This window comes from Perognathus longimembris, chromosome 19 (assembly GCF_023159225.1).
Source record: "Perognathus longimembris pacificus isolate PPM17 chromosome 19, ASM2315922v1, whole genome shotgun sequence".
In the NCBI taxonomy this organism is placed as follows: Eukaryota; Metazoa; Chordata; class Mammalia; order Rodentia; family Heteromyidae; genus Perognathus; species Perognathus longimembris.
In genome coordinates, this window is record NC_063179.1 from 22,148,012 (window position 1) to 22,208,363 (window position 60,352).

A 60,352-nucleotide genomic window follows, 5' to 3' on the forward strand; every position below is an offset into this window, starting at 1 on the left:
CTTTACCCACTTTGTCTCCTATGAGTAGGACAACACCTAAAGATGTGCATCTCATGACATCTGGAGACTTCAGGGCAAGAACACCAGCACTTGGTAGAGTCCTCCTGGGAACTTGGCTCCCTTAGAAAAAAAACACAGGTGTTTTCCAGGACCTCAGGACCTTGGAGTCAGCTAATCTACAAAGAGTCCGAAGTCTACTACTCAACAGCAATGCTGCTTAACCTGTCTGTGTTCCAGTTTTAGGATGGGGATCATTGTATTCATTCCAAACATTGCTGGGATAATAATTTTATGTGAGATTGTTGTACATTTCTATACAGGCATAGGTAACTTATTGTACGTTTGGAAATTTTACTACCAAAATATGACCATATGAACCAGTCCTTGGCCCTCTCCTGGGATCTTAGAAAAAACTTTGCTAATAGCTTCTTAGTGAACCTACCTCTGCCTGCCTTGTAGATTCATTAAAGGACAGAAGATACACACAGGACCACTGAAGCTTAAAAAAGCTTTATGTTTATTACATAGAAATGACACTTCCAGACCCGCATGGACTCAGAGCTTGGCCAGAGGAGCCAGGGCTCAATTCTGACTTTTATTCTTCCTCCTCGCTAGATGTCTTAGACATCACAGAAATTCATAGCTGCCGATCCAGCTGTGAGATTGGTGTATGTACTCCATCAAGATGCCCAGTTGACACATTGTGCATCTCAGCCTGCAGCTGCATATGTGGGGAACCAGGACTTCCCACAGAGCATATGTCCCTCTGCCAAGCGGTCTATGCACTCATTGCTAATGTCTACAAAAGCACCTTGAATTTGATGGGCGCCCCCTCCCCCAACTGATATGAGTGCACACAGCAGCTCTGATCCCTGGCACACAATAAATCCTGCAAATACAGATTTCCCTTTAAGACACCCTCATTCTTTCCTAGCCACCTAACATTTTCATTACTTTCTCTGTCTTGAACATTTCAAGATCATTAAAAAAAATAATTTTCAGTGTGTCCCTGTGTTTTAGGGGATGAAGGGCGTTGGTCCACTTAAGACACCACTGATAAGAATTTAGCCCAAGTCCTTAGCTATCTGTATTGGTTCACTGTGATAAAGATTCTTTGCATAGTTGAACTTTAGTAAAACTTCAGAATCTTCTCCTAGGGTATGTCTGTGTACTTCCTTGAAATTCCAGTTTTAGCCAAAAGGCTTTGCTAAGTTAGTTTAGGGGCAGAACTTGTCCTTGGCATCTGACCTCTCTGGATATCTGATCAGAGCTCTTCTGCTTTACCCTCCCCAATGTGACCACCCAAGCCTGTTTTCTCCAAGACGCTGAGGAGGGGAGTTTAGCCAGAACCCTTGAGATGTTTCCTCTTGGTCATTTTCCACCCACTGCACTCCCTCCACCCCCACCCCCCAGTAAGGTTATAGTTCTACCTGTCCATAGTTGGGTAGAAACTGAACTCAATCTCTCTCCTCACCTCAAAATGCCATTGCTCGGCTCCTACACCTCCTTTCATAGTCCTCTTTACCACACTGTAGCAAATATCAGTAAAAACATTATTTCTTTAACAATGAATAGTAAGGAATTTGGGGGAATTTCTTTAACAAATAATTTTTTTTAAATTCCCTAGGGAATGCTTCTCTTGGAAAATTCCAGCTAGAGGCTGCGCTTGGACAGTCTCAGACCCTGGTAGGGGGTGAGCTGCATCACAGGCAGCTCTTTCATGCAGTTTTTATTGTTATTGTAAAGGCAATATACAGAGGCATTGCAGTGACATACATCAGACAAAGAGTACATTTCTTTTTAAACAATGTCACCCCTTTCCTTTCCCAGTTTTGCCCTCCCATCCCCAGTCCCCACCCACAAATCGTATAGTTCATTTTCAACATAGTGTTTACTGGATATCACTGCTGCATTTGTTCACCCTTTGTTCCACCATTTCTGTGCTTCCTCCCTACCCTCCCAAAAATAGATAAACAAACAAATGAGACAAAAGGTAATGAAAACAAAACAGCAATAAAGAAAAACACTCTCTTGTTTCCATTTTCTGGAGTTCACTTCTATGAAGATTATTTTATATGGTCAGATGCACATAGCTATTGTGCCTATGTGATCCTCTCCTAAGAATATTTTATCTTACTCTGTGGAAATGCCCAGAAACCTGTATATTTATTATGTCCCAGTGCATTTTTTTCTTTTACCATCCACTGTGTTTAGTTGTGGATTTATAGTTACCACAAATGAGGGAAGCCAAGCAACCTATGTTTCTTTGTACTTTGCTTAATATAATTTTTTCAAGTCGTTCCATTTCCTTACAAATGGGGCAATGCCATTCTTTCTGATGGAAGCATAGAATTTCATTGTGTATATATATCACATTTTCTCAATCCATTCCTTCACTGAGTGATATCTAGGTTGATTCCCTATCTTGGTTATGGTAAACAATGCTGCAGTGAGCATGGTTGTGCCAGTAGCTTTAGTGTGGTGTTTTTTTGTTTTCCATTGCATAAAAATGCCCAGTAGTTGAATTGTTAGGTCATAGGGAGGCTCTCTGTTTAGTCTTTTGAGTAACCTCCATACTGCTTTCCAGATTGGTTGAACAAGTTTACATTCCCACCAATAATATAGATAGTAGTGTTCCCTTTTGACCACATCCCTGCCAGCATCTGTTATTATTAGTTTTCTTGATAGTGGCCATTCTAACTAGGGTAAGGTGGAATCTCAATGTTGTTTTGATTTACATTGCTTTTATGGGCCATTCTTACTTCTTCTAAGAAGTCTCTCTTACAGTCTTTAGCCCATTTATTAATTGGATTGTTGTTTCTTTGAGGGTTTACTTTCAGGTGGTTTAATTTTTTGAGTTCTAAGTATATTTTAGATATGATGGCTTGTAATGTCTGGCTTGAAGCCATTCTTAACTAACTTGTTTTCTAAAATGCAGCCGCTAGAGGGCTCCACCCCCTCGCCCTGTCCTCGCCTCAGCTTGCTCTACTGGAAAGTTTGCAGAGCCATTTTTCCCATCTCCAGGCGTGGCTAAAGAAGAATGGCTATTCTCTACAGCTTAGTTTACATTACCTTAAGTGCAGAGCAGGACAGTAGAGGCTTGTCTTTGCTGAACAAATTGCCTTGGGATAAAAGAATTCTGAGACCACAGTTTTTCCATTGAAGAAGGTTCACATTGAAATCCCCGGCAGTATAAATGCTAACTAATTTATACACTCACCAACATCATTTGAGAATTAATGGTTGACTCACAGGTTCCTCAAGATTGCACATGCTTAATTTTGTAAAATATTCGAATAGGATGGTTTAAATTACATACTGAGCAAATTTTCTTACTTCCAGTTATCCAATTATATATTTTGATGTTTGTTGGCTTTTGTCATAATTTGCATTTTTGCAGTCTGGGGTTTGAACTCAGGATCTTCATCTTGCTAGGCAGGTATTCTACCACTTGAGCCACATTCTCAGCCCCTAGCCCCTTTTAAACTTTAGTTATTTTTCAGATATGGTTTTATATTTTTATCCAGTACGTCCTCAGATCTGATCACAGAACCTTTGGCCTCCTGAGTGGCTCGAATAACAGGTGTGGGCTGCCACACCAGACTTACTTATAAAGTAGGGTCTTGTTAACATTTTGCCCAGGCTGGCCTTCAACCAAGATCCTCCCCATCTCTACTTCCTGAGTAACTAGAAAATTGGGTATAAAGCACAGTGCCGGGTCTAACTGATTGTATATAGTCTAGTTGGATTGGTGTCAGTCTCCTTTGCCTTCCCTGTATGAACATTTAAAAATGAGGTTTCATTTAATCCAGTCACTCTACAAATAAAAAATGATTCCCATGCAGCCCTTTCCTACTAGTCATCTTGGTTTGGTCTTTAACTTTCCCCCACAAACTAAACAGAGTTTTTTTCTTGGGAAGAGTATATCCATCTGCTGCTGAGTGACAGCTCCGTGTTTCCCTCATTCTATGCCCAAATCTGTTGTATAGGTTTCATTTGTCTTCTTCCAGTTAGAATCTTCAGGAGGGGCAGACCTCCTTGCCAATACGTTCAATAAGGCTTTGCCACTGACACAGATATCTGGGCTTTGGCTTCTCCTTCCCAAAGAATAAATCAAATATGTGATTGTGACCACAGCTAATGTTTAAAACTAGGACTCTGCTCACAGTTATGCTCTGCAAAATAACAAGCACTAAATCTGAGTGCTGCCCTCTGCTGACTCAAAGGCTTACCAGCAGCATGACTGCAAGTTTGTAGTCTTTAGTGACTTTTAATTAAGCAGTTTTAAGACAGCACTGGTTTGGGGAGAACCGAGGATTTCATTTTTACAGAAAACAAAACAACAGTTGGTTTTCAGATTAAACATAGTTCTTTATAAGTAAATTTGTAATGACTGATGAAAAATTAACAAGTATAAACATGAAATTCCTACCATTAGAGATAACATAAGTAGTATGTTTCATATTTCCTTCTCCTTTGTATTTACAAGGATATATGTACATGTGTGGAATAAATTTTCCAAAATCAGAATCATTAGAGTCTATATCTTGTTCTTTTCCAGCCATTAATCCTTGAAAATCTCATTTTTAATGACTGAATAATATTACATTGACGATATCTTTCCCACCTTATTAGCAAAGTGCCTTCTATGCTCGGATGATGTGTTAGCTTGCTATTCCATGATGCCTGGTTAGTAAGTATTGCATAAATATTTTATTATACACTGAACATAACATCCAAAATAAATAACAAATGAGGTTCCTTGTGAGAACTCTAGAACAACATGGGGGCTGGTTGCAGGAAATTTAACTGGAGTTTGAATGATAGCAGTAGAAAACCCTGGCTTTGTCTGCTTAGGCTGTGTAAGTGTTTGACCTTCTTCAGTAATCCTGTTAAAAGACAGGAATGAGTGCGTGAGGGTAGTTACTTTACTCCTTCCTAATTTCTCTTATCACCTGTGTTTTGGAATCTGCCCTTTTGTAGCTACCTTAGGAAAAGCACTGCATGAATCTGAAATGATAAACACAAAAGTTGGGAGGGAAACATCTTTGGTTTAACCATGTCTGCTGGTTAACTCATTTCTCACCCATTGATAGTTAATGGAATATTAGTTACTTCATATTAAAATATTAAATATGAGATATCACTGGCATGGGCATATCTTCATTCATTGCCCTGGAATCTGCTGGTTAGAACTGACAGTTCCTTATCTAACAAAATTCAGAGTATTGATTTCTAAAATTCTTCTTTTTAAAAAGTAAAAATAAACCAACAACTGGTGGTTCATACCTAAACCCAGCTACCTCAGAGGCTGAAAATAGAAGATTATGGTTGCAGGTCAACCTGGGCATAAAAGTTCATGAGACCTCCTTTTCAACAGCTGGGTTCAATGTCATATACCTGTCACCCCAAATTCATGGGAGGCTGAGATGGGAAGGATATCAGTTCCAGGTCAGCCTAGATAGAATAGTTCACAAGACACCATCTCCAGGGAGGGAAGCTAGATATTATCCCAACAATGACAAGAACTTCATAGTAGGCAGATGGAGGCTCAGGTGTAGCCCATGTAAAAAGTAAGACTCTATTATAAAATAACTAGTGAAAAATAGGGCTGTATTGGTAATCCAGTGGTATTTCACCTGTCTAGCAAGTATGAGACCTTGAGTTCAAACCCAGTACTACCAAAACAAAATAAAAATAACCATGGTCAAAAGCCAATATATACAGACACTGTGGGCTCATGCCTGTAATCCTAGCCACTCAGGATGCTGACATCTGAGAATCATTGTTCAAAGTAAACCCAGACAGACAAATCCAAGATGCTCTTTTTCCCCAATTAACTAGCAAAATGTTGAAAGTGGAGGTGTGGCCCAAGTGGTGGAATACCAGCTATGAGCAGAGAAAGTGGAGCAAGGGCTAGAGGCTCTAAGTTTAAAGCCCAGCAATGCACACACACACACACACACACACACACACACACACACACAAACATTCACATACACATGCATGCACACATGCACACTCAAATCTGCAGACCTGCTTATGAAAATAATCCCACTTACCAATGACTTGTCATCTTACCACGAATATTATGGTATATGTCACGAATAGTAAGAAATTAAGTAGGAGAAATAGTTATACTATCTTAACATATCTGACTTTTACTTATTTGCACTAATTTATATATCTTGAACATATTTCCAGAACAGCACAAACATATAATCTTCCCTCTTTTGAAAGGAAGAGTAGCAGTTTTTAGTCTTCAATTGGTGAATCTTTAGGTTCCTTTGAGTTTTTTGCCAATATAAGCAATGTCCCTCTAACGAGCATCTCTGTGCATGTTCCAGTTTTGCAAAGATGAATATCTGTAGGCATACATGTTCAGCCTAGAAAAATATTATTTACCTTCTTTCCTTTTAAGAACACAGGGGGATTTTCAAAAAATTTTGCTTGTTGCTTCCCTTTTTAAAAAAATCTACATCTTTATCTTTAGGTATTATATTCCAATAATTTAGGGGAAGATAATATTTTTTTGCCAGTCCGGTGGCTTGAACTCAGGGCCTGAGCACTTGCCCTGGCTTCTTCTTGTTCAAGGTTAGCACTCTGCCACTTGAGCCACAGAGCCACTTCCAGACTTTTTTATTTATGTGGTGCTGAGGAATCAAACCCAGGGTGCATGGTAGGCAAGCACTCATTCTCAGCCCCAAGATAAATTTTTATGACCTTTCCACAAAAGCTAAGAAAACTGATGTAATAGCATATCTCTCTTTCTTGGACATGGCATCTTATCACTGAATTTGAACAAACATTTCTCCTAGGTGCACTTCTCCTGGAAGTATGGAATTCACCTGATGGTATTTCAAAGTGACTAAATACTACATAATGCTTTCTAATGGACAATGCAATTGTGGCTGTGTTGGAATTGGTTAAAAGGCTACATTTACGTAGCTGGTGTGATTAACTATAAAGGTAATGAACTTTAGAATTTTTCATGTGAATCTAAATGGAATTAATTTAAACACAAATAGAATCACAAAGATAAAGGTGGAGTTTGGAGGACAGTATGGAGGTTCCTCAAAAAGCTCAGCATAGACATATCCTTATGACCCAGCCATACCACTCCTAGGCATCTATCCTGAACAACAGGTCTCAGGATACCATAAAGACATCTGTACATCCATGTTTATCTCTGCATAATTCACAATAACCAAAATATGGAAACAACCCAGATGCCCCACTACAGATGAATGGATCCAAAAAAATGTGGTGACTGTACACAATGGAATACTACATAGCGATTAGAAATGATAAAATATTGGTATTCGCAGGGAAATGGTCAGAGCTTGAACAAATAATGTTAAGCGAGACAAGCCTAGAACACAGAGAACAAAGGCACATGGTCTTCTTGATATATGACTGTTGGGGGTGGGGGGCAGTAGAGACCAGGTCTGCAAAATAACAAACTTCTTTTCAAATGGTATTTCCACATGTTTGGGTCAGCAACTTTACATCATGTATCTAAAACCAAACAATTACTAAACAAACATAAAAAGGTCTAGAATAGACCTATCAGTGGATCACAATAACTCAACAGCTATGTATGCATGATTATATAAGATGAGGATAAGCAAAGAGAACTCCAAGAGAGGGAACACAGGAGGATTCTATTGTTGTTGTTATACTTAATGTTCTAGGTGAATTTCCTTTAGCATACCCTACATAGTATATGATTTTGGTACACTGGATATTGTATATATGCTTACCTCAACTAGGGAAGGGAAAAAATGAGGAAGGGTGTAACAAATATGACAAGAAATGTACTCACTACGTTATTATGTAACTGTACCCCCTTTGCACATCACCTTGTTAATAAAATTTAATTTATAAAAAGATAAAGGTGGGACTTAGTAACTCCCTCAAAGAGACATGTGCTTAGTACTAGAACCAAGTTCAGGGAAAGCTAGGAACAACTGTAATACCCCCTTCCATAGCCAAGAGTAACTGTACACTGTTGTCTACTTCTTAGTTGATGAACATATTTTCACAAACCTCTCCAATTCTTTCATATGCTATTTGTTTAGCAACCAAATCCTGCTCAATATGTAGTTATAGATATTATGAATCATAATATTGGCTGGTTTCACATGATGCACATCTTTGTATTAACCAGGAAGGTATACATAGATCTAAGCAGTGTGGTGTAAGTTGTAGGTGTATCTTTCTTCTGAGGAGGTGAGTAAGAGATGAGCACATTGTCCTCATGCCTCCCCTCTTGGAGTTCCACATCTGAGAGTTTCCAGTAAAAGATGAGGATGGGTGAGGACGAGTCAAGGATGGTACGCAAGTTTGGGGATTTGTCTTATTTCCAAAATTTTGGCTGCAGTGCTCAGAGAACACTACATCAAGTCTGGGCCATTGTTTTAATAAAGTTTAAAGTCAGACCATATTCACCCAGTATAAAAGAATCCAGTGAGGAAATGTGAAGAGTTTGAATTCACACATACATACATACTGATTTTGAAGCATGGTAACTTGGTCTCAAATGCACAGAAGGATTGCCAAGGAAAACAAGATTTGGGGGCCCTCTGTTTCAGTTCACTGAAACCTGGATGTGATCATGGTCATCTGGGAGAATTCTGAATGAAGAGAATCTCAAAGTTGGAGTCTCAGGATAAACCAACCACTTAGGGGACGGTAAAGACAAGAAGCCTAAAAGGATGCTGGAGAAGGAAGTCATATATGTGGAGGGCATTGAGAATACACTGGCTATTTAAATCACTAAGAGACTATCAGGCAGAAGGTTTAAACATGGTAAAATAAAAGACATGCTTTCCAACACGATCTTATCAGTACCAAGCAAGGGTAGATGTTCCAATGCTTAGCTTCCTAAGTCTGCAATTTTTAAAAATAATCATTGGAGTACACCCTATGCTTCTGTTTCCTGGAATTTATTTAATAAAATATCACAACCAAAAACTTAAAAACTCCAAAAATTCATCCTCTCTCAGCTTGGGAGGCTAGAAGTCTGAAATCAAGGTGTGGCCAAATGGATTTCTCTCAGGAGCTCACAGGGAAAATCTATTCCGCAGCTCCTCCAATACATGTGATTGCTGGCAATCCACTGTCTCGAGGGAGAATAACTCCTCTCTTCTCCTAATTACACTGGGTGTCTAAGACCAAATTCCCCCTCCTTAAAAAAACACAGCAGTCACTGGATTCATTCAGTATGACCTCATCTTAATTTGATTAAATGTGCAAACACAGCTATTTCCAAGTCAGGTCACATCCTGAACTTTGAGGAGAAGACTCTTCAGCCCTGGTGGTGGCAGTACCAATGTACTGCTGCTATAACTGGATTCTAAGGAGGGAACATATTAAAAAAAATTAGAATGGAATATTTATTGAAATAAATTTCAGAAAACAAGATGATTTTTTATACTGTTTTCTTTTCTTTTTGTTCTGTTTGTTCATTTGTATGTCTTTGGGAGTGTAAGGAGGGGCACAGAAATGGAGGGACAAAGGATGAACAAATGCAGCAATGGGACTCACTATATACTACGTTGGAAATGAACTATAAAACTTGTGGGTGAAGATGGGCAGAACAAAGAACTATGAACAGCAAGGGAAGGGGGGACATTGTCCAAAAGAAAATGCACTCTACCTGACTTGATGTAACTTGAAACCCTGTGTGCAGCATCTTTATAGTAACAATTTAAAAATTAAAAAATTATAATGGTGCAAATTTGACGGATTTTATGTGGGCGCCAGTTTTACACTTCAATTGAAAGAGTTCAATTGCAATAAGAGCTCTAAACTAAATGTAGTTTCCAGAAATTCTTCATTCGGAAAGTGTGCGTGTGTATGCACATACACGCACACACACTTGCAAGCTTGTACTCAGGACCTGGCGCTCTTGCTTATAAGCCTTTGAACTCTACTACTGACTGTAACTGCAAACCCACAGAGCCACACATCCACTCCCAGTTTCTTAATTGGAGATAAGAGTCTCTTGGATTTATCTGCCTGGGCTAATATCCTCCGATCTCAGCCTCCTGAGTATCTAGGGTTACTGGAGAGAGCCATAAGGGCTCAGATTATTCTGAATATTCTTATTTGCGCTCTCATTTCCTACAAGATATACTCCTCTCAGTTGATCTATAAGGAAGACATTGACATAATGCTTTTCTTTTTCTTCAGTGGAATCATAGAATCGGAAAGCCTTCCCAACCCGTGAAGATTTGCTTTGATAACTTCCTTAGCTATGCAGCTAACAAAGTAAGGGACTCTTTAAAAACTCTCTAAGTAATAAGAGGTGTGGCAAGGAATCTTACATTTCTACACCAGACAGAAGGTGCCTTTTCTTCATCAAATACATACACTATATACTGCCTGGGGTCTTCATGGCACCATTAGGTATTAAATGCACTAGGTTGTAAAAGATGAAGTCTTTCCTTTTGCAGCCTTAGGGAGGAGAAAAAAAATGTGCACAAACATAAAGGTAACAGTTCATAATAATCCGTCGTTTTGGCATTACTTCCAACCACCCTATCATTTCAAGAAGCAATTGTAAGACATCCTTCGTGGTTAATGTTTCTTTTGGTGGGGGAAAGCTTGAATTCAAGGCGCTCTTACCACTTGACCCACACCTCCGACCCACGGAGGCCTCATCCCTCCCTTCCCCTCAACTCCCTTCCATTTGCACACTTCTCATGGTCCACGCTTTCCACACCACTTCCCAAAGTCCATTTGCCTGATGATGTTCCAGTATGCAACTACAAGTCCAGCATGTCTTTGCGGGGCCCGCACGGCAGAGATGGGGAGACATTTGTGAGAAGAAAAAAGGCTTCGCGAGCAAGGGGGATCCTAGAAATCGCTCCCCCCACCCCACCCCGACGCCACGGGGAAGGGGGCACCACCTCAAGGTTGGCTGGACGATTTCCAGTCGTCGATGCCAGGGATTCGGTCTTTGTTCTGGGGGTAACTAAGTGGCCCGCTGGGGAGCCCCGAGCCTTCTGCCTGGAGGTGGGGCGCGCAGGGCCCCGAGGCCCGGCCGCCCACCGAGTCTTCGCTTTCCACATCGCCTGCCCCGGGCCTAGCACCCCCCCCCCCCCAGCCCGCGTCCGTCGGTTCTCAGGAGTCCGAGGAGCGGGTGGGGGCTCCCCGGGGACTAAAGGAGGTGAATTCCTGCGGGTCCCGGGAGTGCCAGCAGTGCGGAGCGAGACGGGAAATTGCAAAAGTCCTCAGCCCTCCCCGCCCTTCCCGGAACCCCGCCCCAGCGCGCCCCGCAATGATTCACCGCCCCAGCCCGGGCCGGTCCGCACCGACGCCCGCGCCCGGCTCCGCACCCGCGCCCCCCGCCAGCCCGGTGAGTACCCCCGAGCCTGGGCTCAGTACCTCCAATCCGCACCCTGCCCGGCCCCGCGCGCCCGCCGGCCTCCCTCGCTTTCCAGACGGGCAAAGCCCCCGCACGATGACTGGCGGGGGAGAAGCCCGAACCCCCGAACCCCCGCAGTCCTCTCCTGCGGGGCGTCGAGGGACCGCCCCAGGGTGTCCACCTCCTTCCGAGGGGTCCCCGCCGCCGTCCGCCTTCCTGGGGGTAACCACCCCCCCTCCGGACACTGAAGCTTTAGACGAGCAGCCCGCAGCCCAGTTCGCGCCGTCCGGGGCCGTTGCCGGGTGCGAATTCCCACCCGGTCCCCTTGGTCCCCTCCCGCCGCGTGGGAGAAAACTGCTGTCCCGTCTTCTCCTCTCCGGACCCGACGTCCCACCTGACAGGGCCAAGCGCCACCATCTCCTCTGTCCTCATGAAGGGGCGCAGGGTCAGTCACTGTTCTCAGCCCACAAAGCTAGCGGGCCGGGGGGGGGGCAGCGGGGGAGGGGAACAAGGGGGGACGGGGGGGGGAGACGGGGGGGGAGACGGGGGGGGGACGAGGAGAGGGCTCTGGAATCACACTTCGGGGCCTCCAGGGCTGAGCTGTCTCTCCTCTGACACTGTGATTCCAGTCTTGACAGTGCTTAACTTGCACGCGTCCGTCTGTCCTTCCATCCATCCATCCACCCATCCCACTTGCCATGGGATGGAGGGGGCACACTGCCCGGAGCACTCTTGAACACTTAATGTAAACAGTTGGGCAGCAAAGCTCCCGGGTAACTGCTGGGGAGAAGACTGGAGGGGCTGCGGTAGCTGAGCTAGAAGGAGCTCTGGGGGAGGAATGCAGAGAAGCGCCTAGTCTTCACCCGGGGTGTGAACCGGCTTTGGAGCTTAGGTCACTGCTGTTCACGTCTCAGCTCCTTCTCCTTTGAATGCTTACCATTGAACAGGTGGCGTTCCAAGCACCTGCCTTACCTGTGGTCCACACATTTGAACTTCGCCAGTGCATCCATCAGGGAATACCCTTATCATTCTCATTTTCTCAGAGAGGAAACTGAGGCCCAGAGAGGTGTACCAATTTAACTGTGGTCACACAGCTACAGGTGGCAGAGCTGGGATTTGTCTTTGGAGTTACTCCTAAATACTGTGCCATACCTCAAAAGCTTGGGGCTTTTTAGAGTGGGTTTGGAGGTAGTCTCTCATCATTGTCCTGCTTTGCCTCTGTCATGGTCTGCTTTAAGATGTAGTCTGAGACCCTGGAGGATGAAGGGCCTTCCAGTGGTCACAGTGGCTAGGGACTTCAACTGTTGGAGAGCATTTATAGTCCAGATTCATTTCTTGATTTGCTTTCCTTCATTGTCACAGGCCATGAGCACTCAGTAGAGGTTCCCTCTCTCCTCTCAGATGCTTTTGTAACCTCCCCTCAGCCCTTTTTTTTCTTGAGAAAAGAACCAAGTGAGGAACAGTACTGAGGTTTTGAAGGAGGAGTTGGTGATGCTGTTTGACATGAGGAAGCAGTGTGTTTTCCTTGTGGGAACTGGGCTGGGACATTTGTTGGCTCCAGTAGAAGGAAATCTTGGTGTTTTCTCACACACTTACTGGAACCATGAGGCCTTGGCCCTCTTTTCTCTGGCGAGGAAGTCCTTCTCAGTTTTAAAATAATGCGTGGAATAGAAAACAAAACAAATAGCATTATCATGGTCGTGCTACTGCAAACCACTCCTTCCAAGCAAATTTGCTTGTCACTTCACAAGGAATTCCCTTCCCACAGGGCTTGGCTCTATTGTTCCTTCTCTTCTCAGTTCAGTTCTTTGGTTCTTCAGCATGTACTTAGTCTATATTATACCTGATTAGTTTATCTACTTATATAATACATAATTTGTGTCATATTTATTTCACATATTTATACAAGTAATGAGTGCATTCCCATTCAAGTCATTACAATGAAATGTAGACCCGCCATTGGCTCTGCTACCACTTAGTAAATTGTCCAAGATTTCTTTCCTAAAGATTTATAGAATACATTTTAAAATGTGAATTTTCTATAATATAGCTACTCCTTCTGCCTTCCAGGTTGTAAAGTATTTCTGTATCTGTACATACATCTTTGTAAATGGCTCCATTTGACCGGAGAGAAGAAATAGAATATAATGTATCCATCACTTCCCTTATGGAGGGGCATTTGGGTTTGGGAGAGTTCTTAATGTCAGCCACAATGCCTCAGGGGTGACTGGGCTCAAGTGGGGACATCACTGCAGAACAGAATCCCATGAGAGTTGTTTTTTTTTTTTTTTGCAGGGGGGGGCAGCTTTGCCAATGATACTTACTTGATAGCTATACTCCTCAAATTGTAGCCTTCTCCCCTCTCCCCACTGTGTTACCACAATTAAACTCAGGATGCAATCACCTCCTCCCTCTCACTTCTAACAATTGCAGTTATCTTTGAAAAGTTTCAAACATAGTAAATTAGTGGAATCTGGTACAACATTTTAATTTGTATTTTGCTACTTATTGCAATTCAATATCTCTGTATACATAAGGGTCATTTGTGTTCTGTGATTGCCTATTCATATGTCTTGTTCATTTTTCTTTTTTTTCCCCCACATTTAGCACAAACATTTAAAATTTATCTTTTTAAAATTACTTGTAAGTAGTTGTACCTTATTTTTCTATTAAGCTAGTTTTTCTGATTCTATGTATTGCAGAAGCTCTGTCCTCTAGATTTTAATCCTTTTCAATAATACTGTATTTACCAATTTTTAATGTCACTATAAAATACACGTAGTATTTTCCATTTAGGTGGGCCATTTAGTAGCATTGAATATGTTCACACTGTTGTGCAACCAGCTTTTGCAAGCAGCTCATTTTATCTTGCAAAGCTGGAACTCAATCCATCAATTAATAGCTCCCTATTTCCTTGTCCCCTGACATCTGTTCTATTTCTTCATTTTGAACTTGACTAAGCTAGGCACCTCATGTAAGGGAATCCATCATTTTTATGACTGATTCATGTAGTATGTAACATTTCCAAGTTTCACCTGCTTTGAATATAGTTGAGCATATGGTAGCACATGTGGAGCACATGTCAGTTTCCTTCACTTTGAAGGTTGGGTGGTATTCCATTTTCTTTCTTCATTCATGATGCTTTTATCTTCAGCTCTCTTTTGTTTTAAATATTTATATAATTGGTGCAACAGTGAAATCCTCCCTGTGCCCTTCTAACTTAGGAAAGTCTGCTTCAATTGAAAATTAAATGATCTTGTTTTCTTCTAATATTTTTATTTGGGGATTTTACAACAGATTTTGAAAACATCAGAGTTTTTTACTGAAATGAAATTTCACTGAACTTTCTCTTAAACTTCTAGAAAGTTGACTTACAACTATTTAATAGTCCCATCTTTTTTTTTTTTTTTTTTTTAGCTTCATTTCAATGTCAGGGTTTGTTTTGTTTGTGGTTGGGTTTGGTTTGACAGGATTTCACTATGTAGCCCCAGCTGACTTTAAATTCACAAACTTTCTGCCTCAGACTACTCATTGCTGGAATTATAGATGTGTGCCACCACACCTGTCTAAAATTTGAGTTTTGTCATAAAGTAAATTCCTATTTACATAAGGGCCTGTTTTAAGACCGTACTTTTCATTAATCTTTTTATCTCTCAATGTAAGTATTGTTTTTACATACAATGTACTCTGGTCAAACTCACCTCTCTTTCATTCTCTCTCCTCCTTCTTAGGACAACTTCAGGCTTTATTGTTCTGTTTTCTTTCTTTTTAAAAATGTTATTGTAAAGGTCATTACAGAGGGGTTATAGTTACATAAATAAGACAATGAGTACATTTCTTTTTTTCTTATTTATTGTCAAACTGATGTACAGAGAGGTTATAGTTTCATACGTTAGGTCTTGGGTGTTCTGTTTTCCTACATGCACATAAAGTACTTTAAACAGGAAGAAAGGGAGGGAAGAGGTGGCATTGTCCAAAAAATATGCATACTTACATAACTATAATCCCTCTGTACATCACCTTTGTAATAACAATAAAAATATAAGTACTTTGAACATATCCACTCTCATTCATTTTCTCCTTTGGTCCTCCTGCTGGTTTCTGCCCCCAACACAGATTATTTATAATTTGCTTTATCAGTACATATTATATATACAAAGGGGCTTTCTCGTGGTAATTCACACATGCATATATTATAATGTAGTTGGATGACTTCATCAGTTATTCTCTTTCCATCCCATACTTCCTACTGTTGAATAGCTTTCAATGAGTTTCCATAGGTTATCCTCATACTTGAACACCATGCATTTCAATATTACTCATCCTCCAGTTCCAGCCACGCCCCCAGCCCTGTCTCTTCTTATGCCAGTACCAACCTGTTAAATTTTAGAACCTTATGGTATGTTTATATAGCTAATGATATACATTTTTTTACTTTAAGAACATTTTAAAATAAGTTTCCTTCTTTCTTTCTTTTTCTTTTTCTTTCTTTCTTTTTTTTTTTTTTGTGCCAGTTGTGGGGCTTGAACTCTGGGCCTGGGCTCCTTTTCTTCAAGGCTAGCACTCTACCACAGAGCCACAGTATCACTTCCAGCTTTTTCTGTGATTAATTGTAGATAAGAGTGTCATAGTTTTTCCTGCCCTCACAGGCTTCTAACTATGATCCTCAGATCTCAGCCTCCTGAGTATCTAGGATTACAGGTGTGAGCTACTGGTGCCCAGCTAGAAGTAGTTTTCAGATATTTTCTTTTTCATGTGAACTTTAAGACGAGCTTATTGAGCTTAGTAAAGCCCTATGGGATTTTTCTTAGGATTTTATTGAGTTTCAACTGACCATCAATGGTTTTCTTCCTTACTGCCTACTTAGTGTGAACTCCAAGCACTGAGGAAGCAGAGACACATAGGAAAGGGTTGGCCTTCGGTAAGTGACTCACAAGCTCAGGTACAGACTTCACAGCTGTGTTCTTATGGACATACCAGTTTTAACCTGACTCACTCTTAATTTCCTCAGCTACATCTGGAGATAATGATATAATCTCTTTCATTGGGCCTTTTTATAATGAATAAATGTATATAAATCATTTAGCAAAGTACCAAGTAAGTAATTATCATTCAATACCTGCTAGCCATGATCTTTTTCTTAATTAATTAATTATTAAGCAGTTGGATGAAGAGATTACAATCCTATATGTCAAGTTATGAATACAATACTTCTTAGTCAATGTCATTCCTTCCTTCTATCTTTTCTTATATTTTTCTATGTAAAGCAGAATGCTTTGTTAATAGTAAGGACTAGTTAATACCTTATTTATTGATAATATCCTAGAAGACAAAATATATGTTAAATGTAGGAGGGCTGCTCCAACTTCAGTGTGCATATGAATTTCCTGGAGATCTGTCTTAAGAAGACTGTGCATATCTAACAAGCTAGTAGATGATATCAGTGCTACTCATCCTGTGTCTAGTCTTGGTATACATAGCCTGTCACTGCTACTTAACATGATGCTGCTAGTCGTGGTTCCTCCTTTCTATAATAAGTATCAACACAACTCTTAAGTTGCTTTATTTACATCACATAGTAAATAACTATTGTTTTCCTTTCTTCCTTTTCTCCTCTTGTCTTCTCTTATTCCCTTCCTTTTTCACTTTTGTTTTTTTGTTAAAAGAAAAAGTGTTAATGAGAGCACTAAATATACACCTAGCTCTATACTTAGGTTTGAAACAATTAATTATTGGCATTATTATTTTATTTAATTATTTATTTTTACTGTTATCAAAAAAGGGTGATGTGCAGAGAGAGGGGTTACAGTTACATAAGTCAGGTGAAGAGTACATTTCTGTTTGGACACTGTTTGCTCTTTCCCTCACTCTCTCGCAGTTTTTCCCTCCCATTCCCACATTTTCAACATAATGTCTAGTGAGTATCACTGCTGCCTTTGTTCACCCTGTGTCCCTCTATTTCTGTGCCCTCCCTTGCCCTCTAAAGACAGATAAATGAACAAACAAGACTGAAAGAAAAGAAAACAAAAACAGCAATGAAGGAAAAAAAACTCTTGTTTCCACTTCCTGGAGTTAATTTGGATAACTATTATTTTAAATGGTCAGAGGCACATAGGCACTGTGCCTTTGTGTTCTTCTAATAGTATCCTCCTTTAGTCTCACTGTGTGTGAATACCCAGAGTTCAATCTAATTTATCATGTACAGGTGTATTTTAGATCTAACTTCTGCACATGAAAGAATATATGTGCCACTTGTCTCTCTGAGCTCGGCTTACCTCACTTAATATGATTTGTTATATGTCCATCCATTTAATGAGATTATTTTAAACTGCTGACTTTGTGATGAAGATTGTCCTATAAAATATATTCAATCCGAGCCTAAAATCAACTCAAAGGAAAGCCACAGTTGGAAGTGGGTTTACAAATAGAAAAGAATGTAAGACATTTTAAGAATGAGTGGAAAACTGTAAAACAAAGAGTTCTAGGACATAGACTCAGCCACGTGCCAGTGGCCCATGCCTGCGTTCCTGGTTACTCGGGAGATGGAGGTCAGGAAGATGGCAGTTCAAGTCCACCTTTGGCTAAAAGTTCTTAAGATTTTATTTCAGCCAACAGCTGGGCATGATATCATGCCCATGTCATTTCAGCTGTGGCATAATCATAAACCAGAGGATCACAGTTCAAATCAGCCCAGTCAAAATATAAGACCCCATTTCAAAAATAATTTAGAGCAAAAAGAGGGATAAAGACATAATCCAAAAGATAAGCACGTGCCTAGTAAGCATGAAGCTCCGAGTCAAACCCCACTACTGTCAAAAGAATAAAAATAAACCAGAGAAAAGTTCTACTGTGTGTATGTGTGCCAACTTTGGGGATATAAATCAACAGCAACTATTTTCTTACCCATAAAACTTACATGATTTCTTGGTTACCTCTCTCTATTTCTTTTTTTCTTTTTTTTTTTTTTTTTGGCCAGTCCTGGGGCTTGGACTCAGGGCCTGAGCACTGTCCCTGGCTTCTTTTTGCTCAAGGCTAGCACTCTACCACTTGAGCCACAGCGCCACTTCTGGCTTTTTCTGTGTATGTGGTGCTGAGGAATCGAACCCAGGGCTTCATCCATGCTAGGCAAGCACTCTACCTCTAAGCAACATTCCCAGCCCTAGAGAGAACTTTTGAAAATAAATCCATAAGACAAACCACTGCAGAAGAGTATAGAATATGCAATTCATAAAAAGAAAAAAATGGGGCTGGGGATATGACCAAGAGTGCCTGCCTCATATACATGAGGCTCTGGGTTCTATTCCCCAGCACCACATATACAGAAAACGGCCAGAAGTGGCGCTGTGGCTCAAGTGGCAGAGTGCTAGCCTTGAGCAAAAAGAAGCCAGGGACAGTGCTCAGGCCCTGAGTCCAAGGCCCAGAACTGGCCAAAAAAAAAAAAAAAAAAAAACAAGAAAAAAAGAAAAAAATGAAAACAACCCCCCAAAAGGAAAAGAAATTAGGTAAAATTATTAGAAGTTATAAAATGCAAGTTAACGTTAATTGTGCATGTGTATATCTGTAATATCCATTTGCCAATGCTTACAGCCCACTGGGCCTCAGGCACACTCTGACCTCCCAGGCATTTCCCAGACAATGACCAAGCCAAGCCAAGCCTTTCCATTTAACAGGAGATCCTCTAATGGGCTCCTTTCATCAAAGCCTCTCCCTTGTCTGTTCACAACTTTCTCTGACTACACTGAGCTGGAAACAAATCCTTTCCACCCTCTCTCTTCTCTGTCTACTTTCAGTGTCAGTGTCAGATCCACATTGGTCTAAAGGCTCTCTGTTGATTCCTGCTCCTTGCCAACTCACACACGTGCTTCCCCAGTCAATCTCTCCGACACCTATTTCTGTTTTGCTGTCTTCTACCTGGAGGATTCAAACTGTCCCTGAAGGACACAGGCTCACAAAGGACTCCTATTTAGAGAGATAAGAAATAGAGAGAGGGGCTGGGGATATGGCCTAGTGGCAAGAGTGCCTGCCTCATATACATGAGGCCCTGGGTTCGATTCCCCAGCACCACATATACAGAAAATGGCCAGAAGTGGCGTTGTGGCTCAAGTGGCAGGGTGCTAGCCTTGAGCAAAAAGAAGAAGCCAGGGACAGTGCTCAGGCCCTGAGTTCAAGCCCCAGGATTGGCAATTAAATAAATAAATAAAAAGTTCTTTCTACATTCAGATAGTAACTCTTTGCCATATATAATTCCATTTATGGAACTAATTTTTTAATGTAATCACTAGATTGACTCTCATCATTATTACTGTGGCTTTTACATTGTGCCTAACAGGTTATAAACATTTTCACCTAAGTATTATCTTAGAACTTTTACTGATTTTACCTTTGTCTACTATATGTTTTTTTTCCAGAGGGATTGGGGCAATAGCAATAAATATCAAATTAACATTTAATTGATTTACTCTGTGTGGGTTCTCATAATCCAAGTTAATATTCACACTCATGATATAAGTAGATTCTTTTATTCTCATTTGTAGAAGAGGAAATTTAACCTTGAAGATTGGCCTGGGTCGTACTTACTAACTTGAGTGCAGCATAGGGATGCAACCCTCTCAGTCACTGGTCACAGGCAGGACCACACAGGACCACACAGTTACAGCCTCTTTTGCCAAGATAATTCCAGGCTATTGGTACAGTGCCATTTGGGAATGGCACCTCTTCTTACCTATAGCATATATTAAACTCCCATGTATTTTTGTTAATACTTTATTTTATCATAAAGGTGATGTACAGAGAGGTTACTCTAACATATTTTTTTAATTTAATTTATTTATTAATTGAACACAATTTTTTTTGACAAGGTGTTGTGCAAAAGGGGTACAGTTACATAGTAGGGCAGTGTGTACATTTCTTGTGATATCTTATGCCCTGTTTTTCTTTCCCTTCTCTAGGTCAGGTAGACATATATGCAATATACAATGTATCAAGAACATATACAGTAGCCATGTGGCCAGGCCCAAGAAAATTCGCCTAGGGCTTTAAATGTAATGTCAATATTAGACAATATGTCGACAGTAGTCTTATATGAACGTACATACATAGCTTTTGAGCTATTGTGATCCACTGAGAGGTCAATTTTTGACCTTTATATGTTGAGTAGTTGTTTGGTTTTAGTTACATACTGTTGGGTCGCTCCCCCAATCCTGTGGGAAATACAGTTTTTGGTTTCACAGACCTGGTCTCTACTGTCTCTCCGTCTCCCTTTGTTAACAGTCATATATCAGGGAGATCATGCCCCTTTGTTTTCTGTGTTCTAGGCTTGTCTTGCTCAACATTATTTGTTCAAGTTCTGACCATTTCCCTGCGAATAACAATATTTCACCATTCCTAATCGCTATGTAGTATTCCATTGTGTATAGGTACCATTTTTTTTTGGATCCATTCATCTGTGGAGGGGCATCTGGGTTGTTTCCATATTTTGGCTATTGTGAATTGTGCCATGATAATCATGGAAGTACAAATGTCTTTTTGAAATTTTGGGGTTTGCTGTTTAGGATAGATGCCTAGGAGTGGTATGGCTGGGTCTTAGGGTAGGTCTATATTGAGCTTTTTGAGAAACCTCCATACTGTTCTCCAAAGTGGTTGTACTAATTTGCACTCCCACCAACAATGGAGAAGGGTTCCTCTTTCCCCACACCCCCTCCAGCATTTGTTGTTGCCTGAGTTCAGAGTATAAGCCATTCTAACTGGGGTGAGGTGGTATCTCAGGGTTGTTTTTATTTGCATTTCCTTTACTACCAGGGATGTTGAACATTTCTTCATATGTTTCTTTGCCATTTTTATTTCTTCTCTTGTGAAGTCTCTCTTTAGCTCCTTTGCCCATTTCCTAATAGGTTTATTGGGCTTGGAGGGGCTTAGTTTTTTGAGTTCTCTATAGATGACAGATATTAGGCCTTTGTCTGTTGCTGTGCTCTCACATATTTCTTGATGAAGAATATTTCTTGGATCCAAGTTTTCTTTCTCTCTTTGTTTTCTTTGTTTCTTCTTTTTCTCCCTCCCTCCTTTCTTTCTTTCTCCATTTTTTGCTTCATTTACTTCTTAGAGACTTAGCTTTAAGTCTGTTGTTGTTATAAATTTCAGAAATCCTTAACTGAGCATTAAAAAAAAAATCAGTTGTACAAGGACATGATTCTGTTCATTAAATCAGGATTTACTGTACAAAGCAGAAAAAAGGCTGCCCACTGGAGAGATTTCTTTTCTTTTCCTTTTTTAGGTCCAAGAATGAAAATTAAACTCAGTACCTGATGCTTTTGTTCATTGGCTTGTCCTCCCAGAGTGGAGAGGTTAAAAGAGGGAGGAGGAGATACACAGTAGGACCTTCCTGTGGGCGTGGCTCCTGGTTATGGAGGTTTGAGAAGGAAGAGAATTTGACTGAAACTTTGTAAGTAATCAATCTTATGCTGTTGGGTTGCAGACTCCTCCAAGTGGCCCCAAGTACTAATAGCAGTGATCAAAAAAGGAAGAAAGGAAAGAAAGGAAGCAGGGTAGGAGGAAAGGAAGGAGGGAAGGAGGGAGGCAGGAGAGGAGGAAAGAAAGGAGAAGTGGGGAGGGGAGGGGAGGGAAGGGAATTTGAAGATCATATGAAACTTCCAAGAAGTGTCATTCAGTGCTTTGTACCACAGCCCAGAATTCTGATATTGTTTTTTAGTTTTATTGCATTGTAGTTAGAAAAGATTCTCAATATGATTTCAGTTAAGACTTTGTTGAAAGTGGGTACCAGTGGTTCATAACTTTAATCCTAGCTACTCAGGAGGCTCAAATCCAGTAGATCATGGTTCAAAGCTAACCCAGGCAGAAAAGTTAATAAGACTCCATCTCCAAAATAACCAGCAAAAGGTAGTGCTGGAGGCATGGCTCAAGTAGTATAACACTAGCCAAACAAGCAAGCTGAGCTAAAGCTAAGCTCAGTTAAGTTCAAACCCCAGTACCACCAAAAACAATAAAAATAAAAATCTTGTTGAGACTTCACCTGTGGCTTGCCGTTGTTATGCCAGATTTCCAGTCCCCAAAGACCACCAAGGAGCAGATACCGATGCAAACACACGAGAGTCTTTATTGCAAGCTCAAGCCTGGACTCCCAACCGTCACCAACACAGCGGATCTGGATTGAGAGCCCCGACCCTCAGATAGGCAGGGTTTTTATTGTGATCACAACAGGGGCAGGGTATTTCCAACTTGGCAGATACTTGATTGGATGACATATAGCAAGCAAGTCTTGTCCTATTTCTATTGACTATCTACCCTTTCAGTTACCTATTTTGGCTTTGATATCGGGAACTGGCCTCGATATCAGGAATTGACAATAGGTGGTCATGTAGCACTGATGGAGGGGATTAATGCAGGGGGTAGGGCAAGTCACAAATGGGTTAAGCAAGCCGTTACAGAAGCAGAATACTACGGTCAGGCTGACCTAGTACCAACTTTATTTGAACAATTGCGACCATGTTTTCCCATTACCACTAAGCAAGCTTGAGCGGGCTAAAACAATCCAGTACTCAATCATAAATAAGTAAACCAACCCAACAGTTACCATGGCATTTCTACTACTATCATGGTTATTTCTATAGTCTATGACTATGATCATTTTTTACTGTCTGTTACCATGGTTGCTACCCAGGTATAGAGGTAAACAAGTGCTCCCTACATTTTTAAATGTCAAACTACAAGAAACTAGTCTAACGGGTGGGGGTGCAGCCCTCTATCATGGAGTCATCACTAGAGTTTAGAAACGGTTATAATTTTAACACTAAAACTTATATTTAGTTACTCCAGTTTTCAGGTCAGCCCTAACACCGTATAGTCTAATTTTGGAGCATGTTTGACTTCTGCTGAGAACAGAATGCTCATAAACATACACACCCAGGCCTGTGCCCTCTGTGAACATCTTCTTTCAAACAACATTTGCCTATGATGTCATCCACTCACCCAGCCAGCTTTAAAGAATCTGGCAATCGCCCTGAATTCCTGGGAAGCTAATGACTATTGTGTGTGTCTCCTGGGATTATCTGCGGTGGGGAAACTTCCTAGGAATCGTGTAGTTATGCAAGAAGTGCTAGTGAGGATGGCCAGATTAACATACTAATTAAAAGTTGTGTTTTAATTGGGTGCCAGTGGCTCTTGCCTGTAATCCTAGCTCCACAGTAGGCTGAGATCGGAGGTCTGTAGTTCAAAGCCATCCAGAGCAGGAAAGACTGTAAGACTCTTAGCTCCAGTAAACTACTGCTAAAATAAATAAATGAATAAAGCTGGAACTGGAGCTGTGACTGAAGCGGTAATGCAGGAACAGCACCTTGGCCAGGAAAGCCTGGGTTCATTCTGGAGTTTTACTTAGATGGGGGGGGGGGGGGGGTGTTGGTGAGGCAGGGAGAGGTCTACAAGCTACAAAGTTTCCCAGAGCTCTGGGCTTGGATTTGCTCTCTTTTTGTTTATTCTCTGTCTCTTAGATCATGTAGGCCTTTGGCTTCAAGTACTATACATATGCACTGAGATGCCTGAATTTCTTCTACCCTCCGGCAAGAACTTTCCCCAGATTGTATCTCCAGCTAACTACTTGATGTCTCCCACTTGAGGAACACATAAAGCACCATATTAACTTCGCCAACAGGTTTTCAGAGGACATTTAATACTTGTTTTCCTTCTACTATAGCTCTTGAATTTCTGGACATTAGAATAGAGAAGGTGGCAGATGTCCCATCACCAGTGCAGTGCTCTGCCATTGTTTGCAGAAATACATTCCACGACCCTCTGTGGATACCACCAAAGCCTGATTGCACTATGCTTTATTTTTACTGCACACACATATATGATAAGGTTTAGCACAGTAAGAGACTTACTTGAAACAGGACAATTACAGCAATACACTGTTTGAAAGGTAGTTAGCGGTTATGAATCCTTTATTTCTAGACTTTTCCCTTTCACATTTGCAGGCTGGGGTTACCTGTAGAGAACCCACACCAAAGGAAGTGAAGCTATAAATGCAGGGGCCTGCTATAGTCATTTCCCTGGTGTGCTGGTGGTGAATTTCAATTGTATTACCCAGCACCCTGTATTCTTAATTTCTTCTTACCCTTAAATGGTAGGTGACTTCTGAGCTTTTGTTTTGAGTATCTCAGCACCTGACTTATTTAATTTTATTTTTTTAATTATCTTTAAGTATTTGTACAAAGGAGTTGCCATTTAACAAAATAGTTTATGAACATAATACATCTTGATTAATATCAGCCATTTCAACATTCTCCTCCATTTCTCACCCACCTACCCCTTTCCTCACTCTTCTTCATTTTGTAGGATATACATTGGATTCTTGACTGTATTCTCCCCCTCTTCATTTGTCCTCTACTCTTCATCTTGACTCTACCCCACCTCTTTCAGGTACCTATTTCCTGGTGGTTTTATTTTCCTGATCCTTTACTTTGCTTTTCTAAGGAATTATGCTCTTTGAGTTCTCCCTTGAATCTATCATATTTCAGTTAACACACTTGTAGATTCTTGCACACCACCCAATGTATTTACTTGTAAGTTTGTAAGCTAAATCTAGCTTCCATATATAAGGGAAAACATGCACCCTTTGTCTTTCTGGGCCAGACTTACTTCATTTAATGAATGGGCTAAAGGTGTCTTCCCAGAACAAGAGGTAGAAAGGGTCAGTAGACACTTGAAGAAATGCTCAATATCTCTGACCATAAAGAAATGCAAATCAAAACAATATTGAGATTCTACATCACCTCAGTTAGAATGGCCATTATCAAGAGAACAAGGAATACAACATCCTGATGAGGATGAGGCCCAGAAGAAAGCCTCATACACTACTGTAGGAATGTAAACTTGCTCAATCACTCTGTGTCGGGAGCTGGCCGATCCCTTTCGCCCCAACTTCCTGGGGATCAATGTCTGAACCCCCAAAACTATGAGAGAGCACTCGGCCTTATCTTCTGACTGCAGAAGGTGAAGGCATGCTCTCGTTGGGCTGCGTTTAGCCAAGGAGAGTGAACTACTGAAATCTCCTGCCCCTGCCCCTTCACGTGTTGGCCATTGGCGCAGAGAAAGGAAGACTCCAGGGAGGCAGTCTGGGGTTTTGAACTGAACTCCTCACCCAGGGGGCGGGGGAAGGTTTTTATTACTGTGGGGAAGGTGGGCTTTGCTAACTGGCTGAGCCAGGCTGTCTTGGCCAGAGTGGCATCTTGGGACTCCCCCCACGGGCTGACATCACGCCCCAATAGAACCGTCCCTGGGCACCAGTGGCGCCATCTTGAAGGCATCCACGTGGACCCTAGATGGAGAAGGGAGGCGGGCCAAGCCAGAACTACTCTTTCCGGTTCTGGACCGGAAGGCGTAGGAGTGGCTTCCGGCCATTCAGTCCCAGGGCGGGAGGAGGGAAGGTGGATCCGGGACCGCCCCTTTACATATCCAGCCAGCAGCACCCCCACAACTCTGGAAAGCAATGTGGAATTTCCTTTAAAAATTAAACATAGAACTACTCTATAATTCAATAATTCCATTCCTGGGCATTTACCTAAAAGATTACAAACAAGGATACAGTGAAGCCATCAGCATATCCATGTTCATTGTAGTACTATCCACCATAGACAAGGTATGAAAACAGCCCAGAGGCCCCTCAATGGACAAATGGATCAAGAAAAATGTGGGATTATATACACAATGGAATTATACTCATGCATTAAAAAGAATGATATTGTACCATTTTAAAAGAAATGGAAAGACTTATTAATTTTTATGACATAAAATATTTTGTGTAATGTTAAAACCTCACATTTTGGAAACATTTTAACTGGCCATTACATAAAGAGAACTTTTGGTTGTGTACATATCCCCTTCTGAATCATCTGTGTTTCCATGTGACCTGAGGTGAGAGTTTTCTTCCCATGGTGGCCCATTGCACTCAGTTAATAAATGGGCTAAAAGTAGAAGGGGTGTGAGGGGGAAAGATGCTATACCTGTCCCCGTGACCAAAGTTGCTCCTGACATCAGGTAGTGCCAAACACTCCAGCCCTTGACCTTTGCTTTTCTCTTGGTTCTGAGTGGCAACAATTTCCTTGTGAATCAGCTCTCCCTCTGGCTTTGAAATGAATTCATACAGGAACCCATCTGAGGTTTTAAATAGAGGTTTGGGAGAGGTATGAATTATGTGACTTCTAAAACTAGAAAGTTATCACAAAGCAGTGCTAAAAGGAATATAAGCAAAAACTGCCCTTAGTAGGCCTTTGCTTTTTCTTCAATGGGACTCAGGTGTCAGCAGGTTTGACCATCTTAGAATCATTTTATGGTGCAGTCTACCCACTCTCTGTCTTCTCTGAGGCTCCCATTTACCTGCAAAATATTATTTTAAAAACTAAGTATAGTGCTCACTTTAGTAGCACCTAAACTAAAATTAGAACGATATGGAGAAGATTAGCGTGGTCCCTGCGCAAGAATGATACTCCAATTCGTGAAGCATTCCATTAAAAAAAATTAAATACAGAGTATGGGCTGGGAATGTGGGTCAGTGGTAGCATGCTTGCTTTAGCCTGCACAAAGCCCAGGGATCCAACCCCAGAATAGAAACAAAAACAAAAACAAGAACATTTTTCTAGGGTGTGGCATTTCTATATAGTGAAAATTGATGACCTGTCTCGCTGCAGCTTTTGATGAAATCCGTGTGGCTGGCTGAGGCACTTGGCTTTCAGTGAATTGTTGCATTGCTGCCCTCTGCTGAGTCAGTCTGAAGCTGAAAAGTAAAATTTAGCACTTCCCCTGACTAAGACATTCGTTATTGAATGAAGAACAGATTGGCTTTGTTGAGGTCATCTGGCCTCATTTTTTGTGCCTTCTGATTGTCCCATGATCAAAATCCCAGATACATCAGGAGCACTCTCCAGCTCACAATTTATTATTTTTTTTCCTAAGGCAAGGAAACCCAGAAATTATGTTGAGCAATGAAAACTGGACTGTCTCCTGACAAAATAGGTTTACTCTTCTAGATTGGATTTTAATGAGGGAGGTGGAGGAGGATGGCAGTGGTCCCAATCACTACATCGAGAAATTAAATTTATATCTTGGCTTTGTTCTCATTCTAAGCAGAGACCTTTTTTTTTTCACATTTTCTGCTTATTTCAAAGCTTCACTCTTCCCTACCAACTTTTGTTTGGTTTGAAGGAACCGGTGGATCAGTTAGCTAATGCCGCCAAGCCTCGGTGGCGTACAGCAGTACGGGTACATGTTCATAGTACTACACCAGAGATCAGGGGCTGCTGGCCAACTTTGGCCAGCTGAAAGCTGAAGTAGACTGATCCATGAGAGCTCCAGGCTCCAGTATGGTAGCCCAGAAAGGCTCTCTCCCTGTCAAATGGGGAGGGGAAAAGAACAAACAGAAACACACCGTCTCCTAAGGACTAGGCATCTAACTGGCACACTGTAAACGGTGCCTCCTAAGAAACCCAAGACAGATAAATGTACCCTTCCTTCCAAGTCATGTAACACATGATATGGATACAGGGAGGAAAGAAGAATGATGCCAACCAGCTACCACAATTGACTCCAAGAAACATGTAGGGATTGAAATTAAGTAATTTTCTCCTTCTTTGTACTTAATCTTTTACAGGAAACCATGGCCTCCTTTTCTGTCCTTCAGGCCACATTGCTGTTAGCATTGTTGTCCTTGAGCACTTACCAGACTGAAGGTAAGATGTAGAAACAGCAGTTTTAAAAAAAAATCCCATAGAGAAAAGGTGAGGTAATTGGTGATTTGGAGAAAAGGTAAGCAATTTCCCTTTACTTTGGGACTGATTTGGAGTTGTTGAGTAGCTTGAATGAGGAGATGTGTTGATCTCTCAAAGCCATGGCTGACTTGGCTTGGCCTCCATCCTTCTGGTGATGTATTTCAATAAGCCATTCATGGTCGATGCATTGCTCACTAGTGTGGTTGTGAATGGATTCAATCCCATGGATGGAACATCTTGATCAATGTACTTGACCAAGGCCTGTGCTGAGAGGCCTTGTTGGATAAAGCCAGGAAATATACTAGACTGGTTTGGGCTGCTGGGCTAGAATGTGGGTCAGCCACATTCACTGAGAAGCTGTGACGTTTGTAATAGGCGGGGGAATGCAATGGAAGGCTGTGAACCTACAGAAACTCTCCAGTCTCAAATGTTGACATGCAACTTGTCGTTGAAGAGGTATTTTCACTTAGCTATTTCCCAAGGCAGAATTTTGAGATAAACCAACTTCATAAATAGGAACTCAACACCTCTCAAATGTTTGTGGATCCTTCGAATATAACTTCAAGCCTATTAGATTTGAAAACATTTCCATTGGGTCATAAAATTTTATTGGATTCATCTACATTTTACAAAGCTTTGCATTGTGCAAAGCTTGCCGTGCTTGCTTTGGGATAAAGAATGTAAATTTGTATGCTCACCCACACTATTCCTGGCCTTTGACTCAGGAAAATGATGTTTGTAGGGAATATGTATAGACTTTTTCATCATCTTTTAGAAGCTTTATAAAAGCAGATTTTGTTTTGCTTATCTCAGTTCTCGGACTGATTCTTTTTTATATCTGGATTTATTTTGACTTCCGGGCATATGGAAGTATGGCATACTACTCCTTAAAAATCATCATGAATTTCTTCCATAATTTAAAGCTGAAAGGGAGACCGGGCTTTCACTATGACATGTCTGCTTCTCATTCAGCCTCTTGCCTGCTGAGGTCCAAGCACATGGCCACTGGGTGAATGGCTCGCTTGCATGTGGGAGTATGTTAGCCTGCCCAGAGCCACGACTCTGCCACCTTTGGGCAGTTGTGAATGTACTCTGCAAACATTCGGGGATAAATATTTGTTGAATCCTTGGTTTCAGCTCTTTGGCATGTAGTCCTAGAAGTGGAGCTTCTGGATCAGACCATAATTCTGTTTAGCTTTTTGAAGAAATTCCAAAATGTTTGCCACTGCACTAAGCAACTTTAATTCTCAGTAGCAGTACACAAGTGGCAAACTTTTCCACATTCCTGCTAACATGTATCACTTCCATATTTTTACTATTGTTATTAAAACTTTACTATGCGTGTGAAGTGGTATCTCACTATGGTTTTGATTTGCATTTTCTTAATAACTAGTGATATTGAGTATCTTTTCATGTGCCCTTTTTATATCTTCTTTGGAGACATGCCCATTCAAGGAATATACCCATTCTTTTTGGAGAGGGGAGGCTTGAACTCAGGCCCTGGGCACTGTCCCTGAGAGTCTTTTTGTTTTGTTTTACTCAAGGCTAGCTGTACTAACTCTTGGGCTACAACTCCATTTATAGCTGTATGGTAGCTAGTTGGAGACAAAAGTTTCACTGTCTTTTTATTTTTTGTCCTGGCTAGCTTTGAATTATGATCCTCATGTCTCTGCCTCTTTGAGTAACTAGGATTACAGGCATGAACCATTGGTGCTTCCTACACTCATTCTTAAACTGAGTACTTGAGTTATGCCCTCAGCATTCTTTGCTTTAGGTATATACAGTTTTTCCTAAGGTAATTCAATAGCAGGTAATACCTGCTATTCAGATAACAGCATTATCCAGCCATGACCTAAAAATTGTTATTTCATACCTCTTTTTGTTCTTTCAGTCTTGGCTAAATTTCACCCACTGGCTCCTGCATCACTAAGAATTTCCTTCAATTCTGCACTTCAGCGTCTGTACTTACAATGGACTGTCCAAAACTTTCCTCATCACCAGGAACTGAAAATGATATTTCCGATAGAAATCAGTAGAATTAGAACATCCAATATCATCTGGGTGGTAAGTATGATTTTTTTGAAGGGAGCTTAATGTTCTTAAAATCCTTTTCTGATGCCCTGATTTGTCCTTTAGTCCAGCAATTTTTGTTCCCTTGTGCAAGAGAATTTCATTTGACATGTCCAAAATACATATACAGTGTACCTCGATCATACCTTCCATTACTCTTTCTCTTTTCTAAAATCAATCTTTGAACAAGCTTTGTTGTTCCATGTGGATCCTATTCATTCTCCTTTACTCTTAATTTCCCTTCTATAACATATAAGACCATGCATAGCACAGAAAGCTTGTTGTGTGGCTCTAGGTGAGAGAGGCAGGAAACAACCATCATCCTTTACCTCTTCCTGGGTCAGAGAAGATGGGTAGCTACATGCAGTCTCCCAGGGCCATCAGTGGCCCCATGTCTCACAGCACCGCTGCTGCTACGAGAAGTCACTGTGCTAGAAATTGGGAAGAGCCATAAGATTCTCCTCCAGCTGGGCACTGTGGCTTATGCCTACAATCCTAGCTAGGTGGAAAGTAGAGATTGAGAGAATCCATGGTTTGAGGCTAACCTGGGCAAAACATTCATGAAATTCCATCTCAAACAATAAAAAGGTAGATGTGATTATGTATGCCTTTCATCCCAGTTATATAGTAAGAGTAAATAGATTGTGGTCAGTACCACCCCGGGGAAGGGGGTCGGGAGGGGGTGGAATACAATGCTTCATCTCAAAAATAACCTAAATGGGGCTGGTAATATGGCCTAGTGGCAAGAGTGCTTGCCTTGTATACATGAAGCCCTGGGTTCGATTCCCCAGCACCACATATATGGAAAACGGCTAGAAGGGGCGCTGTGGCTCAGGTGGCAGAGTGCTAGTCTTGAGCGGGAAGAAGCCAAGGTCGGTGCTCAGGCCCTGAGTCCAAGGTCCAGGACTGGCCAAAACAAAAAACAAAAACCAAAAAAAACCCTAAATCAAAAAGGCTGAATGCATAGCTCACGTGGCAGAGCACCTGCCTAGCAAGAATAAGGGCCTGAGTTCAAACTCCAACACTCTCCTCCCTGCTAAGAAAATCCTTCTCCAGTGAAGGAGGAAAGAGGCCTTTGAGAGAGCCCAGTACTCTTCTTTCCATTGGCGTTTTTTCTGCAGTGCGAGCCAGGCAGGGCATCTTATGCTGAAATAGCGCTGTCTCAGAACATTTTCTTTTCAAAGAAGTCAGAGGAAAAGCATCTCCACCAGAGAGGTTATAACTGAGCCAGGGCACTTCCGGTACAGAGCTGACCTATCATTTTCCTGCTGACAGCTATGCTGTATGGTTCTTCCCTGGGCCAAACATCTGCCCTCCCTTCCTGCACTTTCTGAATGGTTTGTCAGTGGCAGGGAGAAAGCAGAGGAGCAGCTCAAGTTTGGAAGGAGGCCTAGAGCATGAGTCAGCTTAGAGCCACTGCTCACTCCTCACTGATGAATCAGTGACCTTATTTATACTATTGTGGTCTCATGGGAGTCAATTTTTGTGATTCACCAAAGGATGAGACTGAAAGGGCCAAGATAAACTAGCCTAATAGAGCCTAAAGACAACTCTTTGCATCACATTTTTAATTGCTGAATTTATGTATTCCAATTGTTATCTCTTAGATATGCAAAGCTGTAACTGCCACGAAGCATAGATTCACATTAGACAAAATCTGTACAGAATATGTATGAGAAACATAACTTATTACATGTTCACAAACTTACTAAATTATTCCGCTTGGAGTATTAGACCATAGGATCAGGCAAAGCATTGGGCAGCCAAGGGGATTTCAGTACCGGGCTCCAGCAGGAATGAAGGACAAACACGCGGGGAAAAATCCTTAGTGTGTGTATTGGTGGGGCCGGGGGATGCAGTCAGTCATTGGTGAGCTGCTACAGGGTGGGGTTAGGCTTGACTAACCTGAAAGGAGCCATAACCTGAAAGGAAATTTGTGCGTGTGTGCATGAGTGCCTGCATGCTAATCCTAGGGTTTAAACTCAGGGCCTGGGCAGTGTCCTTGAGCTTTTGTGCTCAAGGTTAGCATCCTACACCTGAGCCTCAACTCTATTCCCGGCATTTTTGTTAGTTAACTACGGATAAGAGTCTCGTGGGCTTTCCTGCTGGTTTCAAGTAGCAATCCTCAGAACTCAGCCTCCTGCGTAGCTAGGATTATAGGTATGACATACCCTGCCCAGCTATAAAAGGGAAGTGGAAGTGGAAATTGGAAGGTGGAGATGAGAGAGTGTGATGAGAGGCCAAGAGAGAGGGGCCTGAGGAGCCGCTGGGCCTGAGGGGAGCTCTGAGCACACAGGGACAGCCTAGGAAGGCAAGTATGGGGTCAGACCACACAGGACCATAGGAGTATGTTCAAGGTTTATTGTTGTTGTTTAATCCCAAGGGCAGTAAGAAGGACAAAGTAAAAAGATGTGATTTGGAATTTTGAAAAGCCCACTCTGCTGCAGAGCAGAAAGCAGCCAGGGCACCTGGGAAAGAGTAGTGTGGTGGTAGCAAGAGGGTGGGAGGTTTGGGCAGAGCAGAGATGGAGGAGGTAAGGGGCTCAGTTTGTGAGATGTGGAAGGTAAAAATCAGTGTGTGACCGATCGGCAGTCTAGAGGCAGCTTCTGGTACAGATGTAGATTTCTTTTTTCTGCAGTACTGGAGTTTGAACTCAGGGCTGGGAGCTCACTTGGCTAATACCCTACCACTTGAGCCACATCTCCAGTCAGTTCTAGTTTTCTTTTCTTTTCATTTTGCTGTTTGGCTTTTGCATTTTGGTGCTAAAATGTCTTGGTAAAATGTTTCAGGACTGCACATGTTACAAATAGTGAAAACAGAATATATCAGGACCTCTACACTTGTAGATAAAAAGTATACTTTGTGATCTAAGAATAATGTAACGTAATAAAATAGAAAACTTTCAAAACTCACAGTCTGTACCTGATTGGACTAGGGTGTTCTCATTCCAAGGCACTATGAATTCCACCAAATGTATACTTTAAGGTCAGCTACCTTAAGCTGACACAGCAAGGAAGGCCTCAGAATGGCTACCTCTAGTGATGGAAGAGGGAAGAAGAGAAAAAGAATGGAGAGAAGAGAAGTGGAGAGAAAAGGATAGGAAAAGAAGGGAAGGGAAAGAAAAAAAAGGAAATAAGGGAGGATGGCAGGAGAAGAGAAAAGAAAGGAGGGGAAGGGAAAGGAAGGAAAAGAAAGAAAAAGAAAGGAAAGGAAGAGACAGGAAAAGAAAAAAAAAGATTGGTTTGTGAAGAAGGCTGGGTAGGACCTAGGACTCAAGAATGGAACTAAGTCCTAATGTAGAAGAAAGCCAGGAGCATTGTGTGAACCAACAGTGAGAGTTAAAAGCATAGTTATATCACAAAAGTACAGACAACTGCATCCAGGATCATTGTAAGTCATCCTGTGATGTTAATATCTCTAGGGCTCAAAAGAATCTAAGTGGTGTCTGTGTGCCCCCCCCCCCATCTCTGAAAAGACAAGGGACAGAAAAAAAAATGAGGGAGACATGGAGAGCCAACTGTAGGCTTGTTCTAGTCCAATGACAGACAATAAAAACATGGGTAAATAAATAAATAAACTATCTATCTTGGTTATCCTTTTAAAGCGTCATTCAATGTTCTACTTTTCAAGAATTTTCTTAGCAGGTTTCAGAAACTACCCCTGTGAATACTTCCTGTCTCTAATCTTTCCCCCAAGGCTTGAGTGGCTCCTGATTGCTCCCTGCTTGTCCCGTGTGTTGGGGGGGGGGGGGTGTCCCTGGAATTGAGGAGCAAAGGAGGTGAAGGTAGAGTTTTCAAGAGGCAGGAAACCATCTCTGATTCACTGCTGCGACATCATCACACTGGGGCCTGAGTGGTTAGGAATGAACTGCACTAGAGCTGAAATGGGGCAGAAATGTGTGCTTTTGGAAAGTGGAGTTAAGCTGTCTTGCGGGTTAAGACGCCCATATGTTTTGACAATGTCCTTTCTGCTTAGGGGAATTACAGCACCACGGTGAAGTGGAACCACGTCATCCACTGGGGATGGGAATCCGAGCTGCCTTTAGAGTGCGCCACACACTTCGTGAGAATAAAGAGTATAGTGGACGATGCCAGGTTCCCCGAGCTGAGCTCCCGGAGCGAGTGGAGTTCGTGGAACGAAGTTCGCGGTAAGAAGCAGAGTGAGGATAAGAGGTTTTTAGGCTTGCTGTTTAATTCTACATAGGAAGCAGTCGTCAAGTCATGGAAGTTCCCTCTGAGGAATCTTGCCTCACACTGGCAGTAAGAAGTGTGCGTGTAGCCGGCACCAGTGACTCACATCTGTCATCCTAGCTCTTCAGGAGGCCAAGATCTGAGGATCATGGTTCAAGGCCAGCCCTGGCAGTACAGTCCATGAGACTCATCTCCAATTAATCACCAGACAACTGGATGTGGCACTGTAGCTCAAAGTGGTAGAGTACCAGCCTTGAGCAAAAGAGCTCAGGGACAGCGCCTAAGCCTTGAATTCAAGCCCCACAACACGCACACACACACAAAAAGTGTGGCATGAGTGTGAAATTTGCCACATGGAGATGGACATCTAGTTTTTATCTTTTAACTTGAGCTAATTAGAACATTAGAACACTGAGCTAATTAGGAAGTATATGGCCTAGTGGCAAGAGTGCTTGCTTAGTGATTATTTTCTCATTGTAATGATAAAATACCTTACATGAACACATTTAAGGCTGAAGGATTTATTTTGGTTCGTAGTATCAGAACTTTTACTCCCTGGTTACTTGGTTTCCCTGCGTTTGGGCAGAATATCCTGGTGGCAGCGGAGAGCTCAGCTCTTGGCGCAACCAGCACGGTGTAGTCCATTCAAGATGGAAATCATGAACAGGCCAGACAAAGCCGTGGGAGCAAGACTTCCCTGGGGCTTGTGCCTGGGCCCACGGGAGGCAGTTCACTCGAGTGTTCCTGCTCTGGCCTCCTGCAGAGGAGAGGGGGGCTGCTCACCTCCACAAAGGGGGCAGGCTGCCTGCTGCCCACACAATCTTTCTGCATGGCTCTGCTAGTCCGCACATGCGTGCTGGGTCAGTCTGGCCACTGAGGCTATGAGGTTGCGGGGAGCTGGAATGAAGACTTCCGGGGTGGCTGGGGAGACCTGCAGAGCAGTTACAGCGGCAATTGGAGCATTCATGGCTGCCGAGGCACCATGGCCGCTTCCCAGGTGGCCCTGGCAGCGAGCAGAAGCTGTGGCAGTCAATGGCAGCGTGTAGAGCAGTCTCTGGGGTCGTGACACCATGGTAGGGCAGCTGAAGCGGCCCCTGGGGAATCTTGCTTGGCTGCAGAAAGAAGCATGAGGTAAAGAGATGCCAGCGCTTGTGGCTATCTTCCCAGATCCCTGCCCCCGTCACCCTCTGCACTCTGTGGGGCAGTGGCTACTGGCGCCTGGCTTCCGAAGTAGATGGCTGTCAGCCCAACAACCCAGCCATGACACCTGCTCCGTTGGCCCCAGGCAGCTTTGACTCTGGGAGAAAACCAACAAAGGAGCTGCCAAAAGACAGAAAGGAAAATGCCACCTAAAAAGCAGAAAACACACTTTGGGGAAGGCTCGAGCCCTTTGATTCTATCTCGGCTAGATTATGAAGGTACATATGGCTAGGGAGTTGAACCAGCCTAGTAGATAGACCTCCTGTGCCTTCTGTCCCCCCCTCATATAAGGTAAGAGCTGATGGGAGATGAACAAACGCTTCACCCAGGGCCGCCAATAGGCAGGGCCCCTACTAACACCAAGAGAGGAATCACCATAATAATGGTGATGATGCTGTCTTTGGCAGAGGCAGTGATAATCCATATCACTGTAAGAGCAATAGTGTTTTTCACACACCAAAGAAAGGGTATAGGCTTGGTGTGGAAGTTCAAGCTACTTTTTCAGGATGAAATGAGGGTGAGATGAATTCAGAGGGAGATTCTAACCCAACTTATTATTTTTTCTATTTTGTCATGCAGCCCAAAATCCTCTTGAACCTAATGCATTGTTGGTATTCCCTAAAAAGAAACTGGTGGAAGAGGGCGCCAATGTCACTATTTGCTCTATTTTTGGAAGCAATCTAAAAGATATATTCTGTAAGTTGGAAGATGAACAGATTCATGGAGAGCAACTTGACTCACATACACTGACATTCCAGTTGAGTAATGTTCCTTTTATTAGAATTCAAGGGACGAATTTCTACTGCATTGATAATTCAACAGATATTCACAATGGCACTGTGCTTTCTGTCTCAAGTAAGTATGCAAAATTTGTCTTCTCCTCAAATCATTTCTGATGGAATATGCTGAATCTGCTTTACCCAAAGACAAGTAAACATTTCCACACATGGTCTTCATTTCCTATTGTTTTTCAAGTCTTTTAAGGAGAGGTTCTGAAAGCAGTATCCTGAAGCAATACTTCCAGGACTTCCTGTGTTTTCTTGCCCTGTCAGTTTCATTGCTAGAAACTGACCTGATTAAAGGAGAGAAAGTTCAGGTCATGACATGACCATGAAGAAAATATCCTGCTTTCTTCTGCCATGTGGAAATTCTCTCAAGATCATACATGGAGGAGAAGGGCTCACAGAAAGCCAACCACAGAAAGGCAGCCTGAGTAGTGGCCTGGGTTCAAATCTTCCCCTGGCTAGGCCCAATTTCCGTCTCTATGAAATAAGGACTATGGTGATCATGAGGACCAATGAACATAGACAGTGCCTGGCACAGGGCTGGCTGCAGGCCGCTGAAATTCAGCAAATGGTGACATTGCTGTTCATTCCTGCGGAAAATCAGTTCCATGGTGGTGCCAGTGGAGTAGGACCATGTTGGTTTTTCCTGTAGGCCTCCATTCAGCAGCCCTCTGTGTTCCATCTTCTATTCCCGTAGACAACAGCTGTGACATCTCCCTGCCTCTGTGGTCCTTGCAGTCTCCTGAATGCTTAGTTCATCTGTAACCAACCCTTAGCAAGGCCCCTGAGAACCACAGTGCTCTTCCTTGCAGCTTTCTCCTCCCAGCTGTGGACTTTTGCCAGTTCACAAAGTCTAACTGACTTTCTGGCTTCCCCTGGGCTTTCTGTGAGTCACAGCACCCAAAATAAAGCATTGACATCTGTTCTCAAGGAAACACAATGCCCATCAGTTGTACTGTGTGTCCCCATCACACCCGGAAAATCACCAGGGAGTGCAGAAAGAGGGAACACATTGAGAGAGCTCCTGAAATGTGACTTTCTGAAGTGAGTGATCTTCTGGCTCCCTTGGCAGGCCCTTCTTGTTTGAGATGACTCTCTTGGCTTAGGATTTCATCCTTTCCCATCTGATGTATCTTCTAGTAAAGGGGCTTCATCAGGTCTTTCATCTCTTCTCTTTTTCTTTTTCTCCACAGAAGTTCTTGAAGAGCCCAAGAATTTTTCTTGTGAGACCCGAGACTTCAAGACTTTGAGTTGTACATGGAATCCTGGGGTGGACACTGGTTTGGCTTGGTCTATGCAACCTTCCCAAACCTACATTTTATTTGAATCGTAAGCTACTTGTGCCTTCCTTATTCACAGCAGAATCTGTCTATGATACGTGTGACAACATGACCAAAGTTACACTTAGATGTTGCAAAAAAACCCAACAAACTTGTGTGGCTATTTTCAAACAATCTGCTGGGATCAGGGGGAAATCTTGAGGTGATCATACGTTATATAATATTTACTACATTCTTTTAAAGAAAGCATGTCACAAAAATAAAAAGAGAGTTAATAATGTATCTGTATGGAAAAATACTCTTTCATCTGATGATCTGGCTCTAAATGGTTTTTCTGGTTTTTAAAGAATATTCCAAGTAGTCTAAATGGTGTTTTTACTAGCCACAAGTGGGAGTCAGCAATTCACTGTGAACACATTTAATCACATCTAGCAAATTCATTGACAAATATTTTATAGTACTAGTATTTGTTGATGATTGAGAGAAGAGTGTATGGGATTCATTTTGAACATCCCCAAAGAATAAGCATACATTTGTGGCTGTGACAGAAATATAGACTAACTCTTTTGTTTTGTGTACTTTTTAAAGGTTTTCTGGGGAAAAGAAATATTGTGAGCACGAGAAGTTATGCAATTGGAAAATCAGTCAAGAATTGCAAGAAACATATAACTTCACCCTTGTAGCCAAAAATCTCCTAAGGAACAGGAGTGTCAATAGTCTTTTTAATCTGACTCATCGAGGTAAGACTTCGCTTGTTAGCAGCACACAGCAGCCATTAACTTAACTTGAACTTACTCTGCATTCAGTGAATGTGCTGGAGAAATTTTCTCAATTCACAGCTCAACTGGAAATTATACTTTCACCCAATGCTCATTCCACAATTAATATCACGAGTGTGTGTATTCATTATTCTTTGTTTGCATAATGTCTCCAGCACCAAAGAACTTGCAACCAACTTCAAAACTAGGACTCTGACAAGAACTTGTCTCACGTTCTATTCCACAGTCTTCCAACGCTTCCCTTCCACTAAGATCATTGCCATCTTCCTTATTATGGTGACTAAAAAGCAGGAGACCTAGTCTAGCTCTGGTGACTCACACCTGTAACTTTAGTACTCAGGAGGCTGAGATCTGAAGATCACAGTTCAAAGCTAGCCCAGCAGACAACTCAGAGAGACTCTTATCTCCAATTAACCAACAAAAAACTGGAAATGGAGGTGTGGCTCAAGTGATAGAACACCAGCCTAAGTGAAAGAGCTAAGTTAGGAGGCCCTGAGTTTGGGACATACAAAATAACGCAACAAAATTTGATATTGTGATGCTCTCCTACTAACGAAGTATATGTGATACTATCTCTAATCCATTAATTATCCATGCTTTTAAGTTTTCCAAAAGGAAGAAATGATCTTTTTTATATTAATTTCTGTCAGAATTTCACTGAACCAGAGAAGATTTTGATGTAATATGCGTACATTGGACTTTGTTGAGATATATTTGTATGGTCTTATGCCTGGCTGTCAGTATTTGGTGTGTGGATTAGAAGCATTTACCACCCAGGGTACTGGGGAAGTGCAGGGTTGCACTGATGTATTGTATCATGATACGATGTTCTATGCATGTATTAAGTATTTTCTTATGTTGTTCAGATCTTTTATATCTTTGACTTTGCTGATTAGTCTATGAATAAGAGGGCCAGGTTGAATTAAAATTACCCTTAGACTTTTATATGTTTTTATTTACACATTTTGACGTTATTTTTATAAGGTTTGAAGTTTCAAATTGTTGCATCTTCTTTTGGAGGTACTTCTGGGGTTTAACTCAGGCCGTTCACTCAGCTTGCTTGCTCAGCTGGTGCTCTACTACTTGAGTCATTCTCCAGTGCTGACTTTTTACTTGTTAGCTGGAGATGAAGTCTCTTGGACTTTTCTGCCTGGTTTGACTTATAATTCTTCTGATCTGACTTCAGCCTCCGGAGTATCTTGGTTTTTGTTTTTATTTTTGGCCAATCCTGGGGCTTGGACTCAGGGCCTGAGCACTGTCCCTGACTTCTTTTTGCTCAAGGCTAGCACTCTACTTCTTAAGCCACGGCGCCACTTCTGGCTTTTTCTGTATATGTGGTGCTGAGGAACCGAACTCAGGGCTTCATGCAGGCTAGGCAAGCACTCTGCCACTAGGCCATATTCCCAGCCCAGTATCTTGTGTTATAGTCTTGAGCCCTCAGCATCCAGTCAGTTAAATCTTCTAATATTTAGACTTTCTAGATCTGTTTGTAAAAATCTTCTTTCTTTTGTTTACTTAATGTTCTTGGTGTATTTGATCTGATACCAATGCTACATGGCAATCTGCACACCACTTTGTTGTGCCGTTGCCATAGTTATGTAGCTTTGATGGTGCTTCATTATGTCAGCATATGTGCTTGAATTTCCCTGCAAATCTTGGGCCATGTTTTGTCAGGGCATAAACATCAGTGGAGCCTAACATTGCATTGCTGTCTTTTCAGCTCAAATCTAAGGCAGGGAATGATCTGATGATAGAGAACTACAGGTTTCAGAAAACCGTTCCTCTACCAAGCAGTCCTCAGGTCACGTTTTGTCCTCAGCCATAGCTCCATACCTCCTTCTCTCAACAAGCAGGATATGCAGGGGTGGCCGTCATGGCCATCACCACAGAGTGTAATTTGGTTGAGTGGGCATAATGTTCAGATCCAGTCTCAGTCAAAAGATGACCATCTAATAAGATGACTGCTACAGCTCATCATGCTGTATGTTTTGGGTTTGACAGAGTTATCAGTAAAGGGTTGCAAATCATTAGTCAGTATGCTTCTGAAATTTCTACATAGCCAGGGGATGAGCTCTAAAGTGTCTCTTTATAGAGATTCCACTGTGTTTGTGCATAGAGCAATGGGGCCTGATCTTAAATGCACAGTTCTATTTAATAATTGAGCTCAGTTGGGTGTGTCCAATTTCATTGGTGCAATTTGCAAGCCCTCAAATAAGAACAAGTGGGTCACACCACAGCATCACTTGTGGCATTATATCACAAAATGCTTTGTCTCCAGAGAGCTGTGCCCAATAGTAAGCAAAGATATACAGTTTAAGTGTATATGCCTGTAGTCCCAGACATGCAGAAGGCAGAGGTGAACTTGAGCCCAGCCTAGACAACATGTGAGACCTCATCTAAAAGGTAGGAAGGCAAGTAGGGAGAGAAGAAGAAAGGAAATGGAGGAGGGAAGGAAGGTAATGGGGAGAAAGACTCAAAACACAAGCCTCCCATTTTCACTGGGATTGCAGGGACGTGCTACCATGTCTACATCAAGATCTTTTTGGTTATTATGTGCTTGCTACCGATTTTCTTGTAGTTATCTCAGGTTAGGTTTTCCTGTGAACTTCTTAGATTTATGTCTTTCACCAAATGTGGGGAGGAGGTTTAAGTAAAGGTTTTAACATGTGTTTGAGTTTTCTTTTTATAATAATCTCAATTTTCCCAGAAGCGTTGTATATGCCTTTTAATAAAACAAACCTTTTTTTTTCCTGGCAGGGATTGTAGCTTATATTTTATAGGACCTGCATAGAAAGTTTGAGGTTCTAAGTTCGAACCCTAGTATTGACCAAAAAAAAGAAAAGAAATGTCATTTTCCTGCTGTAGTGCCACTCGATCATTTCTATCACTCTACACCTTTCATCTGCCATCATGTTGCCATTGAACCCTCAAGTGAGGTGTTAATTCTTTACTGTATTTTTTCAGATTTAAAATTTCTATCTTTTTTCTTTGCTGAGATGTTCTGGGTTTGCTTGTGGCTTTTGTTTTGCTTTTTCCATTTATTTGGAGCATTTCCTGATTTCCTGTTAAAACAGTTTTATATAACACTTGTGTAAAAAACCTTGATACTTTCACCCCCCAGATCACCCTCAGTCACTTTTTCACCAGCATTTGTTGTCTGTTTTTTCCCATTTCAACTGAGACTTTCCCGGTGGTTTGTATTTGGGATTTAATTCTAGATACTTTGCATCTTGTGTCATGAGATCTGGGTGTTTGGGAACACTGGAGGATATTGACAGTTTTATTTCAGTTGACCATTCACCTGGTTAGACATGGACCCCATTTCAACATGACTTTGTGAACCATGGTAGTGGAATTCAGAGCTGTGCAGTGCTTTTCAAAATCTGTGTGTCCTTTAGTGGCCAGTCTAGGGCTCAGCCAGTCGTCCGCCAAGTCTTGGGTATGTTCTGTAACATGAGATCCAGGTAAGCACAACTGGGAAATGAACATGGGAGCTAACAAGCAACTTCCTGTAGCCTCATTCCCAAGCTCCTTTCACTCCATGATTGCCTGCCTGTGGCTCCCATTCCCTGGAACCAGAATCCTTTTGATTCTCCAGCCAGAAACCTGGGACTCTACCCCACATGGCACTTACTTTCTCTGTTGTGTGCCCATTGAAGCCAAGTGTTGGGGGAGTGATGGAAAAGAAGAGAAAAGCCTTTGCCAGTTCTGTAGCATTTCCAGTTCTTGCTTCCAGTCTCTTTGTTGCTGCTTACTCTTAGTGTTCCCATTCTGGGAGTCACGTCCACTGCCTTCAGTGAATGGACAGAACAGACTGCACTTCATCCTGCCAATCACTGTACTCAGCGGAAGGGGCAGGACACACGGGGCTTCCTTTGTCCTTTTCACAATTGAATCCCATATAGGTGGGAGTTTTCAGATCTCCAATAGGTTCTCTTTTGATAGCTTCTATTTCTTGGCCACAATTGATCCCTTTTATTCATTTCAGCCGTGTTGAGCTTTATACTTTGTGGAGCTATTTTGATGCCATTGCCTGACAGTAGCACCCATAGGTAACATCTGGAGATTGCCATCTGTTCGTCACCTTTTCCCTTGAGAATTGTGGCATTATGCTGGAAGGTTTTAGAAAGTGAATAATTTGCAGTTATATCCTAGACATTGTTCATGTGATTTTTTTATTGTGTTTGTTATAGACTGGGTTCTGTTTATTTCAGCCTCTATGACTACCTTCTCTACTCTTTGACTCTTCTCCGCAGCAGGCCTATTGACATGTAAGAGCACATGCACATTTCCTTTTCTGTGTCTGATCAGTGAGTGAGAAAGGCTATACTTTACTCTTACATCTTGTGACTAAATCTAGTTTGGTTTGCCATTTCCTTAAACATGAAAATGCTTGCTGATCAAATGAGTGAAATAAGAAAATTTCTTAAGTCCTTTTGAATCTGAGTTTCTTTCTTATGTGTGTTTGACAGTTCATCCATTGGCTCCCTATAATGTCAAACTTGAAAATATAGAAGCCACACAAGCCAGACTGACATGGAAAGTGCTCTCCCATGGAAATCGTTACTCATTTTTGTGTCAGGTTGAACTCGAAGGTGAAGAAAAAGTGATACAAGTAAGAAGTCAGTGTAATCTTCTATTTTTAAGTCTTTTGGTATAACTGAGAGACTGCTGAAAAAATCACTATAAAGTTGTGATACATACCTGTAATCACAGAGAGGCAAGGCAAGAGGATTGTGAGTTCAAAGCCAGCCTGGGTTACACACACACACACACACACACACACACACACACACACACACACACACGGGAATACATGTCATCACTTTAAAGTATCATTTTTGTGTTGGTTACATAGTGTGGATCATCTGTTGAAAAGAGAAATAAGGGACTGGAGACATAACTCAATAGTAGAGTAACTATCCAGAAAACACAAGGCCCCGAGTGCAGATCCCAGTACTGACAAATAAATAAACCAATAAATATATTAACATATTAAATTAATCTTCCATACTGGGGAGAAGGCCTTAGGGATTTTTTTTACCCCAAAGGAAAATCTGGCCTTTCTCCCACTCAGGATTTTCTGTGCTCTGATTTGGGGTTGCATTGAAGTGTAATCATTAATAATTCCATCTTCTTCTTGGCTTTTTTGCTTTCTCTTCTTTTCTCATCAAGCAGTCCAATGTGTCCATCAAGGAGAACGGGGAGGTAGTCTTCAATGAACTGGTGCCTGACACAGAGTACAAGGCCCGCATCCGATGTGCTGGTGCGGACCACTTCTGGAAGTGGAGCGAATGGAAGCATCAGAAGTTCAGCACACCTCAGGCAGGTATGTTGCTCCCCTTGGCACTTGAGTTGAGGAAGGATGTAAGCCTCAGGAGATGGGCTGACTTTCTTGTGAGCTTTCAGCTGCACCCACAACTAAGAGGACCACCACATCACAGCTGAAACGAGAGCGTTTTTGAACATTGCAACCAAGGCCTAATGAGCTGGAAGACCCCTGAAGGGCTCTCTGCTAGGTGTTGCCATTATAGTCTTGGCAAAAGGCACCAGGAAGTAACAGTGACCTGCCACCTACAAAGTAAAAATATGGGGAAATGTACTTTAACTCCTATAATTGCTCTGACCATTTTTTTTCCTTTGGTGGCGTTCAACCTTGAACATGGTTCATCAGTGTTATTTCTACTGGACATTTTATCAATTGCTTTTCATTTTTCCAAACTATTTTCTCAGCTGTTGCTGTTTCTGGATTCCTATTGAATCTGAGGCTGTTTAAATGAGCCTAGATCTTTAATTCAAGACTATGGGAAAATGGGAGTTGTCAATGTTGTGGGAAACACTCATCTCATACCAGACTAAAGTAAACTAAATTAAAGTATCAGCCTGTGTTGGGCAATGTAATGACATTTCCAAGCTCAGTTTTGTTTTTTTGTTTTTTTACCGATGTTATTTGCTGTAGCTAGGATGCATGGGAAACCCACTCTGCATGCTCTCGGTGTTAGGATCACAGCAGATTGCACAGTTTCACCCAAATATACCCCCAAATACCCCCACATTCATCTGGGTCTGAGGAAATGAGCTGTCCTGGCCCTGCCTCCAGGTCTTTCCAGTTTTACTATAGTTCTTGGGTGGAAGGATTCACCCAGTTTGCAGTGTTAATGAACAGTACACACAATAATAACAGAAGCCTACATCTACTGTGTGTCCACTACCCATGTAGCCACTGTTATGATGCTGTATGATTGCAGAGGAGGCCACTGAGGCAGAGACAAGTGAAGTAATTTCTCTGACCCAGCCATGGGTGACTACTTTTCATACTCATTAGCCTGGCCTGGAGCTCCTCCTGCCAGCATTGGGTTTGGTATGTTATCATGCCATGTTGTTATTTCAGCCCTGAAATCATGCTGATTCAAGCCCCGGCCAGGTTACTACCCAAGGAAGGACTACACATGTGCATTGTATCTCTTCTTTGTTCTAGGTTGGGGGCAGAACTCTTTCCATGGTGTCCTGGGACCACACCATTCAGGCAACGTCTCTAATTTGTAGACAGCAATGTTAACTAATCAGATGTACAACTGGATTGGTATTAGATTAGATCTGCAAACCCTTCTACCCAATGGCTCATGCTGACTTGAGGCTCTGGTGATTTTCCCTAGGGGGTGTAAATTTCCAAAGAATCTTGCACGCACACACACACACACACACACACACACACATATCTTGCCATTGTATATTATAATACAATGTCTTTCTTTGTGGATTTCACAGTTTCAACTAAAATTTTATGCAAAGGGAACTAGGAAAAGGGTAGAATATCTTCAGATTATAATATTATAAGCCTGATCACACTCTTATATTGGCTTTTGGTCATGCCAAGAAAATAAGATCCATCTGATGATGATGAACCTATAGATATTTTTTTACCTGTGATAACACTTGGCTTAATGAATGCGAGGAAACTTGGTGTTTAGATGGATTGTCATAATTAAGGCATAATCAATGCCACAAGTGCATAGATAGAATCAGAGAACATTGTAGGCAAAACTGTATTTTATTGGAGTGCACCACAGTCTCGACTTCGTTGCAGGTGTGTTTTGGTTTGAGTAGTCATTTTGAAACCAACTAAAGAGCTTGCTTCTACCCCTGAAGGGCTCTCTGCTAGGTGTTGCCATTATGGTCTTGGCAAAAGGCACCAGGAAGTAACAGTGACCTGCCACCTACAAAGTAAAAATATGGGGAAATGTACCTTAACTCCTATAATTGCTCTGATCATTTTTTTTCCTTTGGTGGGCTTCCAGATGCTCCAAGCCTTGTCATTTACAAAGGATTTGAGTTTTGTGTTGCATTCAGGACCAGCTGATCTTTTTATCCCCTTAAGCACCTCTTATGTACACTAGTGTGAACTGAGTCACAGTTCACACAGTGGCTTTGGGCACAGGGTAGAGGTCACAGAGAGTGCAGGGGGAGAGGCAGACCTCTGGTAGGACAGGTGGTCATTGCTGTCTTAGGATGATGTTGAGTGTGCGCATTTGGTCCACACTCTTGTTTTAACCCAAGACGTTCTCTTTCCCCAGCTCCCTCAGAGGCTCCGGCTGTCTGGGGCACAGTGAGGACACAGAATAGCAGTTGTATTGTGAACTTATTCTGGAAGGTAAGACAAGCAGCTTCAGAACATCTGATGCTGCCCCTGGGGTTTCAGTGACTCTAATTAGTGAGCCTCTGCCCAGCAGTACGGGAGGAGACCTCCAAATGAGTCCTCCCAGTGGCCTGCCCACTGAGAGGGTGGTCTCTCCACACCTCCATATTAATGCATGACCCCTTCTTCCCTGACAGGCCATGCTTTAACCATGAGAACCTTCTTGTCAGTGCGTCCTACTCTGCCACTCCTGACTTCCACAGGGCTCAGGTTTGTGTGGAGGACCACACACCCTATATAGACAATGAATTTGGTGGTGCCAGAGTTTGAACTCAGGTCCTTGAACTTGCTAGGCCAGAACTCTACCACAGGAGCCATGTCCTTGGCCATTTTTGCTTTAGGTATTTTTCAAGTAGGGCACTTCTGTCTAGGGTCATCCTCAGACCATAATCCTCTGGTTGATGCCTACCACATGACTGGGGTTATACATGTTCCCCATTCTTGCTTTTTAAAGGGAGTCTTGCTGACTTTTTGTCCAGGTTGACTTAAAATCACAGACCTCTTCCTTTCCAGGCACTGATATTCTAGGTGTCAGCCACTTCCCTGTATCCTATTTTTAAATTATGAATACTTAAACACATTGTGTATATTTAAAACTTACAGATCTATATAACAAACTTAATATAAAATAAATTGTATCTTTCTACCTGGCTTAGTCTACTTCAGGATGACCTGGAAGCCCAGTTTTGTATTCAGAACTCATGTCGCCAGTGTTTTAGACTAAAATACGGTGAAAGAGTGTTGGCTGCTGGCTACGTCTGTCCATGCCTTTCTTCCCTCCTGGAGTTTGGTACATTCTTCAGGGACCCCTGTGTACACACACATGTGAACCCACTGAGCTCCTTCCAGATTCTCGCCACACGGAGCAGAAAGCGACTTCTTCTCAGTCTCAGGTGTAAGGTGCACGTGCCAGAGCTCAGCGTGGCCTAGGCAGGGAGGCCGGAGAAACAGACCTGCACCTCATGCTGCAACTGTGTGGGCTGGAAATTCTCTGCAGCCTGGAGAATCTTCTAGAAGATAAAGAAAGTTGGCCCTGGGTGGGAAAGAACACGACTGGACAAGAGGTCAGGGCAGGGCTCAGGCTCCTCCCGCATTGATGAAGTGCTCTGGCTCTTCTCCCCAGATCTTCTCTCCTTGCCCTCTCCACTGCCATGTCTTATTCTTCCTCCACAATTTTAAGTCTCTCCATCCTGTTGACTCCAGACTCCTTCTCTCTTCTCTGAACATTGTATCTTCAATATAATCCCTAAATGATTACAGTCTCTACTCATATCACTTAATCAAAATGCTTGATTCCAGGTTTTGTGTAGAGAGGGTTGTTTTTTTCTATTTTTAAAAAATTAGCCAGGTGCCAGTGGCTCACATTTGTAATCCTAGCTACTAAGGAGGCTGAGATCTGAGCCGGTCAAAGCTAGCATGGGCAAGAAAGTGTGTGAGACTCTAATCTTCAATTCAGCACCAAAATGCTAAAAAAGGAGGTGTGGATCAAGTGGTAGTGCCATCCCTGAGCAAAACACTAAGGGACAGTGCCTAGGCCTTGAGTTCAAGCCCCAGCATCCAGTATCATCACACACACACACACACGCGCGCACACACACACACACACACACACACACACACACACACACCGCACACCATACCACACCACAAAAATGGTTTAAATTATCTTGTCAATAGGAGGTGAGAAGTGGTTTTGTGCATGTGGGCAAGAAGGTTGAGGGATAGAAAAAAAAATAAAGAAGTAATTATATAAAATTATTTTGAAGTAAAGCCCATTTTGAAAAGATTGTCAATGTGTGTTTGTTTGTTTCAGCCACTGTCAAAACGGCACACCAATGGCAAGATCCTAAACTATAATGTAATTACAGAAAGTCTAGACAAACCAGTCAGAGTAACACTGCACTCTACCTCAGGCCTAGCTAATGGCATGAAACTAACCCTAGACCAGTGTGCTTACCAAATCAATGTCACAGCCAACAACAGTGCAGGCCAGTCCCCTGCATCTATCATTGTCATCTCTGGAGATTCTGAGAAAGGTGAGTAGCTTGCTTTTCATTCTTCCATGAGCAAAAAAGCCAAGTGAGAGTGCAAGCCCTAGTACCAGCAAAACAAGTCCTAGTACCAGCAAAAAAGTATTTGCAGTGTTAAAGAAGCAGTTGGCTAAGAGTTATAACCTAAGTTTGAAGTATATATTAATAAGTAAATGCTCATTGCTATGTAAATGAGATTCTTTCCTTTGATGGAGGAAGCTCTGGAAACCACAAAGGTTAGATCTGTGAAGCCTTCTTAGGCTCTACCAGGATGGCCCCAGCCCTTTAGCAATGCGAAGTTGTAGAAGAATATACTGTCCCCATGCTTTCACTCCAATGCTTCTCTGTAATCAGGGTTGCCAGACAGAGTATAGGATGTCCTGTGTCATTTGAACTGTGCACAGGGAAGTCATAGTTGAGTGTAAGTCTCTGTAGAAAATAATGGCTCCGTGAGGCCATGTCGCCTTTGTTCTCATTGTCAGACCTTATGAAAAGGGCCTCACCACCAGACACATCACCATGGCAGCCTCTGTCATAAATGGAGTCCACATTCATGCACAATCCAGCTCAGCACACACCTGACTGGTTTCCCCATTTATTGTCCTCTACTTAATTCCCACCCCTAACATCTCAGAAGCAGTGGTCAGACCAAGAGCAACCTGAACTGTAGGTCAGCGATCAGCCAAGACGTTCTTGGTAAAGGGATAGAGAGTAAATGTTTCAGACTTTGAAGTCGCTCTGTATATTCTATGCTTTGATTATCATGGATTAGTTTTACAAAATCTGTCTTCACTCATTGGGCATAGTAAGTGTAAGCCTCCGGGGCTGCAAGTTTTCTTCTGGTAATAGTCTGCTGACCAGTGTTTGAGTTGCCAAAGTCCCATTGGTCTCCAGATGTCAAGAGGAAGAGCAGGTCACCAGTAGATGAGAATGTCTCCTGGGAAGCAGGAAGCAGGGAAGCATTGTGGATGCCCCCGCCCCCACCAAGAACCCTTGATATGCTTGGCTTTAGCTGTGAAACACTATGTCAGTCAGCTTTTTGTAATCAAGTACCTGAAGTAGAAAACTAATAAGGAGAAAAGGGTGATTTTTTTTCTGCTCAAAATCAAGTGTGTTGTTTTGGGAACTTGTGGCAAGGTAGAGTATCATGGTGGGAACATATGGCAGAGAAGAGCTGGTCACTTCATGATGGCCAGGAAGAGAGAGAAGGTTGGCTCAGCCACAGTGACTTGACATCCTCCCACTAGGCTCCTCTCTTAGAAGGGTTTATCATCTCTCAATAGCACCATGCTCTGAGACCATAGCTTTAGAACATTTCATTGGAGGAAAGTTCATATCCAATGATAGCAGCTACATAGCACATGTAGATTCATTTTCTTTAGAAGCTGTAGAAAACTTAATTAGTTAAAATCAGAAGCGCTCTTGTATTCATTTATTTATAGAAGGAGCTGAAGAGGAAATAATTCAAGGTACAAAGGATGGGTTCTTTGTGTCCTGGAAGCTTCTATCTGGAGATAACATTATAGGCTATGTTGTGGACTGGTGTGCACGTCTCCAGGACCAGTTTTGTGATTTGCAGTGGAAGAACATAGGACCCAATACCACAAGTACAGTCATCAGCTCAGGTAAGAACTGCTCTCCTACCATCTCGCCCAGTCCACTTTGCAGCAAGTCCAACCAGGGCTTCTCATCCTTCTCAAGCTACTGTGTGTCATGCTCATTATTTCAAAATGACAAATCTAACCTGGGCTCTAGGAGTTCCAATTTTATACAGCTATATTATAAGACTAGACTTTTAAATCTGTCTTTTCAGAATATATAGACCCAAGGTCCAGATTCATTTGCTTGATGATGATAAGCTTGTTCTAAAACTAGAGGTCTGTAATGAATGACAGAGCCATTGTAACCACTGGGAAGAGAGCTTTCTAAGAGGCAGTGAAGTGCACGAAGTGCACGGGTGCAGTTGTTTGGACCATATTGTTGATGGGAGTCAACCATCAACTTTGAATTTTGGCAAATTCACACTTTGGACGCTTTTGTCCCACACTGGATTTATAACTTGAAGCATCCTTAAAGCAAAGTCAAAGGAATCCAGGTTTGGGGCATAAGCAGGAGGAGTGTGTGGCGCCATCTTCTGGACAGAGGGAAAGATGTGGGAATTTCCTGGGTCCTGCGGGAGGGAGATGGAGAGGCCTGCAGGTGACAGTGGCCTGGTGGCTTCTGGGTGGGGGGTAGATGGCAGAGAGGCAGAGAAGGGAAATGAGGAAGAGGAAGCAAAGCTTTCAAGACCCTGGGCTGTGAGAGGAAGAAAGATAGATGGCAAGGACCCTAAGGAGATTTCAGGTCACTGGAGGGTTTGGAAGGGTTTTGCCTCCAGTTGGATGCACGTGGCTAAGGTCATATGTGAGAGATCTGACTTGTCAGGACACAGCTGATGACAACCCTGCAGCTTTGCTGGAGCCAATACCACAGGTCAAGTGTTTATAACACAAATGACTCTAAGGCTTCGTGGAAGGAGGGAAAAGGAAATGATCCAGTAAACAGATTATTTCCAGAATCAAGAGGAACATGGTTTTGTCTTGTTGAAAATGTGCTTACTTTTCTTCTCTAGATGCTTTCAGACCAGGGATTCAATATGACTTCAGAGTTTATGGAATATCTACAGAACGGGTTGCTTCTTTAATAGGGAAAAAAACAGGATACTACCAGGAACTGGGTAGGTATTTAATGGGGTAAAGATTTAATGGGGTCCTGTGAGGATTTGTTCAAACTGATCTACAGCTGTCAGCTTTGTGTGTAGGAAGATTTTGCCCCTTGCCTAGCTTTCATGGTTCCATTGGTGCTGGGAATTACATTCTTTAAAAAAAAAATGTAAGTGTAAAACATTTTTTCTTAAAGGGTTACTTTGCAACTATAATGCAAAAAAACAATGAAATTGTTACTAATTTTAGCACCCAAAACAAATGTTCAGTTCTATTGTAAATGCGATTCTTTTCTTTGCATAGACATGTATTTTTAACTAAAAAGTAGGACCTTACTCTGTGTACAAGCTGATTTTTTGGTTCTTGTCCTAAAATATTATTTAACCATGTGACTTTATGAGTGAAAAGAGCCCTACTCTACACATAGTCAAGCCACCGTTTGCTGGACAGTTTTCAGGGATTACAATTATTTTCACTGATAGAATATAAAACATACCCAAGTATCTTGGTCTTCCAAGGGCTAAATCTCTCTCTTTGCTTTTCCTTTGTTCTTAGATCCCATATGAATCATTTTTATTTTACTAAGTCTTTGTCCATATCCATGATAATGACTTTCAAATGAAGTCCTAGGGCTGGAATTGGAATACTCATCTCAAATGTTTGAACTTTAGTATTAGGGACAAATCCAGGGATTCCTGCTCTACTACTTGGGTCGTGCCTCCAATTCTCTTTCCTTTTGTGTGTTGGATATTTTCAAAGTAAAGTCTTGCTTTATGTGCATCTTGGCCTGGGCTGCAATCCACTTCCTTGTGCTTTCCACATCACTGGGTATATGACAGGTAGGTGCCACTCTGGCCAGCCATTGTGCTTCCCTCTGAGCTGGGGTAACAGGCAAATGCTATTATGCTCCTCCATTGGCTGAGATGAAGTCTCTCGAACTTCTGACTGGCCTCAAACCATAATCCCTTGATCTCTGCCTCCTAAGCAGCTGGGATTACAGGCTGTTCCCAGTTTTGAAATAATTAAATATGCCCTTCATTTCTTCTATAATGTTTAAGACTTTCCAGTCATGTTGTGAAATGGTCCTCTAAATTTTCACCACGGCCCCTGGAGCAGCATGAGGATTTTCGTTTTCCTCGTGGAGAACTCATTCACACTCTGAGATCTAACATCCCTGGCCATGCAAAGCAGCGGTGCAGCTGGACCTTGATTATCTCACACCAGTCAGACCAGTGCTCAGTTTCTTCATTGGGAGGAGCTAAGCCACAGATCCCAGTTGCCTCTGAGAGAGGCAGGTGTTGGGGGCTCGTGACCCCCTTCCCCCTATCTCCCAGGGGGATGCCTGAATCCCAAACTATGAAAGAACACTCGGCTTTATCCCTCTCACCCGTGGAAGGAACAAAGCGTGTTCTTATGGACTGCGCTGAGCTGAGGAGAAAGTTGCCGAGACCCCCCTCCCCGGTCCCCTCACATGTCAGGAACGGCGGTGGAGAGAGGCATCGGGGAGACTATTCGATGGTCCATGAGTCTCACCTGTCCAGAAGGAGGGGAGAAGAATTTATTACGGTGACAAAGGCGGAAGGAGAGGGACCTGGGGTGACTAGCTGATTGGCTGAGCTGGGCTGCCCATCAGGTGATGTCATGAAACTTCCTCTGTCGGCGGAGATCACAATCCTCCAAGGGCCAGGCCTCCGCCATTAGACACGTGGCCGAGCCGAGAGGCGGGGACCGCTTGCTTCTCTTCTGGTTGAGGCGGGAAGGTGGGAGGGGCTCCCTCCCACACTGCCCCAGGGCTGGGGGAAGGGCAGCGTGAATCCCCAACAGGCAGGGGGTGTCCTTGGTGAGCATTGGTGAGTGTGTTCACGTGTGTAGAGCAGTGTGCTGAATTCTGGTGTGGGGGAAAAGCTTCAGAATATACATTCTCAGATTTTTCTACTGACATTCAAATAACTGCATTGCCTTATCTTGGGAAAAAGAGTTCTTCTGCCATTTGGCCTCTTACCTCTTACAACACAACCTTGCCTCTTCCTTCCCTTCTTCTTTTTATCTGTAGATTCTCTCTTGGGTCTTCTCTCAAATCCTAGTTATTCAAGACCACAATCAAGTCTAAGAAAGACTTGTAAAAATGTCTGTGTGATCTTGTGCAAGTTACTTTGTCTATCTGGGCATCTGTGTCTTTGTCTGTGAAAGGCATGGCTTGTCCAAGAACATTTCCCCAATTCCTTCCCAGTTCTCACAAACCATGTCACAGCAAATCCTCTCAGGACACAGCTAAAGCTCCTTACTTGGCTAAGCTCTGTGGCATCAGAGCTGCTGTTGTTCTTGGTTCGGTTTATGTGGATGTTCTCAGACTGTTTTCAGATCACCATGTTTTCTCACCTCTTCTTCCTCTCTTAGCTCCTTCAATGAACCCTAAAGTGGCCATGACTAACTTGAACTCCCACTCCTTCACTCTGAGCTGGACAAATTACTCCACGGATAACCAGTCTGGTTTTATTCAAGGGTACTATGTCTATCTGAAATCCAAAGATAGACAGTGCCCACCAGGATTCGAAAAGGTGGAGACCTCAGGTGACCTTTCTTTTTATTTGTTCACAGAACCTCACTATTCAAAAGCATTGGTATGAAAAGTGAGGCCTAGGGTTCCCTCCTGGCGCTGTGGCCAGGCTGACTGGACTTGTTGCATCACTTTAGGATCAAAAGGAGATTTGAAATTCAGAAAAAAAGAGAAGGTGGAAGGACAGGATTTGTAACTTATTTCAGAAAGAACAAGGCTGGGCCAAAAACTCCTTAAGAAATCCTGCTACGTGCCGACCTTTCTGGACCTCAAATGTCCTTATTGTGAATTTTGCTATTTTTATTCAGTTCTATTTTGGTGGGGGTGGGGAGATGGAACCAAGGCCTTGTACAAGTTAAAGTGTTTGACCACTGAATTATACTCGCAGCCTTGCAATTTATTTCTAAGTCTCTTCAGAGTTCTTACCATCACTGGCAGAGTTGTGTGTTTTGCATCTGCCTGGATCACCAATTGCTCTCTGTACATAGTGCATTGTGGGCATGTTGTGCCATTTCTTTAAACTTTTCTCAGTCTTCAAGGTGGTGAGATTATCATTGGATTTTTTGTTGCTGTTGTTGGTTTAAAAATCTTGATGGCACTAAAGCAATAAGAGCATATGTCCAGCTCTCTCACAAATTTCTATCGTACTCCTATTTTTTTCCCTTGTAAACAACATTGCTTTTAAATCACAGATGACTCAGTATGCAAATACAACATCAAAAACCCAGAACAAAAGACATTCGTTGTGAAAAACCTACAGCCGGAATCCTCCTATAACTTTTTGGTCACTTCCTATACACGTATTGGTGAAGGCCCCAATGGACCCTTCCGGACAGTCGACACTCCCGATGAACTCGGTGAGTTCCTACGCGTGCTAACCCTTTTCTTGGGAGTTTCTTAGAAATTGAGAGATTACAGAAATGTTGCCTGGGCTTTCTCTAGATTGGAATTCACAGATATTTCTTCTCCCTAAACTCCCCCCCCCTTTTTCTTTCACTTTGTTCCACAGAATATTATACAGAAATATTATATAGGAACTCACTGCAAAAGCCAGGGCAGGTTGGAACTTAATCTGACTGATTAAGGGGCTGGACCTTCTTTTTCTGCCCCTGTGACCCCCAAGGCCCTTCTCTCAGAATCATTTGGAAAATCAGATGCCTAATTTAGTGTGGACATTTGAAGAACTACAGACTTTCATATAGAACAGGTTGCAGGGTGGTTTTGGTGTCAGTGGAGTTACTTCCTCAGCCAGCCTTCCTTCTAGCTGGCTTTTCCAGTGGCAAATAATAGCTTCTTGTGCTTCCCAAGGGGGCTGTTAGAGATGGGCAATGTGGGGTGGAGATGTCTCCAGCTCCCTGTGTGTGCATTTGGTCAGGTGAAGGTGTGATGAATGGAGATCTGTCTTGTTCAAATGCATTTGGCTGGAGAGATGGAGAAAGAATAATGATAGGAACTGGTTGATGGAGAAAAGCTATTCCCCAAGGCAAATCTGAATATCCACTGAGCAAGAGGGTGCTAGGGAGGAGAGGATATTCAATCTGTATTATTTTTTTAAATAAAAAGTTTAGTAAGACTAGGCACAAATTTGGAAACATCATTAGTCCTCTCCCCATTCTCCAGACTTGTTCAGAAATACCCTATGAATGCAAAACTTAACCAAATTTGAGAAATAATTGTAGTCTTCAAAAAGGCTGATCTTGAGAGCAAAGTGCTCCTAATGAGTCAGCGAGAGCTTCCCTCGCCTGCCCTGGGCCAGGGCTAACCTGGGGCCAGTTGTTGAGAATCTAGTTCTGGTGCCCTCTTACCTGACAAGTCTTTCTTTCCAGAACCCCCCCCCCCATTGCCCAATACATTGACGTGGCCTCTACCTAAGGTAGGCCTTCTTACAAAGAGCCAGCAGTACTCAGCTCACCCACTTTAGGTCAGCCATGTGTTGGCTGAGAAGTATTGAAGGAGACAAATGGGTTGAACAGAATCATACATGTGAACAACCCATAGCCCTAAAGCCTCCCAGAACACTTGTAAGAAAGCACATTGACCCAGCAAGCAGAATCATTAATTAGTTGAATTACAAGCAGCCCTGCCAGGGTGGTAAGCATTAAAAAGAAAGCATCGCTGATAAAGAAGAGAAACAAAATGCTATCATGAGCCAAGTGCTGGGGGTTCAAGCCTGTAATCCTAACTACTCAGGAGGCTGAGATCTGAAAACTGCAGTTCAAGGCCAGCCCAGGCTGACAAACCTTTGAGATTCATCTCTAGGTAAGCAACACTTTACTGTTGCTCAAATAGTAGAGTGCTGTCCTTGAGTGAAAAAGCTAAGGGATAGCACGCAGGCCCTGAGTTCAAGCCCCAGTATCAGCACACACTCACACTTAGGTGCATGTGCGTGGGCATGCGCACACGCACGCACACACACACACACACACACACACACACACACCATTATCCAAAGTTAGAAGTATTCAAGCAACTTTGAGACTAGGTAGTAGGGTACTACTAGCTACAATTTTGACGATTATACGTTACAATTATTATAAGGTACAGTTTTTTACATATTATCTCAGGGCTAAAATTTCAGTGACAGACAAGCTTTTCTTTCAGCTTCTGGGTCTATAGGTCTGTGGCCTGCCTCCCATCTAGGCTAGGTCAAACTGGATACTAGGCTTCAGAGTGGCTCAAGTATATTACATATAAGTTCACATGGGGAGCAGGTACGTGGAGCAAACTCTCTCCTGATGAGTTAAAGGAACACCAGAGGGCAAAACAGTCTACATGAGCACATTTCAAACCCTTTCACATTATAACCACCATCATCTCATCGGCCAAACCAAGGCCTATATTTACATCTCTGTTCAAGCAGCAGGAAAATGCTCTCCATCTACCCACAAAGCTTGGGCAAAGATGGGAACATATAATTCTGATATAATTCTGATCTGGGGAGTCAGTGAGGAACTGGTCTACTTTAGCAAAAAGGTAAGGATTTGTTCCACAAAACATTTGGCCCATGGCAAAAGGGACTTTGATCTGGGTTGATCGGTCCTTCTTGCCCTCAGTCAGTCATGAAGTTTGCTTAAATAGAAATTTGAGGATAATAAACATGTAAAGTTGTTCTCACTCAAACACTTAATGTTTTGTAAAAAAAAAAAATTCTTTGAGGAGGTAGAAGTACTCATAAAATGATTTTTTCTTTCCTTCTTCAGCCTACACGTTGGTACAGATCATATTGCCCATGACTCTTGGTGTCTTGCTCATCATTTCTGTGTGTTACTGGAAAAGTCAGTGGTAAGTGTGTGAGCAAAATTGGTAACATGGCCTACTGACAAGAGTACTCGCCTCATGGTATACATGAAGCCCTGGGTTCGATTCCGCAGAACCACATATATAGAAAACAGCCAGAAGTGGCGCTGTGGCTCAAGTAGCAGAGTGCTAGCCTTGAGCAAAAACAAGCCAGGGACAGTGCTCAGGCCCTGAGTCCAAGGCCCAGGATTGGCAAAAAACAAAACAAAACAAAAAAACCCAACCAAACAAAATTGAATCCAAAAATCGAAGGACATCATCAGATACTTATACTTATGACAATGTATAATATGGAAAAACAAAAATAAGTATGGAGGGGCTGGGAATATGGCCTAGTGGCAAGAGTGCTTGCCTCCTACACATGAAGCTCTCGGTTCAATTCCCCAGCACCACATATATGGAAAACGGCCAGAAGGGGCGCTGTGGCTCAGGTGGCAGAGTGCTAGCCTTGAGCAGGAAGAAGCCAGGGATGGTGCTCATGCCCTGAGTCCAAGGCCCAGGACTGGCCAAAAAAAAAAAAAAGTATGGAAAGGGTAAAGGACAAAGGAGGTATAGTTGAGGATATGTAATTTCTTTGGCAAATTTTGCTTTGTAGGTCAGTAGATGAGAAACATAACTACCTATTTGCTAGGTGTTGGTGGCTCATATTTGTTATACTAGATACTCAGGGGTTGAGTTCTGATGATTGTGCTTTGAAGCTAGCCCAGACTCGTATCTCCAGTTAACTTCCAAAAAAAAAAAAAAAAAAAAAAGAAAAAGCCCAAAGAGAAGGTGTGGCTTCGGTGGTACAGCAGTAGCCTTGAGCAAAAATGCTCAGTGCCAACACCTATGACCTGAGTTCAAGCCTCCGGATTGGCACAAAAATAAGATATAATAAAGAGTTTGCAAGTGTTTCAATGGCCAATATAGATATCTCAGTCTGTATTTGGTGGTCTTCTAAGTCCTCTATATCTAATAATCCATGTTGTTCTTGCAAGACCACTCTAAGTATCTGATTACCTCCATGTAACCAATGAGCAAAAGTACAATGGAAGCATTCTTAAGGGATAGAGGAAGGATTAAACCCAGGTATGGGACTGTAGAGATCTTAACCACTCCACTACATGGCGAAATTTACTTCCATATATATACTATTTTCCTAGGGTGAAGGAGAAGTGTTACCCAGACATCCCAGATCCTAACAAGAGCAGCATCTTGTCACTGATAAAATACAAGGTAAACATGAAGAAATTCTTGGCATATCAAATTCCTATTAAAGATGAATCCAGCTTTGGGCTGTTGTAAATCTTTCCTAGAATTCTTCAAATTAGTCACTTCTGCTCCTACAGCTACAATATAAGTGACTGAAGAAGCTGGAGGTATAGCTTAGTGGTAGGGTGCTTACTCAGTATATATAAGGTCCTGGGGTCTGTCCCCAGGATTGAGAAAGAGCTATGGATACATGGGGGGAAGGGAGGGGAAAAGGAGAAGGATGGAAGAGGGGCCAGGAAGGGAGGGAGGGAAGGAGGTTGGGAGGGGAAGAATAAAGGAAGGAGAAAGGGAAGGTAAAAAGATAGGAAAGGAAGGAAGGAAAGAAGGAAGGAAGGGAGGGAGGGAGGGAGGGAGGTAAGGAGGGAGAGGGAAGGAGGAGGGAAGGAAGGAGAGAAGGAGGGAGGGAAGGAAGAAGGAAGGAAAGAAAGAAGGAATGAAGTAAAGAGGAAAGAAGGGAGAGAGGGAAGGAAGGGAGAGGGGAAAGGAACAGGTGAGTGAACCTTTTATTCCTTTTGTTCAGGCAAAGCGTTTCATTTTCAACCCCATCCCAAGCTCACTGTGGCAAGACATGAACTGCTAAGCGTACCTCACATACCTTATTCACTGTGGGGCACACACATACGTTTATATTCACATATTCTTTTGTTTTCTATGCAGGAAAACCCTCATTTAACAATAATGAATGTCAAAGACTGCATTCCAGATGCTCTTGAAGTGATAAACGAGCCAGAAAGCAGCAAGGCACAAGGCATGGGCACGGAGAAGCCATTCTTGGCAGGGAGTGAATTAACCAAGCCTACCTACCGTTACCTCTTGCAAAAAGAGCACTCAGGCCCTGGGCCCTGGATCTGTTTTGAGAACTTTACGTACAATCAGTCAGCTTCTGACACTGGTTTGTGTGGTCATGTTCCAGCACCCTCAAAAGACCTACAGTGGCAACTAGGACTGTTGACCCAACCTGACAACTTGCTAAATGTGCTAGAAAGAAACTACACAAAACCCCTGGGAGAAATCCCAGTTGGAGAAGCAAGTTTGAATTATGTGTCTCAGTTGGCATCACCCCTGTGTGGAGACAAGGACAGAATTTCAAACAATTTAACAATACCAGAACCCTGTTCAGACTATAAGATGCAAATGGCATTTCCCCCAGGCCCCGTGTCACCTGTTCCAAGTGAAGAACACAGCCTGTCTTCAGTGGTCCTTTTAGGTCAAGCTGAACACTATCATTAACCAGCATGGACCAGATCCTACACCACACAGACACTACGAGTAGCATGGTTGACACCATGTTAACACCACAGCCTTTGGGCTCTCATCCCAGAGAGCAGTCACTGCTTGCTGGTTGGTTTATATAAGAACACTACAGTCTGGCTAGATTAAACACTACAGCTATGGCACTCGGCATCCCCTCTTGCAGGCTTCCTTTTGAAATAGCAGGTCATGGGAACATGTGGGCTTTGTTGCTGTTTGTTCTAGGCTCACCCTTATCACAGTATACTTGAACTTGACTGAAGGGTAGGCATACCCACTTACTCTTCAGGCCCTGTCCTCTCAGTACTGTAGAAGGGAGCTGTGTGGGGCCCATTTCCCATGAGAAAATAGCTTCAGTACATTTTATTCTAATATTTATATCTTTAAGGTAAAGCAACTACACTGAATATTTTAATAGAGACCACAAAGATTTATTACTAGCATATAGATAAACTGTGAAAGCTCAATATCAAACTGCAGAGCTTCTGCAGGGCAAAGGACATAGATCGCAAGATAAACAGAAAGCCCAAAGATTGGGAAAAGATCTTTACCGGCCATACAATGGACAAAGGCCTCATATCTAAAATATATGCAGAACTAAAAAAATTAAATTCTTCCAACCTCCCCCCCTGCAAAGAACCAACAGCTCCCTCAACAAGTGGGCAAAAGACTTAAAAAGAGACTTCTCTGATGAGGAAATGAGAATGGCCAAGAGACATATGAAAAAGTGCTCTGCATCACTGGCCATAAAAGAAATGCAAATCAAAACAACATAGAGATTCCATCTCACCCCAGTAAGAATGTCCTATATCAAGAAAACTAACAATAATAAATGTTGGAGGGGATGTGGCCAAAAGGGAACCCTACTTCACTGTTGGTGGGAATGGAAACTAGTTCAGCCACTCTGGCAAGCAGTATGGAGATTCCTTAGAAGGCTAAACACAGAGCTCTCCTATGACCCAGCAGCCCCACTTTTAGGCATCTACCCAAAAGACTACAAACAAGAACACACTAAAGCTACCAGCACAACAATGTTCATCGCAGCACAATTTGTCATAGCTAAAATATGGAACCAACCCAGATGCCCCTCAGTAGACGAATGGATCAGGAAAATGTGG

The 60,352-nt window shown here is 42.4% G+C and overlaps 1 protein-coding gene and 1 non-coding gene across 4 annotated transcripts; both read left to right on the top strand.

Annotated features, from left to right (window-relative positions):
* The first annotated feature begins 21,695 nt into the window (after window positions 1-21,695).
* Osmr (oncostatin M receptor) lies at window positions 21,696-59,698 on the top strand. Of its 3 annotated transcripts, XM_048368304.1 has the most exons (18): window positions 21,696-21,812; window positions 28,029-28,107; window positions 30,038-30,210; window positions 34,192-34,363; window positions 36,186-36,461; window positions 37,585-37,720; window positions 38,260-38,411; window positions 42,923-43,065; window positions 43,626-43,779; window positions 46,025-46,101; window positions 47,960-48,182; window positions 49,619-49,801; window positions 50,788-50,892; window positions 53,276-53,449; window positions 54,128-54,292; window positions 56,636-56,717; window positions 57,875-57,947; window positions 58,641-59,698. In XM_048368304.1, exons 2-18 carry the CDS (start codon window positions 28,035-28,037, stop codon window positions 59,211-59,213), a joined length of 2,934 nt encoding a protein of 977 aa, XP_048224261.1. In that variant the 5' UTR covers window positions 21,696-21,812; window positions 28,029-28,034; the 3' UTR covers window positions 59,214-59,698. The 3 variants fall into 3 exon arrangements, with proteins under 3 accessions (XP_048224261.1, XP_048224262.1, XP_048224263.1); XM_048368305.1 differs by lacking the exon at window positions 53,276-53,449; XM_048368306.1 differs by lacking the exons at window positions 56,636-56,717; window positions 57,875-57,947; window positions 58,641-59,698 and having other exon boundaries at window positions 53,642-54,243.
* LOC125367876 lies at window positions 26,790-26,896 on the top strand. Its single transcript, XR_007214179.1, has one exon. It is a non-coding gene; the product is annotated as a U6 spliceosomal RNA (small nuclear RNA).
* Window positions 59,699-60,352: the final 654 nt, after the last annotated feature.

What these genes read in the sequence shown, in the direction of transcription:
- Osmr (XM_048368304.1), top strand. Translation starts at nt 28,035, where the DNA reads ATGGCCTCCTTTTCTGTCCTTCAGGCCACATTGCTGTTAGCATTGTTG. An exon ending in GAGCACTTACCAGACTGAAG is followed by an intron (nt 28,108 to 30,037) that starts GTAAGATGTAGA and finishes TTGTTCTTTCAG; the next exon opens with TCTTGGCTAAATTTCACCCA. An exon ending in CGACACTCCCGATGAACTCG is followed by an intron (nt 54,293 to 56,635) that starts GTGAGTTCCTAC and finishes TTCCTTCTTCAG; the next exon opens with CCTACACGTTGGTACAGATC.